The 71,844-nt window shown below is 40.5% G+C and overlaps 3 protein-coding genes across 9 annotated transcripts in view; all 3 read left to right on the forward strand.

Moving 5' to 3' along the window:
- Positions 1-593: 593 nt before the first annotated feature.
- On the forward strand, positions 594-1,410 carry LOC146380490 (B-type lectin plumieribetin-like). The gene is made up of 3 exons (XM_084940376.1): positions 594-677; positions 780-873; positions 972-1,410. Exons 2-3 carry the CDS (start codon positions 784-786, stop codon positions 1,230-1,232), a joined length of 351 nt encoding a protein of 116 aa, XP_084796502.1. The 5' UTR covers positions 594-677; positions 780-783; the 3' UTR covers positions 1,233-1,410.
- A 14,997-nt stretch (positions 1,411-16,407) lies between these two features.
- nrbp2b (nuclear receptor binding protein 2b) lies at positions 16,408-59,686 on the forward strand. Its single transcript, XM_084939602.1, has 18 exons — positions 16,408-17,123; positions 51,417-51,539; positions 52,119-52,220; positions 52,309-52,398; positions 52,773-52,813; positions 52,900-52,994; positions 53,677-53,700; positions 53,798-53,884; positions 54,465-54,520; positions 54,604-54,699; positions 54,950-55,082; positions 55,167-55,269; positions 55,368-55,418; positions 55,494-55,629; positions 56,434-56,487; positions 56,658-56,721; positions 57,209-57,264; positions 57,423-59,686. Exons 1-18 carry the CDS (start codon positions 17,004-17,006, stop codon positions 57,507-57,509), a joined length of 1,518 nt encoding a protein of 505 aa, XP_084795728.1. The 5' UTR covers positions 16,408-17,003; the 3' UTR covers positions 57,510-59,686.
- Positions 59,687-63,468: 3,782 nt separating this feature from the next.
- LOC146380492 (poly(U)-binding-splicing factor PUF60-like) overlaps positions 63,469-71,844 on the forward strand; it is a 10,387-nt gene continuing 2,011 nt past the window's right edge. Inside the window, exons 1-10 of one of the 7 annotated variants that reach the window (XM_084939625.1) lie at positions 63,470-63,558; positions 64,106-64,202; positions 64,411-64,506; positions 66,818-66,907; positions 67,447-67,497; positions 68,663-68,824; positions 68,912-69,004; positions 70,466-70,679; positions 70,765-70,997; positions 71,479-71,593. In XM_084939625.1, coding sequence (XP_084795751.1) covers positions 64,429-64,506; positions 66,818-66,907; positions 67,447-67,497; positions 68,663-68,824; positions 68,912-69,004; positions 70,466-70,679; positions 70,765-70,997; positions 71,479-71,593 — 1,036 coding nt within the window. In that variant the 5' untranslated portion in view covers positions 63,470-63,558; positions 64,106-64,202; positions 64,411-64,428. Of the gene's footprint in view, positions 63,618-64,105; positions 64,203-64,410; positions 64,507-66,817; positions 66,908-67,446; positions 67,498-68,662; positions 68,825-68,911; positions 69,005-70,465; positions 70,680-70,764; positions 70,998-71,478; positions 71,594-71,844 lie in introns of all 7 variants that reach the window. The other 6 variants (XM_084939624.1, XM_084939620.1, XM_084939621.1 and 3 more) reach the window with 6 other exon arrangements.

Consider the following 71,844-nt stretch of genomic DNA (forward strand, 5'->3'; position numbering starts at 1 on the left):
GAGAGCCTACATGACTGCGGGGCAGACAGTCAGCAGAGTCTCTCTGGGCCTAGCATGGCTCTCAGTTAAATACCTCCAGGAACAAAAGGCAGTACACAGCTGTTTCACACCTTAAGGTTCACACTCCCTTGCTACCTACCAGAGTCCTCGAAGAGACAAAAGACTCTTCCTGTGGAGTTCCTGCTTCCCCCAACTTCCTTACTACACCCCCACCATTTGTCTTACTGTATGAGTGTCAGACATGTTAAAATCCAGTGGCACCAAGGTATCATACAATAAAATAATGTGATTAATACACAAGTAAAAGAAATTCCTATACACACCCAATATGAGTTCTGTGGGTTGAAAAAAGAGACACTCCAACAACACATAAAATAACCCCCTGATCCCCTCTCCCTCACCCCAACCAAAGGACAGCTGGAGAACACAGCAGCAAGCTCCCCTGTACAACACGTCAGCAATTGCGATTGCTCCACTCCATTACATTGCTGCTCCACTAATCCCCCCCTCCTCACACACACACACTTCTTAGGAAATGCAATCCCTTTACTGTAAAGGGCAGTAAGTGTGACTCCACCCCCGGTCAAAATGATATAAAGATGAAGTGATGTGCTTTCAATTTTAACACTTCCCTTCTCTTCTGCTTGCAGACCGGCTGGTGTGAAATATTAAAAACTGTAAGTATTCTACGCATCTCTACTGACTGATAGATTCACACATTCCTGATACTTTTAAATGCATATTGTGGATACAAGCTCATCTATATTCTCTCCTTTTAGGATCATGAGCAGAAACTTCTTGTCCAAAAATGATGAGCTCCGCAGGGGAGACTACCTGGTGTCCAACAACAAGCAGTTCAAAGCTATATTTCAGGTGACTAATTTAAATGTTCTCAGTTCAGAAGCTCATAAAAGCCTTGTTTCCCAGTCATGCGTGTTGACAGTTATCTAACATATAATTTATGGCTACAGGATGATGGTAACTTTGTCATCTATGGCTGGAAGCCTTTGTGGGCTTCGGACACCTATGGATCAGACACCGTCCGTCTGTGCATGCAGGCTGACTGCAACCTGGTCATGTACAACAAGTGTGACACGCCTAGGTGGCACACAAACTCTTCCAGACCTGACTGCAACATGTGCCGTCTTCAACTGACTGATGACGGCAAACTGGTGGTGAACAGAGAGTGCGAAGAAATATGGTGCTCTGAAAAGTCCAAAGGCATGAAGTGATGCTTGTGTGTGATCATCCTTTGGCATAAACCTTCAGCGATGCTATTAAAGCAACATATACCAGCGCATAAACAAGCTTTTCCTTTTTCTTTCTGGCTAGCTTTGATCAGACTCTGAATTTCAACCTGAATTGTAAACAAATGGCAAAAAATAAATAAAATGACAGGTATTTGACCAACCTCTTGTTCTGCGTGTTTATATTTTGGCCATTAAACAGATTTTCTTAAGAATTAATATTGTTGCAAAGGTGTAGGAAGCAGTCTTAAAACTTTGAGGAGTGTTGCTGATATAAAACTAACCCAGATTTTGTAAATTCCTCCACTGACCATTAGACACGTTTTCATTTTTATTTTTTCTTCCCTGAAAGTATCTTCATGTGGTCTAGACCTATTAGCAACTGATATTTTTCCTTGAGCCAGTTCGGGGTTTTTTCAGTTTAGGTTCTCTTTTGGCTTAGTTTTTTATAAAAGAGCATCTCAATTCATTATTGTGTAGATGACAATTATTTGTCCAGTTTTTACTCAGGTTTTCTAATTTTATGTTTCCTTTCTTAAACTATGTAATTTCATCCTGTGTTGGCTGTTATTTAATTATTTTAGATGTGCAGCATATTGGTCAACAGCTGTACTTCAAATGTGCTAGAGAAACAAACTTGACTCACTTTATGAGTGTGTCTGCGTCTTTGTGTGTCTGCATGTGTTGGACGTCACAGCTTTGCATGGAAACCGTCAGGTATGGTGATAAAAACCTTGGTGAGAGTGTCTGCTTCTTTGCATGGAAACTGATGTGGTGATAAAACACTTTGTGTGTCTCCATGTGTTGGACGTCACAGCTTTGCATGGAAACCGTCAGGTATGGTGATAAAAACCTTGGTGAGAGTGTCTGCTTCTTTGCATGGAAACTGATGTGGTGATAAAACACTTTGTGTGTCTGCCTCTTTGCATGTGTTGGATGTTGCATTGAACGGTGACTCTAGAGACACCTACTGACCTACAGTAGCAATAACAACCAAAAATGTGATTCTGAGAGCGTTTTTGTCTCCAGATTTTACAGGTTTAAAGTCTCATCATTAATATATCTGTTGAATACATTTGACATTAGCCCAGCACATGCTGTGCCCTGACACATATTTTTATTTTTCACAGTTTTCTCGTCTCAAGTAGTCCCACACAATTCAGAAACACTGTGGAAACACCATTCAAACGTTAACTGCAGGTAAGTCACTGCACTGATGGTCTCATTGTCTTTTGCTTCCTGCTCTTTTATGCTTCGTCCTCATTGGTTTCCCCCCCATGTTTGATTTCTTCCACCTGCATTTTGTTCCTCAGTTATGTTTGTATGTGGAGTTTATGGCTCATATCAAACTGTGTATAGACCATGTAAACAGACCAGTCTAACCCCGCTGTGGTTTTTAAGTATCAAGTAAAAATTACTTATCCTTTTCAAGGTCACAGAAGGCGCTAGAGCCTATCCCAGCTAGTTTATTAACATGTATTTTGTAATTGCCAGAGTGCATCAGAGGGACAGCTCAGGATGAGCGATTTGTAGAGAAAGTTTGAGAGCCAAGACTGAGATGGTTTGAACATGTGGAGAGGAGGGATAGGGGATATACAGGACAAAAGGTCATGCAGAGGGTTGGTGTGACAGAGGAGGATGGCATTCACATGGTGATGCAGAGGCAGATGATTTCCTGTGGTGAGTGAGCAGCTGAAAAAAGAGGAACAATAAAAGAAGAAAAACAGGGACAGGTTTCCCAATGTTTTGCATCATCCCTCTCTTTAACAAGACTTTTTTAACCCTGTAAAGCCAAGTGCATCATATTTGATACATGAGTTTTTGAGACTTCTACATCATCAGTGATTTTTTTTTTCTCGTAAAACAAAACATAGAAATTGTACAACACATTTTTAAGCAACTGAAAAAATGCCACATGTAGCAAAATATGATACACATGAAATTCAAAAAGCTGGGAGAAGAGAAAAAATGTCATTTTGGTGGGCTCCACATGGTCCAGAGGCACAAAGTGATGCTTCTGAAGTCATATATGAAACCATCTTTGCATGTAAACCGTCATGTATGGTGATAAAATGTGTGTTTTTATTAAATATGTTCCATCTCTTCGGGGTGTTAAAGAGAACAAGTCCAGATTTAATTATGAGAAAATAAACACAGAGTCAAAACGTTTCAAACAACTGTGTCTTTCCCTCAGTGGAGCAGACTGCTTCTTTCCTGTGTTGAAGTGTTGTCTGTTGTTTCTTTGTCACACTAAAAACTAGCACACATGAGGTGTCTGACAAGCATCTGCACTGACAGTTCATGAATCCACTAGGACGTCACTCGTGGTCAGAGTCCAAGAGTCTGAGTGTTTATGGTGCAGAGGAAGAATATGATTCAAATCAAAGGATTATTATTTGCAGCTGCGAAGAGAGACCACAAGGTGTCGTTCTAATGCTTCTGTAGTTTATGTTCATGTGAAAATTTTCACATAAAAAACATTTGAAAATCTCCTTTTTTTTTTCCTAATCACTTATCCAATCCAGAGTTGTGGTGAGACTGGAGCCTATGCAGGTGCCAGGAGGTGAACGGTAAGGTGCAGACTGGACAGGTTAGCAGTCTATCGCAGGAGTAACACAGAGACACACAATCATTCATGCATGTGTTTGGACTGTGAGACGAGCCTAGAGTACCTAAAGAGAACCCACGCAGGTACAGGGAGAAAAGACCAACTCCACACAGAAAGGCTCCAACCAGCTGGCAGATTCAAACCCAGGACCTTCTTTCTGTGAGTTGACAGTGATAAACGCTGCACCGCCATGTTTCAAAACACATTCATACTGTTTTATAACCTGCAATTTCTAAACGGTAACAACAGTATTATAATTTTCTACAACACACAGAAACACACAAACTCAGCTGCACTAAGAAATAAACATCATGTGATCCTGAGCTGCGTTCATAGGCAGGATATTTAAGGACATTATGGATATATTGCGACTTCTCATGGGAAGCGTTTCAAAACTGAAGAGATCCATTCTTGATTATTATTCAGCTTTGACAGTTTGGGGCGTGTTGTTTCATATTTTTGCATTTCAAAATTTATTATTTATATAAAATATATCTGTAAGGCATCTGATAAATTAAAATTTGTATTATTTGCAGACGACACAAATATGTTTTGTTCTGGGGGGAATCTAAAGGAGCTGCTGGATACAATTAAATCGGAAATGTGCAAAATTTCAAAAAATGGTAGTAAAAAGTAAAACTAAAATAGTCTTATTTGGGAATTCCCTGAGAAACGCACAAGTGCATATTCATATAGATGGTCTGGAAATTGAAAGAGTTGTTGAACACAAGTTTCTTGGTGTGATAAGAGATGATAAATCAAGCTGGAAGACGCATATAAATCATATACATAACAAAATTTCAAGAAGTATTTCAATTTTGAGTAAAGTAAAACACATTCTGGACCACAGATCATCCCACAATCTCTACTGTTTACCGATTTCACCATATTTGCATTACTGTGCAGAGGTTTGGGGCAATAATAAATGTTTGCTATCATCAATATTTATATTACAAAAAAGGGCCATAAGGATAATCCAAAAACTGGTTACAGAGATCATACAAATCCACTATTCTTAAAATCAAAAATCCTAAAATTCACAGATCTGTTTTTTTTCTTACAGCACAAATTATGTATAAAGCAATAAACATCCTGCTTCCTGACAATATTCTAAATTTGTTTTCTAAAAGGGAACAGGGATACAATTTGAGGGGGGAATTACATTTAAAACAGCCCTTTATCCGTACAACACTAAAAAGTTTTTGCATCTCTGTAAGTGGAGTGAAGCTGTGGAACAGACTAAGTAAAGAAATGAAGCAATGTCCAAGCATGAGTCAGTTTAAAAAGCGATTCAAGGGTATGACTGTTGCAGGGCACAGGGAGGCGGTAGAGCTTTGGTACGGTGTTCTCGTCCAGTATTTTCATAATGCCGATGTGTGTGCATGTGTGCAGGGATAAACTGAAAAGCAGCTTTATTAACTTAAACTGAGAACAAATTAATCCAGATTTTCAAAAGAAACAGCCAAACAAAGAATCCAACATCTACGAATCTTCAAACAAAACATCCTGCGAGGACGGACAAGACAACAAGCAGACAGCAACTGAGGAATTAAATACACACAAGGCAATTAGGGAGAGAGGAAACAGCTGGGGAAAAGACAGGTGAACAGAATACAACAAGACAAGAGGACACAAAACTAAACAAACACTAAACAAACAGGACTAATATGTGAACTTGACAGAACTAAACAAGACATGACTGAGGAAACAGAAAGGGAGGCAGGAACAACCAGGGTTTCATAAACCAGACTGAAACAAAGATATGCTGCTATCAGAAAGTATAAAAAACCAGAGCACAAAAGAAGACCTAAGTCAAAGACTCGTAGGACTTTAAATGCTCCATCTGCATTAATCACAGATGGCATCGTTCAAACTGCACTTTGAAATTTTGAGGACCAGCAGGTTTGTTACCAGACTGTGACTTGCCAGAGCACGTCAGTACACGTTAAAGAGGTTTTATTCTTTATATTACAAGATTGAATTTGCATTTGTGGATGCAGTGATGAGCTGTGGAGTCTTAAGATGATTTAGACTCACTGCTTTGATGCACTGCTGCCTGAGGGCCTGGAGATCAAAGCCATTCAGTAGTGATTTAGGAAATCTTTATTATGAATGTTTTATTTATTTATTTAAATCTGGATCCCCATTAACATCAGGCTGAGTTTTCTTCCTGCAGTCCTCACACATTCAATCCAGCAACTGCAACACATGAACATCAAACCAGCAGATTGTTCTCACACAGAAAGCTCAGAGTTTCACAGAGAAAGAAACATGAAGAATCTGTATTACATCACGCAACAATCATTCTAACAAACATTACTCTCCAGGTTACTACACATTACTGCACGTCCCATCTTCATGCTGTCACGATCTCCTGGTCGATGCACCCGTTTCTTTCCATCTCTCTCTGTATGTCTGTGCGTGTCCTTGTATCTTTCAGGGGTGGAGATCACCTGGCTTCCCGCTCCTTTTGTGTCACACCTGTGAGTCACTGTTGATTACGCACTTGGTTCCAGTCGGCTTATTACGAGTGATCGATTCAAGACACCAGGTCGTTGCACCACATGTGACACCCACTGATGTGAAGGAAGGCACCTGTGCACGGCAGAGAGGTCAGATAAAGGTGTCTGGGAGCAAAGTTAGGGGGGAAAAAGAGTTTTAGTAGCCATCTGGACATCACTTTACCCCCCTTGTCACTCCACCCTTCAGAGCGTTCCTGGGTTGCTTTAGCAATAAACATCCTAAACTTTTATTCCTTTGCACCCAGGTTTTCACCAATGCACAACGCATAAACCCACCAGCTTTATTATTCGAACAGTTTTAATTTCAGCCTTTTCTGGTTGAAATAATACTGTTTTATAAATAGTTAAACTATTCAGCTGTGTAAATCACCATTTTCTGAATATTACTTGTTTTAACCTTTGGCACTGTAAATCTTTCTGTTACAGATCATGTTTGATAAGTAGTATGTTGAGTAAAAGGCAATATAATACATTTGGTCACAGCTCTGATTAAAATTTACAGAGCATAGGATGATCTCCTAACAGTTAGCCAGCCCACATGCATTTAATTAAATTAGTTCTGTAAGAGCATCGCAAAGCAGGTTTATTTTGAGCTACTTGTAACATTTTTAATTTCTTCCTGTCACGGTCCTGGGTCGATGACCCAGTGTTTTATGTTCTGTGTTATTATTAATGTTTGATTTAATCATGGTTTATCATTACTAGTCTTTTGGTTTATAGTTCTGTATTTCTAGCTCTAGTTCTTCTTTGTTTTGTGATTTCTAGTTCTTGGGTTTTGTTCCTGTGCCCCTCATGTTTAGTGTAGGTTTAGTTCTGTCTTCATGTTTATTTATATGGTCCCCTGAAATGGTTTTCACTTCTCAGGTGAGCCTTGTCAGGGTTCATTTGTAGAATTTCTTCCCTTCTTAATGGGGTTGGGACCATCAGTTGTGTTGTGCAGAAGTCAGGTTGGTGCACAGCTTACAGCCCATATTATGGCAAGAACCAATCAGCGAAGTAAAGAGAAATGAACTGAAGGTCAGCCAGTCTGGAAAATTGCTGAAACTTTGAGTTTATCCCAAGTGCAGTCGTAAAAACCATCAAGCATTACGACAAAACCAGCTTACATGAGGACCGCCCAGGAAAGGATGACCAAGAGTCACCTCTGCTGCTGAGGGTAAATTCACTCGAGTCACCAGCCTCAGAAATCGCAGGTTAACAGCACCTCAGGTTAGAGCCCAGATAAATGCCACACAGAGTTCCAGTAGCAGACACATCTCTACATGAACTGTTCAGAGGAGACTGTGTGAATCCGGCCTTTATGGTCAAATAGCTGCTAAGAAACCACAACTAAGGAAAAGCAACAAGCAGAAGAGATTTGTCTGATGAGTCCAAATTTGAGATCTGTGGCTTCACCTGCTGTGTCTTTGTGTGATGCAGAAAAGGTGGATGGATGCTCTCTACATGCATGGTTCCCACTGTGAAGCATGGAGGAGGAGGTGTGATGATGGTGACACTGTTGGGGATTTATTCAAAACTGAAGGCACATTGAACCAGCATCATGTCGCGACTTGCCATCTCTTCCGGTTTGCATTCAGTTGGGCCATCATTTATGTTTTCAACAGGACAATGACCCCAAACACACCTCCAGGCTAAGGACTATTTGACCAAGATGGAGGATTGATGGAGTGCTGCGCCAGATGGACTAGCCTCCACCGTCACCTGATGTAAACCCAGTCGAGATGGTTTGGGATGAGATGGACCGCAGAGTGAACGCAAAAGGGCCAACAAGTGTTCAGCATCTCTGGGAGCTCCTGTTGAAAAACCATTTCAGGTGACGACCTCATAAGGCTCATCAAAAGAATAGCAAGTGTGCAAAGCAGTAATCAAAGCAAAGTGTGCTGGAAAAATCAAAAATCTAAAACATGTTTGAGTTATGTCACACTTTTATGTTTTCTACATAATTCCATGTGCGTTCATTCATAGTTTTAATGCCTTCAGTGAGAATTTACAATGTAAATAGTGATGAAAATGAAGAAAAAACATTAAATGAGAAGGTGTGTCCAAACTTTTGACTGGTAGTGTGTTTCAAATGCATTCCTCATGAATGATATCAAGTCATCTTAAGCCACAAACAACATTCCTGTCACAAAGTAGTTTTTCTCAAAGTGATTTTCATGTATCCTTTATTTAAATAGTTAGAAAGCGTCACTGACATTAAAAATGTCTACTTTCAAAGGGATCTGGCCAATATCGAATATGGAAATTGCAGCAAATATAACAATAATTAGATATTTTAAATGGCCACAAAAGTCTGAATCGGTTGTGAAGAAGGTACAAAAACAAAGAGTCATGAAGATACTGGCAGAAATTTAATTTTTTTATTTTATAAATGACCCTTTGATAAATCCTGTTGACTACAGTCTATTTACCAATACAAGCAAAGACATTACACATAAAAAACACCCATATAGAAACATCAGAACTCACCGGTCTCTGAGCCTGGCTCTGTTGGGAGTTTTTCCTTCCCTGGTTTCTGGTTGTGGTAGCGTTCTCTGGGCTAGTCTGTGTGTCTAAGAAAGGCTACACTTTATCTGAAAGATTATCTTCTCTAATAAACACCAACGCGGCAGGACAGTGTGCACTCAACTTTCAACTACATTGTTGACTCTGCAACGCAAATCCCACAGATATAAATAAAAGTAAATAGAATTGAACTGAATAATCAAGCTGTGGTAGAAAACCTGTTACATTTAAACCTCTTTTCACCACTGACAGACCTCCACCCATTCACCTGCAATTTTAATCAAGCTGTTTAGACCGTTTTAATTTGCAAGCCACAATTTTACCAGATAGTTTTGTCTCTTGCACCTCTTCTGAAGTCTTCAACTCCTCATTAACTCGTTTAACTTATCAATTGCACACCACAAGTCCAGAAATACAAAGTCCATAACTGCAAGGACTCCAGTAACAATCTTAAACAACCAGGAAACACACAAGTGTATGTTTACAGACACTGAGACAAAGAGTGAGGGGAAGATCGAATTATTTATACAGTACTCACACAGATACTAAGGAGAAGTGGACAAAGACAATGACACAGGAAAAGATACAAAACACAGAAGACAAATGACTACCAAAATAAAACAGGAAGTGAGGAGCAATAACTAAACAGGGACATGCAGACACAGGACTAAACTAAACACAGAGGAACTGATGCAAGAGGATAAGACAAGAATCGCCAAGACAACCAGACTAAATTATAACAAAAACTAAAGGCTACAAAAACACTTAAGAAAACATGAAGTTAAATAAACAAGTCTATGGGCGCCAAACAAAGAACCTCAAATCTCAGAAAGCCACAGTCACACCCCGATTATGACAATGAATTTCCTCATAAATTTTATTTTGAGAAACAGAAACATTCTTTTTAAATTGCTGAACTCTTTGCCCGCACAGTCTTTCACAGAGCGATGTACCCCTCCCTGCCCTGAAAGGCTCTGCCTTTCTGTGATGCTCTTTTTATTCCCCAGTTACTACTAACTGAGATCTTCCATTGTTTTGTTAGCATTACATTCTGTTGGCCCCAAGCTTTTAGCAATGTGTTGCAAGCATCAAATTCATAACAAGCAAAATTATTTATCAGTTTTGACCCAAGCCTGAACCTGAAATAACTGGCAGAAAACTGAGCAACTTTTTTGTGCAATTTATTGCTCACACTAGCACTGCATGTGTCTTATTTTATACATCAAGTTTTCCCATGAATAAAAATCACACTGACGATGCAGAGGTCTCAAAAACTCATACATTAAATATCAAACATATACTTGGTGTTACAGGGTTAGGTAGTTTCTGCGAATAATGACATTTTTTCTTTCATTTTTAATTATTGTTTAACATTTTTTTGTTACTTTTGAATTTCAGATATGCACAAAAGAAAGAAGGGTAACTAACCAAACCAACAATAATTACATCAGCCTCGAATAGTCTGGATTGCTTTGTCTTTACAGTTTGTTTCGGTGACATCAGTATTTCTGTCCTCACTCTGTCACTGATACATAAACACAGTCCCATTCTTCCATTTTTCTTCTCATGAAAGTCTTTTCTCATGAGTCAGTTGCGCCATAACAGAAATTACATTCACTGTTTTCAGTCATTCGTCTTGCGTTGGTGGGTAAGGTGTCACCCTATTTTTATTTGTTAGCTCTGTGGTAATCGGTCTCAGGGCAATCACATAGAGACAAGCAAGCGTTCATGGTCACATTCACACCAACAGGCAATTTAGAATAACCAGTTAACCTAACCCCACGCTTGTCTCTGTACTGAAAGCCCATGCAGATGTTAAGAGAACATGCAAAATCCACATAAAAAGGACCTTATTGCTGTCAGGTGATAGCACTAACTCCTGCACCACCATGCTGCCCTCATTATATTTTATTTTCATCAAAATGCAAACCTTGTAGCTTTTTATGGGTAACTTTCCCTGATGATGCATTAAACAGTAATTACTTTCTCATAACTATAATAAAAAGCCTTTCCAGACTTTAGAAAAGTGCAGAACCAGTCAAAAAGTAGGCCTCAAGTTGTAGGACAGGGGGACAAGGAATAAATTCACTTTAGTCCTGAATATACAGGGGAACAGAGACGACGAAAAAACAAAGCCTGCACATGAAGGCCCTTTGCAGCGAGGATATATTTAGAACAGATTTTCACACTTGGTAAACAAGGCGAGCCGTTTAAATATTGCCGCATTCATGCTGGCACTGCTCCTGCCCTGGTTGCTGCTGCCATTTATGAAAGACCATTTTGTGTCCTAGATGTGGTTGGTCTAGACATCTCCATTGTCTGCTCTACGCTGCTCCATGTGCCAAGAGTAAATCTCATTAAGAGTGAGAGGGACTGGCGGAACGGGGGCTCGCTCACAGGCTCGGCAGCTAAAAATAGAGAAAGAGGGTGATTATACTCCACAAATCTGTGATTACACATGAACTGGTAAGTGGTGATGCAAATCTACAGGACTAATCCCGTCCAAAAACTTGAGTATGCAGGCAATGAAGCAAACATTTGATATTTATTTTCCTTATTAAATGCAAACACTAAGAAGTGATGCAGACTTAACTGTGAAAATTTTAACTCCTGCACAGACAGTGTCTCTGTGATTCAAATCAGGACCACTAGATGGCAAACTAGGTTTATACTAAAAAATGTTCCCATGAGGTAATAAGCAGCTCAGCTCCATACATAGAAACACAGACTGAGTACCGTATTCTTTCTGGATTTGGCTCAAAGGACGAAAAACTGCACAGCAGCACTGTTACAGGTTTAGTTTTGAGGGATGTGGTGATTTTAATTTGAAAGAGGAGTGCTGTCAGCTTCAATTCGTCCTGCTGTGTGTTTGGCATTTCCTATTGTGTGAGTTTTCATACTGTCAATGGTGTTAAAAGGACATGGATGTCATTTAAAATTAATGAATTCATAGCTTAAAAGAACTAGCGTTGCATACAACTGTAGAAATGCAGCCCTAATTGCAAAAAAGTTTGGATGCTGCGTAATAAAAACAGAATACAATGATTTGCAAATGTCATAAACCTGCATTTACAATAGAATATACAAAACATATCAAATGTCTAAACTGAGACATTTTATTGTTTCATCAGAAAAAAAAATGATTTTGAATTTGATGACAGCAAAACATTTCAAAATTTGAAACAGGGGCAATGAAAAGCTAGAAAAATAGACGCTGTTAATTGGAAACAGATTAGTAACATGATGGTTTAAAAGGGGCATCATAGAGAGGCAAAGATTCATTAATCTGAAAACAATACATCTTTATAAATAGCAGAACAATTTCAGAAATATGTTCCTCAGCATAAGATTGTGAAACCTTTAAAGATCTCATCATCTACAGTGTATATTATCAAAAGATCCTGAGAATCTGGAGAAATCTGTGTGCAAAGGCACGAGATGAAAAATCAGTAATGCATGCCTGAGATCTTCAGGCCCTCGAGTGGCAAAACATTAAAAACAAGCATGAATCTGTCATGGAAATCAATGCATGGGCTCAGGAACACTTAAAGAAATCACTGTTTGAGAATCCAGTTCAATGTAAGTTAAAGCTCTTTCATATAAAGTAGAAACTACGTGTGAACATGCTCCAGAAATACAGTGTTTGAAAAACATGTCGTGAAGAGGAAGACCCAAACTCAGAATATCAGGAGGGTGAGCAGTTTATTTAGGCTGAAGAGTAAAATCCAAACGGGAAGTGAAAATCTTTGATTAACAGAAACCTACACTACGAAACAGGAATACTGAAGATGTCTGACGTTCTAACAATGAACAAGGGGAGACGCTGACAATAAGACAATAAGAAGGTGATCAGGAGAAGTGGAGACACGCAGGAGAACTGAATCTAACTAATGAGGCAAGATACACAAACAGAACATAATGCATGAGGCGAGAGACCATCAAAGTAAAACAGGAAGCATAAACACAGTCGGACACTAAGACTCATGAACTTGACACAGACAAAAGCTAAACAAACACTGGGCCATGACAGACAACAACAGGGGACGCTAGGAAGGACCCACACAGACACTGGACTAAAATGAACAGGACACAAGAGGGAACTAATTAAGTCAAGAGATTAAGAACTAGAATCATGAATAACTAAACTAGGAAACGCTGGAAAAAAGCAATGAGATAAAAGAACTTAAACAAAAACGATTCAAGACCACAGAAGCTGGGACTACTGGGAAAAACCTAGAAAGCATGACACTGCCGTCTTCTCTGGGCCAAAGTTAGTTTATGATGGATTCAGAGAACGTGTAAAAGAGTTCGGTACCGAACTCTTTTACACGTTCTCTGACTATAGTCAGTGAACGATCTGACTATAGTCAGATCGTTCACTTTTCCGGACTGGAGAGGAAACGGGCCATCTGACTCAGTTTATATATAGTTCATATGCTTCCATCCAGACAGCGTCTTTAACAGGGAAAGCCATGATATTGTTATGGTTTAGCCCCTGCAGGTGGGGATTGGTTGATCAATGGGCTAAATATGTTTTAAGGATCAATAAAGAAAGAATGTTTTATTAGATCTTTTAATGTTGACCTTTATCCACTTGTGTAGGATGCGATGCATAAACTTTGTGTTGGCTTTTGAAGTGGGACATGCCAGAGTTCAGAGGTTTATGCCGACAGTGCAGAAAAAAACTACCCATAAATTCAAAATCTCCTACTTTTCCTTTTCTTTCTGTTCTTTGATCCTAAAAAAACCCAAGGTGGAAATAATCAAATAACCATCGTCTCCTACAGTTTCTATGCGTGCACGTTAATATGATGCAATTTCATTTAACAAATCTTTCTCTGAGTGTGAGCCGTTTGTGCAGAGAGTAAACAAAAGAACAATCAGCTCTTGAGACGGCTTTGACCCTCTATAGCTGGAACAAGCCTCCTCACTAGATATGCATGACCAAGGATTACCCAGGAATCAGAATGTTATGGGGGCCCTATAGGGGTTAAAGCTGTGATGCACTGCTAAGGATTTTGATCATCTTGAGCAGGATCTTGAGCACTTGTGTTTATTTTAAAAAAAAATCATCCCATTGCTGTAAATAATGATTTTCTTCTCCAGTTTCCTGTAATTTTCCTCAGATGCATTGTTCACATATTTCTCTTCTATGGGAAAGTCTTATATTTATTATCATTGTTTCGAAATAGTCTTGCATGCATCATCCTGCTGGTTCTGTCCCTCTGTGGTCTCTGCTGTACTGCACCGTCCTTCCTGTGGGAGGGTTTAATTGTAGCTTAGCCAAGAGCACCTTCTGCTTTCTAATTTCTGCCACATAAAACTACAGTCCACTCCCAACATTCAGGCCTTGCTTGATTACAAATAAGAAGAAAACAGCACCTCAGGCTGTAATTTAATAGAGAAATGTTCAAAGCCTGTAACTTTGCCGATTCTTTAAACAGAAACTTTCCTTCTTATAGATCAAAAGCTTCATTCTCTTTTTTTAAAATTAGGAAATAAAAGCACAACAAGCTGCAGGAGCTGCTGTGGTTTCTGGTTTTGTTTCATTTGTCTGGGGCTGAGTCCAAATTTAGTTTTGGTTGCTGGTTTAGGTTTAAGCTGTTAAAAAAACAAAAACAAAACCTGCATGAAGAAGATATATAAATTCAAACCGCAATGGGACTTGGCAAAACAAAGCAACATATCACACAAACAACATGTTTGTTGAATTGAACTGAAGCCACAGGATAAAAACTATTTATAAAAATATTTCCACAGTGAGTCTCGCTGACCCTGCTGGGCTTTCGACCAATCAGAAGGAAGCTGCGTGGATGGGTCATGGGACAGACCCACTGAGCAGAACATCTGTTGCTTGGAAAACAACTACAAAAATGTGGGGTGACAACAAAAGTGAAGCAAAACAATCACCAGCAGACAAAATCTTTTCTTTCTGTCTCTCTGAGATCATTTTGGGGGAGCGCTTGCGTGTCACTGCCATCGATAATTTCAGCATATAAATGTTAACAAAGAATTTGATAATGTTGATTGAAATGCACTGGCATTTAATTTTTCAGACTTAATTATGCATGTTTGATTGTGAACAACAGATTCTCCTGCTATAAAATACAGCTGGGGGTCGATTTAATGATGTTTCAATCATTTCAAATTAAGCACTTATAAATGTAAGACTGGCCCCAATCACAGCAAAGCTACAAAACAACATTGTGAATGTGTTGCATTAAGTTATAAAAACATTACATGATGTAGAATAATAACTCTGCCCTGACTTACATTAGTCAAATACTTTGTACTTAGATCTTTCTGAGAAATTATTGTGGTTGCGTTGTTGCCATAGTTTCATGTCTGTGGGGTTTTTGGGATATTTGGGGGATTTTCCAGTTTCATTGCCTTTCTGGAAGTTTGAGTTCTGTTTAAGGATTATAATTATCAGTTTACTAGCTTTAGAGTTGATTGATTTTTAATTTTTTGTATTTTATTTTGTGTGTGCGTGTGTGTTTTATTTGATTGCAGCCCTCCTTGTGTATCTCTAAATTGAGTATTAACGTCTTGTCTCAGTCAGTTACTTCCTGTTTTAATGTTCGTTCTCTCTTGAGATCTTGGTCAGACTGCGTGTTTGTCTTATTTTTTATTCTGTTCTCTTTTGTTTTTTCGACTCTTGGATTTTTTTGGGGGGGGGATTTTTAATGAAAGGTTTGTCTTTTGGTTCCTTTTACCTGTGAATCTCACATTTCAGTTTTGTTTTTTTGTTTTTGCCAGCCCTGGACACATTCAGTGTTGGGCAATCAGCAGTATTCTCACAGTGTCTGAAGCTACTGTTGCTTCCATCCAATAATTTTGTTAACTGTTTCTCCAGCCCCAGCTGTCAAAGGCTGTCGCCAGTTTGAACCTATGATCCTCTTTCTTGTACCCAACGGTGCTAGCCACTGCTCCACTGTGCCACCTTAATGACATGTTTCAAACATGGCAAATTATGACCTAATGCAACATTACCATTAAGTGATGCTGAAAGGGGCCGCTCCCGCTTTACTCTATTTATATCCTGTACAAAAAGCTACCATGTTGGAAGCTCATTTTAAATCTTGCAGAAGTTTAAAATAATGAAGGCAGCGTATGTACCAAAGCTCTGTGCTAAAAGCTTAGGCTTGATACTGCTCTAAACCCTCAGTTTCTGATCGTTTTTTCTGCTCTTGTGTCTGTTTGATGTCATAGTGAGCTCAGGCACACAACCCCGCCCACCTGCTGTTTAAGCCTCCTTTGTCAGGGGAAACCCATTAAAAGAAAGAGTCCAGGGTAAAATATGGAGCTGAAACGCGATAATAGCCCACCTTCTGTCACATGCACCTCACTCGGGCCTCTCAGTGCAACAGTCTTCAAACTGGCTGAAATATCATAGACTCGAGTAACTTCCGTGCATATCGATTCTAGAAGTTTGCTTTCCACCCGGCTACCGGTTTCCATGCATACATGAATATATAGTGCGCGCATAGCGGCCACTTTACGGTATTTTGCTCCATCCCTCTGCGCGCCGTGCCTGGCAGGAGCCCACAGCTTCAGATCCTGCAACGCCGACAATGACGCGTGTGGGAGATGGTCGACAAAACTGAGTCTCCTCCATAAAGCAGACGACGTCTGCGGTGGGAAATGAGTGCACTGGACTCAGAGAGAATTCTTTGGCTTCGCCGATCGAGCTTCGCTTGATTGTAAATGGACAGATTGGCAGGAGAGCATTTCGCAACCTCTTTTACATGCAGCCTATAGGGCGCATGAAGTCTGGGGATATATTTTCCACCCCGTTTAGTCCGGCCAGACGCTCATTGCATGCACTTGTGTTTTTTATCTAAGGAGGATGTTGGATTCCTTTTAACTGTCTGAGGATTGCCGGGTTTTTCCTTTAAGACACACCGGTTTGTTTCTGCAAGATGTTTTGAGCGCCAAGAGGGTTGAGAGAGAGAGAGAGAGAGACGTTGGCTGGCTGTTGGAGGGGGTTCTTACTGCGCACACAAGCGGCTCGCCTCCTCTACCCCACAACAACAACAAAAACACACAGAGGCGATAGTGAAGGAGCGAGGGAACGCGGAGAAGTGTTGGTGTTGAAGTCTGGAAATATACGGCGCTAAAATGACGATGTCCGTCCCGGAGAGGAAGTCAGGATCGGAGGGAAAGGAGGAGGAGAGCGAGGATGAGAGCGAGATCCTGGAGGAGAGCCCCTGCGGCCGCTGGCAGAAACGGAAAGAGCAGGTTGGTCGGTGTGCATGAAGGATACGTGTGAGTGAGCACGTTTGTGCGCACAGCAAAGGATCTGCTCCCCGATCGGGCGGTAAATCAATTGAGCTGATCTCTCTGGCCATGCTGGACCCACCGTGTTATGCAATGTTTGAGCCCGGCCGAGGTAGTATTGCCCAATGCTGTTTGGCACCATCCCAGCAGCATAAATCTCACACAGTGACATATTTGTTGATCAGATTATAGTCCACAGAGTCCATTTGAGCCGGTCTGGGTGGCAGGAGGAGTTTCACAGAAAAACTGTAGCCAGATTTCTGCCCCTGTGCAGGATCTGCACAAACATTCAAATCCACATCTGGTTTTATTATTGCACACTTAAAAATATCGTTGACATCCGTGTATTTGCAGATGTTTCACGAAGAGGACAAACTGGAATTGCTTGTTCAATTAGACCCATTGATTAGTCAGCCCAAAGAGAATTACTGGACAAATTAGTTGCATGCTTAAATGTCAATAATTTTCTGGCCTCTTGTTTGTGAGAATGTGTTGCTTTTCTTTTAAATTGAATGTATTTGTGTTTTTGAGCTCTGAGCTATAGTCATCTCTAAATATTACGACTAAGGAAAAATTCTTACAAAGTTTATAAAGAATTCAATGGGCAGTTGTAGCCTCCAAAATCTTTTTTTAATACTTAGTATTATTTTCTGGTATTTGTTCTGTGATATGTCCAAAAGTATCTGCAACAGTGTCCACATAATTGGTGAGACTGGTCCTTTAATTCAGGCTCTGTTTCTGTGCAGTGGTGTGAGAGCTGAATTAAAGGAGCAATCTGACAGATTTGAGTATGCAGACTTTTTTCCTGCCCTTTTTGGCCCCTTGCCTGTAAAATGCTGATTTAGTTTATTCCAAAACAAAATGCTGCAACTAAGAGAGTTGTGTGCCAAAAACACGAATGGATTAAAAAAGTGGCTGCAGAGTAATTTTCAGTCAGTTAACCAATCTATGAATTATTACATTTTTAATATAAATTTAACAGTGGTGTCAAATTTAGCGCCTGGGGGTTGGAAATAGCCCGGCAAAGAGTCCAGTCGGAAAATGTGAGAATTGCAAAGGAGGGCAAAAATTCAGGCTTTTAACTGCATTTTCAGACGCGTGGCCTGCAGTACCACACTAAAGTTTACTAAGTAATATATAAACCATTAAATGACAGAAACTTTTATGGTTAGTATGTCATTAGATAAAAGGAAGGTTCCTGTTTTGACAGTTGATGGCACATTTTCTGTGCTTTCACAGTAAATGTCTTTTAATTGCAGGAAAAACTCTGGATAATAAGCTGCCTGTGTGATTTTTATAATTATGCATTCATTTCTTAAAGTGTAATCCCAAAGAGGCGTGTTGACGGGTGTTTTACATTTACTACAACAACTCAGAGGCGTTGTTGAAAGTGCACTTCCTTTTCTTAAAATATCTCGGGGTGCTCGTCATTACCTACACATTTTATAACTAGAAACCGCCCGGGTGGGTCAAACGTGTATTTTCCTGATTGCTGGAGGTTGCTGCTGGGTTGCAAACACAGAGTCCTGGACTGAAAACGTACTTGCAGTTGCTTTGGTTGCTAGCAGAAGTAAAAGTTGCACCTTTCGAAGCATTTTTGTCACTGTGGTAAAAGCCCAACTTTTACTTTAACTGTGACCAGTGTAAATTTCCACTTTGCAGCACTTTTCTTGCAGGTTCATTACTGCTTAAGTAAGTAGTTGGCAAGTGTTTGCAGACGAGTCTGAGCGACCAAAGCAATCACAAGGAGGTTTTTGGTGCTGCAACCTTTGCAACTGATCAGACTGGTCGACCAGCCTTGAGGCCTGTATGAGTGACTCCTCTAAGTGTTCTTTAATGAATGACATTAGTGTCATCATGTGTTCACTATATAACTGCTTTTGTTTAAAAATGTGACATGGGTGAAGGCGGGAGGTGCATAATTGTAACAGCATCGAGAGCAGATTCACAAATCCACGAGTCGTTCTTTAGCAGGAAAACTTTAGCTTAATTTACAGCAAGTTGGACAAGTTGAAGCTTATAGCAAATAGTGCAACTTTGAACATTGTGAATTTTCATTCATTTGATCAAACAGGTGCTGATTCTCAGTGTTAAACATGCAGATTTCTTAAATTTATGTTTCTGTGTTTGCTGTTTGAGGCTTCGTGCTGAAAAAATACCAATAAACCCAAAACCATTTAACCCATTTCTCCCAAGATGGCTTAAAAGATGATGACAGCTCTTAGCTGCAGTGTTCTTGTCCTTGTGAGCATCAGCACTTCAGCTTCATTAGCAAAAGTAAATAAACCGTTGGCCTCACTCGAAGCGCCCTCTCCCTCATGTGGCCTCCATGTTTGTTCCAGTATGTGTGACATTCCCAGCTCTCCGCATCGGAAACGTGTCCGCATGCACGCTGTGTAAGCCAAACAACCGCCAAGATGCTCAGTCATTATCAGAGAGAAGAAACAGTTCAGCATCGTGAATCTGCGGGTGTCGCCTTTGCTAACGGCTCCAGATAAGACTCAGAATTTAAGTTGAAGGTTATCTCTGGTTCGCACACAGGGTCCTCGGCATGCACAAACCACCTGACCTCGCTGCATTCTCACTACCATCAAGTGTTTTTCATGCTAGAACACACACACACGTACATAAACCCTACCCCACCCTAGTGATTTTCCACCCATTGATTACCCATCTGTGTGTTTTTCTGAGCCACCTCCACTGTCACTTTTTCATTTGCCCCACACTGAGAGCATCAGTCTCTCATGGCTGGTAGTAGATGAGAATACTTTTCTTATGTAGCTATGCATGCTAATAATGTAATGTATTATATCTTATCAATTGATTTGTTTTAATTGTAGATTACACTATCAATTTCTATTTATTTATTTCTGTTTTATCTCAGAAAAGTGGAAAAATACCAGACTGCATAAAACTCACAGTCTCCACCCACACTCCAGCCTTTGTTTAGTTTCTTTGTGCTATTCTGAACAGAAGAAAATTGGATCAACCCCAGATGTCTTTAAGTCTGGGACAGGATCTGCTGGTTGCTAGAGCACTAGCTCTGCTGCTGAGTTACACCTGAATCACCCAGTAAACACTTGAACTCCCTGGTGTCCGCGCATCTTCTGGTTCAGACAAATTAACACTTGTTGCTGCGGGAAAAAAAGAGATGTCGTCACATCCAGTGATGCTATTTGCTCTGCTCCCTGTCACTTCTCTGCTGCTGAGCTCTTTGCTTTCCTCCCCTTCTCTCTATCACACACACACACACACACACACACACACACACACACACACACACACACACACACACACACACACAAAGTAACAGCAGAGAGAAACTATAAGCCATGCACCTACTGGCTGCTTTATTAGTTACATTTTGCTAGTACCTGGTTGCACTTCCCTTTTCTTTTGTATTCTGCTGTAATTTCTGCTGTAATTCTCCATAGCACAGATTCAATATGAATTCAGAGACTTTGGTTCATGTTGGCATGACAGCATCACACAGTTGCTGTAGATTTGTTGGCGGCACATCCGTGACACGAGTCTCCAGTTGCACCACGTCTATTAAATTGAGACTGGTGGCTGTTGAGGCTGTTTGAATGCAGTAAACGAACTGTGATGTGGAGCTTTGTGAAACAGCGTGTTATCCTCCTGGTCATAAAGAGATGGACATGGTCAGAAACAACGCACAGGTAGGCTGTTTTGTTTACCAAGGCAGGATGGTATGATGCTTTAGTGATGCTTACAGCAGATTCTGACTCTATCATCTGAATGAGAAATCGAGACTCATCAGACCAGGCAACAGTTATTTAAATTCTCAACTTCTGTAGTTTTCTGCTCTCCTGTTTTGGTGAGCCTGTGTGAATTGTAGCCTCAGTTTCGTGCTCTTAGCTGACAGGAGTGGCACCAAGCACGGTTTCCTCTTGCTGTAAGGTTTTACATCTTGTCATTCATAGATGTTCTGGCCATTCCCCTCTGACCTCTGACATCAATGGGGCTATTTCACAAAGAGAACTGCCACTTCCTGGATATTTTCTCTCTTTCAGATCATTCTCTGTAAACCCTAGAGATGGTTGTGTGGGGGAAAATCCCAGCAAATCAGCAGCTTCTGAAAACCCAGACCAGCCCACCTGGCACTGACAATCATGCCACGCTCAGAGTCACTAAAATGACCTTTCTTCCTCATCCTGATGCTCAGTTTGAACTTCAGCAGGTTGTTTTGACCATGTCTACATACCTAAATGAACTATTTATCGCTGTGTGATTAGCTGATTGGATATTTGTATTGACATTCAGTTGAATAGATGTCCCTAATAAAGTGGCCTGTGAGAGTATATATGTTTGCATAATGCAGTGGAGACTCACACTGCACTGAAAGGAAACAAAGGCAGTTAAATTAGGTAAACGCTGTAAATAAAGCCCAGGGTCTTTTGCTTATTTTTCCACTTTTGTATGCAAATTAATTTTTCATCTGTGTGAAAATCAGCACTAATGCTTCTGATATGCTTTTATTTGAAGTCGGTAAGCCAGGGCTTAATCTAGGAATTTTTATTTTTTATTAATTAATCTTTTTTTGCGTGTGTAGTTCACTCTTATAGCGTTATCTCAAAAGGGACGCTTGAGCAACAAGCAGTTGCTTAAAGTCAGTTTGTCCTTCTTGACCCAACACAGAGTTGTGATATTCCTCTCGGACTCATCGCTGCTGTTGTGTTTGGAAAGCACAAAGTTGTGCGAGCAGAATCAAAACAGCCGTGATGTTTTCGAATGTGGTTCGTTGCTGAAAGTGTTCGTGTGAAAGGAAACCAGAATTGTTCCTTGAAGCAGCGCCACAATATGACACGAGAAATCAATCAAACTGAAGCCGGTGGCCTTGCTTATTATTGTCTTTGCAGGAACAGTTGAATTAAAATGGGTGGATAATTGTTGCAAAGTAGTGCTGAGCTGCGATCCCGCCGCTCTTTATTAACACGCTTATAAAATCTGCACATCAGCAGCAAAATTATTTACGAGCTCGTGATTTACATTTCTGGCTGCTGCCACGTATCGTCTGATTGAGCCATCTCGAGATTCCCTGAATGGGAACCTTCGAGCTCACGCAGCACATTTAATTCCAGTTTATCTCAGATTTGTCACACGTTTGTTTTACGGATCTTTTTGTGAGGAAACGTGTTGCGTAAAATTTTGGCAATTGCACGCCGATTGCTCTAAAGCAGTGTGTTTTATCAATGAGGTGAACTTGTCTTAAGCTGATCCAGTGACAGCTGTATGAACATTAATGGGTTCATTTAACATAGTTTTAATGGTCCCAGGTGCAAAATTTAATCTAATATAAAACTAAGTTGTGATATCTGTACAGTAGGAGGCTCATCCACCCCATCACACTGGTTTATCACGGCTCTCCTGTGATCTCTGTTTGATAATGGAGCAGGCCGGTGCCTCATACCCTCTCCACCTCTCCTCCATAGTGCACCCGGCAGACTCGGTGCTCATTCCAGTAATTGCTCCATCTTCTATTTCCAGGATCTGCCTCCATCTGCAGACTGGTGTTAATTCATGTATGTTGTTGTTTGCTGATGCTGCTTTTTGTGTTCCCCCTGTTTGAAACTCACATGCATGTGTCAGGTTTGAGGAGCTAGAGGCCTGGGCATATATGTGGAGCTATGGGTGAGCCAGAGGCAGTTGTTGGATAGAGCACAGCAATGGTTTTTATTGCGCCTTTACTTTTTCTACAGTGAAAAGTCAAAGATGTCCGGTGTGAGACACCTGATTATTACATCTGTGGCGTAATTATGTGACGATATTTAGGGTTTTCCCAGAGAAATGTTAAGCAACTTGACACCTCACCCAGATCTTGTCTTGGCTATCGGTTGTTTTTACTTGGTTAGTAAACGATTGCTTAAATGAGAGTCACAGTTTTACATCGTGTCAGTTTTGTGATCCACTTCCCTGAAGGTAAGTATACCTGAACATTAGTTAGCCCGTGTTTGCTGTACAGTATGTTCATCATAAATCGTGAAATGTACACAAATGATTGAGAAAAAGACATTTCAGATGTTTGTTCAGGATAGTCAGGTTTCAACACTGAGGGGGATTTAATAACACACCCAGAAAACTAGTTATACTAGTTGTAGGGTTACCAACCTGTGGGATTTGGGCAGACTTATCTGATTATTGTGAGTTGTCCAGTGTCTCAAATCACAGTTTTGGGGAAGAAGTGACGATGCCTTCATCCAACTAATCCCAAATGACCGCTCTTCTGTCAGACACATCTGTAAGAATACCACGACAGGGGCAACCTGGACGAGATCCATCAGAAGGCTGCGATCGAAGCCATCATCAGTGCAGATAGCGTTCACACTAATTATTAATTTTATGGGGTTTTTTTGTCACTGATTAGATTTGGGTCAGGGGTGTCAAACATATGGCTCGGTGGCCAGAATCGGCCTGGCAGAGATTCTAATCCGGTCCACTGGGTGGCTTTGGAAAATGTGAAGAAGGTCATCGATTTTGGACTTTTAACTGTACATTCAGTATTTAAATCTTTTCCTGCAGGTAAACCCGAGACCAAAATGACAATAAAGTTCCTGATTTTTTCAGTCTGGGCACTTTTTCTACCTTTTCTGTTATATTACACATTTATTACTTACAAATTAATCCCCCGAAAGCTGCACTGATAGAGTTGAACATGTAGAAAAATTGAGACATGCTGTTGAATCTGCACTTAATAACTGAAGGGTTTAATGTGTGGTTAAACGTACTTAGGCTTATGTGGCCCACGATGTAAAATGAGTTTAAAAGCCTCCAGCATATTCATAAAAAGGTTATGAGAAGCAAAATATGAGCGTCATTCCCACACAACACAAATTACAGTGAATTTACACATTAATGTAGCTTGTAGCTAAGAAGGTGGATATCAAGCTAATGTAATTATTAGTGGATAATAAGAGAAACTTGAGTTATTACTTGAAAGACGTGAGATACGTTAAAAAAGGAAGGAATCTCTGTAAATGTAAGCTCGTATCGTAACCGCGTATCTGAAGTTGTGAAGCCCAAGTGCCTGTGTCGCCTTTGCTTTTCTCATCAAGTCCTCTTCACGCTTTGAGGGAGTGTTGCTAGAGATCCAAAGAAAGTGAGTGTGAAGTCATTAGCAGGAGCATATCCTCATGTTTTGGTTGAAAGTAGTTAAATTTTCATGACAGCATATCATTTGTCAAAAGGGATTGTCATTTAAAACATTTACCACAGTTATAGATGGAGCCGTTTCAGGACTGCTAAAGAAGAGACTTTTGGAAACACTCACCAAACCTTCAGTTGGATAACTCCGGGGTTATCATGTGCAGCACAGTGGTTTATACTAGTACATCACACATTGCTTGGGTTCAAATCCACCATCTGGCTGTGGTCTTTCTGTGTGGCGTTTGCATTTTTCCCCAGTGTCTGTGTGGTTTCTCCAGGTACCCCGACTTCCTACCACAGCCCAAAAACAGTTGGCGGGCTTATTTTAAGGTTAGTTAGTGATTCTCAATTGCCCGTAGGTGTAAATGCGAGTGCGAATGGTTGTTTGTCTCTGTCTCCGTGTTAGCCCTGTGACAAAATGGTGATGTGTCCAGGATATTGGATGAATTGGAAAAGCAGGAGAGGATGGATGAATGGATGGACAGAAAATAAACTTCAATCCACAACATCAAATAATCCTTCCCTGATGTCATGTCTTCCTCTGGTGATGGACGCCACCTAGATTCAGCGCTGTATTCGCTTTTTTGGTTACTTCAGGTGTATCTTTTCTCCCACCATCACTGCCTTGGACAGACATTAACGGGTTTTGCCTCACTGTCACCCAAGCAAAGAAGAATTTGTTTTCACTTTTCTGCCCTCGTACTATTTAAGCCTCTGTTTCCCAAAACATGCGTGCCATAGTGGTCATGTGATGTTGGTATATACAGAGATTATTTCTGGGAGCTAACTGTGAACTTGTGTAAAAACACACATTTTCAGCAAAAGCACATTATGTGAATAGCCTCAGGTTCGCTTTGGGCAGGATGCAGACACAACAGGTCGGTTTTGAACAGCTCTGTTTTGACCAACTTAGAAGATTAACCTTTAGCACAGATCACTTCCCCTTCTAAGTCCACGTCAAGCTGTGGATTGCTGCCCGTCCTCGGGGGTCCTCCTATTAACTGACACCTTTAATCAGACATGCAGGCTGGTTTGACAGCTGTCCTCTGAGGAATGACTTCAGCTCGGGTTTCCTCTCACTGGAAATGGAGAGCAGGGGTAGCCGGCTTTTATAAACCTGTTAATAGCGGTACTCTCCTGCTGCCGCTAAAGGCTCAAAGCTTTGCTGTGAAAAGCCATTTACACCCGTCAATTCTTAGAAAAGAAAACTAATGATTGGTTCACATGAGCCCATCAGTTGTTGACTGTTTCATTCATTCTAGGAGAATGGCCTTAAAGAGTGCAGTGCAGGTGTGCATGCCAGTTGGTCTGTTCACCACTTTGAGTCTGACCTAACCTAAATATCTCAGCATATAGGACAGCAACCACCTTGCAACCATGAACAAAATGTGGTTTCCTGCTGATTTAACTGAATTTTCCTGAATTTGGTGACCAAATAATTGCAAGTAGTAGTGACAAATAACCGCTCACCTTGAGGCTGAGTCCTCCAGGTGATATTTGGGGTGGGAACCATCGAAGTATTACTCATTTAATGTGTTTAAATGCATTAAAAGACCTACAAAACAGGTAACACTTTGTGTTTCACACTTATTACATGTTAAACTAATATATTGTTGTCACATTAATACAGACCATAAGTGGACCAACTGTAGTGTCATCACACAAAGTAAAGCTGCACTGCTGCTGATCAACAGCTGTTCCAGTCTATCTCGCCTCCTTGTGTGGGAATAGAAAGAACCTGCAGCTCTGCCTTCTCTGAACACACGGGCTGATTTATGAATGACTCACTGACGCGCTGTAAATTACCTTTTTATGCGTGATGACATTTGTGTTTTACAGCTGTCTTTGACCCAGTATCCGAGATTGCGGCGGAGACGTGTGCTATTTTTATCTCTGCACTTTGTAGCCGCAAACCTTTACTGCACGTTTCTCAATCGGCGGGGGGTGTTTAAAATCAAATCGCGACTCGATGTTTACCCGCAGCGTGAGGTTCATTGGAGCCAGTTGTTTTTGTTTCAGTGGTGCCTGTGAATGGCGGAGGCCTGTTCGCACAAAATGTAGCACCTGCACGATGGATTACTCACCGGTCAGCATGTGGATGAGGAAGCTGGTGCTAATTCGTCCACCCTCTCATATGCACAGACAGTCATCATCATCATGTCCGTTGAGTGCAGTCTAGCAGTTAATTAGAGAGTAAGTGTTGTGGCTGTCACTAACTTTGTGACAAGTGGGCAGAGGAGGGTTTAGTTTTATGTCTGTTTTTAAAGATGTCCATCTTCACTGCAGGCAGGCACAGTAACACAGTCTTTGAGGCCGGTCAGCAACCTCTGGCAAGCACAGATAGCTTGTACATGTGTTCCCCAGCTGGTTGGCGAGTGGTTGCTCGCCGTTGCAAAGAGGTTACGCTGCTGCAGCGAAAAACCTCCTTGTGATTGCTGCGGTCACCTGTAGTTTGCACAAATACTGATCAAAGGGTATTAAAACAGTGAAAAGTATGATGCAAAGCAGAAACAGTGAAAGTAAAATTTGCCTCTTTTGAAATGTGACGATCGCAGCGGTAAGCCCCATCTTTCACTTTGAACTTTGTGCATTTCTGGTTTGCGTTGCACTTTTTTGAGAAGAGTTGGGGAGTGTTTGCAGACAAGTTGGCGTGTTCCAAGCAAACTATGGGCGATCAAAACAATCCCAGGGAAATTTCTTCGTTTTTGTTTGGGGAATACACGTTTTTCTGTACTAACTCCAGTCTGGGTCTGTGTTACTGTTGCCTTGTTTAGTTATTTATATTTTAAGTCTAAAAGGGAGAGAACATGATTTTAATTACATGATCAGCAGGACATAATCAAATGTTTAAAATCAGCAGGTTAAATTGGATCAAAATTGCTTAGATTTTTTTTTAAGTTTACTATATTTGTCCCAAAACAAGTTTAAAAAAAACCCAAAACTTTTTTCTGGGCAATATTCATTTTTAAGTAAATAGTATTTTATTTTGCGTACATTCATTTTATGTTGCAGTGCAGTAAAAATCAGATAAGGGAAACATGACAGATGTTTACTTTGATTACATAAACATTATGTAGGAGTAGGTAATGGATAACGAGTATTAATTTCCATGAACGCATAAATAACTTGAGCTTATTGTATAATATTATACTGCACTATATTTCCCCATAGGCAGCTTGCTCTATTTCGCTCTTTTTTTAAAGATATAACGCATTTTGAGTTCAACTTGGAAAAAAAGGCAGATGTGAAATTCAAAAGTGGGGTCAGAGGTCAAATGTGACGTGATATTTATAATTCCCAAATATCTATATTCTCAATATAAATAATAGGAGTAAGAAACAGATTTAAATACCCCTATATAGTGTGTAATTTTGACTTTCAGATCAATCTGTTGACCTTGAGGTCAGAGGTCAAATGTGACAGGATGTGACATGTTAAATCTTTATCCGGTATGTCGACGATATACAGCACACTGTTTCTCGTTTCTAAGGCTTTTTCCGAATTTTTGACCAATGACTCATTAAGGTGACCTCGAAGACTTTGGTGGATGTGAGCCAAATTTGAACTGTTAACCCCACTCTGCATGCACACCCCTACAAAGTTTTATCAGAATTCGTTCGTAATTTGTTGAGTTGTTGTGTTTACAGACAGAATGATGACACAAGCGCAAACACGTCCAAAAACATGACCTCCTTGGCGGAGGTAACGACACGCTGATTCATGTGATGGATACAGAATGGAAAAAACAAAAAGGAAAAATTTGAAAACAAGAGTAAGCCAAGAAACATATTAAGTCCACTTACTGATAACTTTACTACTATAACAAGTCTTTCAGCTGCACTGTACAGACATTAGTAGATCAGGGGTCCCTTCAGATTAAAATGTCCTTAAAATACTTTCCCTCATTTCCTCACACCGCTTCCAGGTACTTTGCACAAATAACCAAATAGAAAAAAGCTTTTATGTTTACATTTACATCAAACTCTCATTTTGTCCGTGAGCTTCACTACTAACACTAAAGATACCTGTAGTTTACACTGTGATTTGTCCTCTTAAAAAGACTTTACTACTCTGTAACACTACAGAGCACTATTTTATGATGGGGTCTTGAGATGATTACACTACTCCAGTGATGGAAAGTTACTTGCAGTAACAAAGCCAAGGAAGCACGCAAAGCAGCATTTGAAAGATTTCTGTGCAAGTGTTTTTACAGGGAGGAGGAAAATGTTACGAGCCTGCTTCAAAAATGTGCACATTTACACTTCCTGTGAGAAACACTGAATACAGCCCGGATGTAACGACACCATGTGGATTTTAAACCTTTAGAGAATGATTTATTGCAACCTTTATCCCTTGACCTTCACTCAATTTATTACAGCCACAGTCAGATCAGGCGAGTCGCCTGGCTTTCTTCTCATGGTTGGCATTTGTGCTTAAAGAGGCTCCTGCTTTTAGGGTCTCAGACATTAAAACTTGACTTTCTGCTGTTTTGAATCGTGTTGATGTAGAAAAATGCTGTGTAGCTGTGCTGAAAATGTCATATCTGGACAGTTATGAATTAAAAACACACAACAAAACTACAAATTAGTTCCAGAGAAGTTTTAAATGAGGCATTTTTGTGCTCATTTCCAGCTTTGCTAGAGTAGCTTTGCATGATTTTTCTTATGCTGGGCCTCAGTGCGTGCACTGTTCTCATTTTCAGTTTACTTCCTTTTGGCTGCCCCTCGCAAAGGCAAGGTTTGGACATCAGCTTGAGTACTTCTACGTAGCCTGACCTCATTTTGTGAAACTCTAACCATAAGTAAGCACGTTTTTAAATCACTGCAGTCAGAACCACTGGAAACCTAAGAGAGGGTGCACTACATAATCGGGAATGTCAGATCTCTGCCGCTGGTTTTGTGAGAAGTGTCCCAGAAGACCAGAAACACTGTTTTCCTAAAACATTTTCAGGTTACAGTTTGCGAATCATGGGGTCATGTGATCCCGGGGATTCCTGTGACCTGGCTTTTGAAACACGAGCCAGCGAGGCCTCTCGGGGTCACCGGGTCTCCGGGGATAGGCGGAGAGGTCGTTGTCAGCGTTTTCCACTTCAGCTGTGTGAAACGGAGCTGCTCGGATGGGGAAAGCTGGCATGAAAAGGACTCTTCGAGGAATACCCGTCATGTCCCCTGGCTTCCACTGAGCTGTCAAAGCAGTTCAGCGTCACATGACATCCATACCTCTGAGGAGCGCTTTCTACCTCCTCGAGCACGCTCTGTACACAGTCGGCGAGATCTTTGAAACATGAGTGTAAAAGTCAAACAGACTTTCTTGCATTGATGGATTCAAAAGAGGAGAGCTTTTTGGCGTTTATCACTCAGAAACAGAAAGTCTCAACAGTTAGTTCCATTTGGATTTGCATAATTCGTACGGCAGCACGGTGGCACGGTGGTTAGCACTGTTGCCGCACAGCAAGAAGGTCCTGAGTTCAATTCCACCATCAGGCCGGGGTCTTTCTGTGTGGAGTTTGCATGTTCTCCCCATGTTTGCGTGGGTTCCCTCCGGGTACTCCGGTTTCCTCCCACCGTCCAAAGACGGGGATAGGTTAATTGGATAATCCAAATTGCCACTAGGTGTGAATGTGCGAATGGTTGTCTGTCCCTGTGTGTTAGCCCTGCGACAGACTGGCGACCTGTCCAGGGTGCACCCTGCCTCTCGCCCTATGACAGCTGGGATAGGCTCCAGCGCCCCCCGTGACCCTAAAAATGGATAAGCGGAAGCGAATGGATGGATGGATAATTCGTACTGCATAATGCCGTCATTATTCAGCTCTCTTTTTTTCCCTTTTTTTATAAGAGATCATAAGAGATCAAGTCAGCTTTTCCGTCTTTTCCTCCTTTCGCAGGCTGGAGGACAAATCTCCATAAAGCCTGAGCTTTCTTTGTCTAAATCTTTTCATAGTGCTCGGTAAATTGGCCAAATGGAGGCACTCTGACTTCACAAAGACATGAGTAAAGCATTTAACTAAATTTACTTGTTCTGGGTTTCAATCCTTCAGTCTTGCAGAGCATTTCTCCACACCGACCATTGCACAGAAAGAAAAGCTTGCAGCGAAGTGCCATCTTTTAAAGTTGCAGCTTATGTTCTCAAACACAGCCAAGAAATCTGCTTTCTCCATCTGAAATCTGCCTGCGCTTAGCCAGCTTTCTATAATCCCTCCACCCAGTTTAAGATAATAGGTTTCAGCAGTCCGACAGTGACTGGGATTTGACTTGTCAAGATCAGTTTACTGGTCACACACAGTATATAGTGTCCTCTGTAGCTGTAAAGAATGAGGAAATACCTCATTGCGGTGTTGGGATTATCTCATCTTATCTTAAAGTTTGCAAAGTCATTACACAAAGTCTGCATCACAATCAGGGGCATAAACGTGATAGTGTGTTCACGCGTGTATGTGTGTAACCTTTTCTTTTGAAAATGCGCCTCTTGTGAGTCTTAAATTGAGTGGAACATTACATTGCTCGAGGACTCTGTTAGCGCACGGAGTAATGCAGAGGTATCCACCCCTCAGATGACTTCCACACCGCTTCTTTTTGCTGTCCTTTTTTTTTAAACTAAGGCTTTCACTTAGAGCCATTTTCCACTGTTTACTTTAATAACACTTAATGTCAGCTTGAATAAATGTCATTCGAATAAATAAACGTAATCCACATCTACTTAGAACAAATGTGTATTGAGACCAAATAGTTGTTTTTTGCAAAGTATGAAAAGTCCCACAAAGTCATGACGAATTTATCCTTTTCTCGAGATTGCATCACTCCTCCTGGTGTGTAGATGATGACACAGACATGGAAAATTAAAAGTCCTATTTGCTGTTCAGTTAGTGCACTACAGGTGAAGGTTGTGTGCCCCCCAAGGATCTACAGTACAAATGAGAGTTTGACTAAATGTAGAGTGACCCCACGGTTGCTATGAAGGGGAAATTGGCCATAGAGACAAAAACAATGTTGCTGCTGAGATCGGGCGTATTAGCACCGGAGTCTGTTGGGATTTGAGAAACTTGAGTTTTTCAACTACAGATTTCAATGTTGGGAGGTTGTTAGCTCACTTGTTAGCGCAATCGGCTAAAAAGCTGATGAACACGCACCATGTCACAGTGTCCGTCAGCTTCTCGGTCTGCAACACTGGCTGCTCCTCTGAAAGTGTTTGCGAAATGATCACCGAACGAGTCATCACCAAAATTACGCTCAAGGTCAAGGTCTAGTTGGTTGTTTAGGGGCTGTAACCTGTGACGAACTGCGATGAATCATGAGCGGATGAGCTGCTATGTCACTGACATTCTGTTTTTTTTTCTAAAGAAATTTCAGACTGTTAATCATCTGTTTTGTAAATGGATGATTCAGGAAGTGTGAACATTCTCTGAAGGTGATTTTTCACACTAAGTATGAAGGGGAACATTCGGAAGCATTTTCTTTATGTTATTATGTCATAGTTTTCCTGTTCCACAACGGTGGAGATAACACGGGGCTGTTTGTTGAGCTGAACAGCAGTGCAGTAACTTTGTTGTGATTCAGTTGAAAAAGAAGCTGCCTAGTTATGTTTACTGTAGTGTGTCCACCCTTGCTGCTGTGTAATTAGCAGCTTGCAGAAGTAGCCTTTGCTTCATTTAAACAGTTTAAAAGCCAAGCAGCCCTCATGGCTAAATGCACGTGGGCATGCTGCTGCAGCAAGTCCTAAAGCAAAGCTCAGACGTTTCTTTTCTTGTATGTTTTTGTTCTTCTCAACACAAAGGCTGTGTCTTTGTGCACAGCTTAAATAATTTTATAGAGCTTTCATATCACCTAAATGTCTGTGCAAAAGTGGCCGTTCATAATGCACATAAAACACAATACATGGTGGAATTTTAATCTACACTTTGAGAGCTTTCTAAGTATAGCCTTATGGTTTTATAATACACTCACATACAGTGTTATAATAACAGCGTAAGAGTTTATTTCCTGCTATGTCCTGTAATGTGAATCCTTTAATAGATGTTTAGTCTTCCTGCTGCTTGCAGTCTGATTGCCATAATGGATCCTTTAGTACAAAGCAAAGAGCCTGTAAAGACATTAAAGTCTCCTGCAGCCTGGTTGAAATTGCTTGTTTTTTTCACCCTCCCTTTGCTCTAAGGCAAAGGCCAAGCTTCTCACCTCCTCGCAGCTGGCCCAGTGCTGTATGTGGCTTTGATCAGTGAACATGCGCATGTGCATAAACCCTCCTGATGCTCCGAGGTTACCGAAATCCTCTATGAACAGGGTTTAAATCGACAGTAAAGCACAAAAGGTTTCATATGCATTTGCTTTTACGACTTTAAATGACGCTCTCTTCACCGTGTTGACCAGCTAGTATGAAAACTCTGTTTACTCAGGTTTCATTCCTCCTGCATTTCAAAGCTAAAAGCTCATATCATGACCTTTGGAATCAAATATGCATATCCTTTTATGTGTGCCAAATGTGCACAGAATAAAGGACATGCACCGAGGCTTGTGCAGAAACACAAAATCTGCAAGATTTTCATGATGAAATGTGAAGGATGATTTCAGAAATCTCACAGCCTGGAGAAAGAAACGGCTTTGAAGTTTGGAGCGGCAGTGACTACTCCTGGGTGAACAGGCTGTAGCTGAACTGGGTTAATGTGGAGAACAGTATTAGCGAGTGGTTGCTAATTAATTTATGTGACATAAAGGTGAAGCTGTGCATTTAAATCCAATATGATGGCTTTTTGGACACAGTAGATGCGATGAGAGGGTTCAAAAGCTGCACCTCGAGATCATCTTCTCATTCGTCTCCATGGTTCTTGTTCAGCTGCTGTCTCCTGAGAAATCTCATGGTAGTGTCGTATAACTCTTTCACCTTTTACTCATGACTTTGCAATGGATTCTGGATCTCAAAACCGGGATCTTTTAACTCGATTTTCATTGTTAGGCAGTGGATGAAGTTGCAGGGAGCCAAATTTTACAGCTAGCCAAGGTGTTGAAGGAAGATTATGTTGGTGTGTCCGAACAGCATCTGTCGAAAACACAAACCTTGCTCTGTTTTCGAGGGAGTGATCTAAAAATAGCTGTCTGAGCATAACAACAAGGCTGCTTTTCAACAGGAAGTTGTCCATATTTCGACTCGGATATTATTTTTTTGTGTTTATGGACCAGTTCCTGGAATATTTTTTATTGATGGCGCCTCGCATATGGTGTGATGTTTTCCAGCTGCCGTGTCTTTTCTAAATGGCAAAATTTAGCAGTGATTTTATTTTTCAGCACAAATAATTGACTTGTCGATCGCCCGTGTATTTATTTCTGTCTTCATTTGTTACTCCTGTTGTGATCACTTCATTTAATCAGTAACAGGGTTTCTGCAGAAAAACTGGAATCATTTTTATGGTTGCTTACACTCTCAGCCCTGATAATAACCCATCAATCAGTGCAAGCCAATTTAGTCATCTTGATGCCCTTCATTTAAATTAAATGAAAAGAAAAGCAAACAAAATCTGGCTAATACACAAGTTCGGTCCAGAGATATTGATTGGGATCTCCTCTTCTTCAGCTAAAATAACAGCTTCCTCAAGGTTGTGGAAAATCAGGTTACCACAACCTCAGCTGCTGTTTGTCCCTGTTTGGCAGACCAAAGCTAATTTGCATGCATAATTTGTGTGTGTGTGTGTTCTGTTGTTTATGCAGCGCTCAGAGGGGGTGAAAGTAAAGCAGGTCAGTGTGAGGCAAGAGCTGTAGTTGGATTAAAAAAGCATCCCAGCGACTGTCAATCAGGGAGACACCTGATAAATTAAATATGGAGGCAGTAAATGAGTAACTGAGGACACACAAGTTTACTGTAGGAGCGAAGGAATCTTTTGACACGGCGTTTATGATAGCTGTTCTCTGTTTGGGCCAGGGGTTATTTTAGGAGCGAGCGGAAGTTCATGTCTCATTTATTTTAGGAGCGAGGGAAGTTCGTGTCCCATTGATATAACTTTTAGTCAGCAGAAAAGCAGCGCGTGCAGTGGGTAGGAGGAAGTAATCCACCCTGGGTAGATCAAAGAAATGTATACATTTTTGAAGTTATTTAAAACAGCCCTCCTGTTACTGCTTTTGGTGTTTCGGTTTCCGGTTAAGGCTCGGATTAAGATAGTTTGCTGGCCTATACAGAGGGATATTTTATTTGATTGTTTTTTATTTAATGAGTTGCATTTAAATGTACATTTTAAATTAAATATTTATACTTCCACCTTCAGATTCACTAAATTCTATTTTTAGAGATAAGCTTTTTATTCATAGGAAACTTTAGAGCACCCAGTTACTGTGCATTCAATGCAGAAGGATATGTCAAAAAAAATGAAAATCAGTGCCCACAGAGAAAAGTTAAATCTAGCTTTGCATCATGAATTTCCCTTTTGCTTTGTTTGTGTGTTTTTTGTTTTGTTTTTTTTAACTTTATTATAAGGAATAAAGAAACTGGCTGAAAAAGGGTATTATAATTTTGATGGCCCCATACTGGGTCACTTTTATAGTTCACTTACTGGACAGATTTAACCTTGAATATTTGCACTGGCACACTGTGAGTCTGGCTCCTTCACTTCCTCCTCAGGTCCATCCTGTTTAGGGCGAATCTGAGGTGTGCAGTGACATTTTGGCCAAATGACCACTTACCAGCTGAAAATGCCAAAAGTAGCCTAGATTATGTGCGAATGAGTCTGCTTTCTGGAAAAACAATGGCTAATTGTTTTGATGCCTGATAAAACCTCAGTTTCTTACCAGTTTGGGTAAGGAAGTCGTGCACCACTGCAGAAGCAGCTCGTGCGTGGCTGTTCTCAGTGTGAACAGCTTACTACTGCTTGTCCTATAGCCCTATAGTGATGACAGCGCACATTGCAATTGTTGATGCCTTGTGCAGGAACTGCGGACGGGTAGGTGAGGGCTAGATAAACATGCGCTAACCCTCACCCAGTGGTGCTTTCACAGACACTGCTATTGAGCTGTGCAATGTTTTGTAACAGGCCATGCATGTGTGCCAACAAGCTTTTGTTTGAACACGTGCTGAAAAGCCAGCTCAGGTTGACTCTCACTGTCTCAGTTTAATCCCCCTGGATGATAGAAGCCACATGATAAACACAACTCTCTCTCTACTCTCTCTGGTAGATTCAAGTCTACCTCGCCTTAGCCTTGCTCGTTTTCTCCACATGGGGCTTTCTTAACAAGCTCAACATCACCCACTTGACTAATTGAGACCCGTAAACTCAACGGTAGCTGCGAGACAGAAACTTTTGCTTAAGTGAAATCCTTGCATTCCTCTTAAGTGGTTTCTTCTGCCTGACGGTGTTGGGTGTGTTACGAGCTAACGTCTAAACCAACATGCGTGAGCACGCCGCTGCTGTGCTCAATCCATGCTTGTAACTGTTGCTGGTTGGCTACTCTGGCAAGTACTCAGTAAGCCTTTGCGCTGCTTGCCAGTGCTTTTCGGCATTTAGCTTGAGTCACCCCTTTGGCCTGCTGGAAAGCCACACTGCAGTAACCCCTGCTGGAGATGTAGAGGAAGGGGGGTGTGAGGTAGCGGTCGGTGAAGCTCACTTTACATGTTGCTGTTCCGCTGGTAGAAGTGTGCACGGATTTACGAGCATGAGTTGTGTAATCCAGTGGGCAGAAATTAGCCTGCTTTATGGAGAACTTTAGTACTAGGGCAGACTCAGCCAGACCCTGTTAAGCTTCTCCAGAGTCAACTGCAGATGGTTTTAAAGAAACAGGAAAGGAGCCAGTTTCAAGCTGCTGCGAAGACCCCACAGACCCATGCACAAACACACACACACACACAAATACTCTTTAGCAACAGAGTTAGGAAAAAGGAGCAACTGCAAAACAATCAGTCCTTGTTTTGTAAAGCTTCTTCTGTCGTTATCAGTCTTTCTTAGGTGCCAAAACAATCTGGATGTGTGAGCAAGCGAGGTTGTGTTTGAAACAAGGTGCCTGTATTGTCAATGCGGCCTTTTCTGGAAGCCCAAGAGTCCGCTGTAGTCCAAAACTTGCAAACCTCCATCGACGTCGATTTGTATTTCTGTGCAGCTGCAGCTCAATTTAAACGTGCACTTCCAAAGCACAGATTTCCTCACCTCCTAAATGTAATTGAAACTGATTAAAATGCATCGACATACCCGTGAACTAACTTAGTTTTTTTTTTTTAAACATCACATGGCTTTGAATCCTCGGCATTTCCCTCATGCAAAGTCAGCTGCAGCACAAACACTGCTGGAAAATGTCCTCAGGCCATTTATTTAAAGAGAAGCAGAATGAAGGCATGCAGAAGCATATTCCACGAAAGTTTGAGTCTGTCGTAGTTTCTTCAGTAGTCTTGCAGTTAGCAGCTAAAGAGCAGCTATGTTGTGAGCTGGAGGAGACCAAAACAGAGCTTAAAGAGGAATTTGAATGTTAGCCTCTAAATGGTTGTTATCATTCCCATAGGAGTCAGTATAGGGCCACCCCGACCTCCTCCCACCTACCCCCACCTAAGTAGGCTTACTAGGCCTAATAATGCTGCTCTATGTCTTCTTTTGGTACTTTGATTAATTGATTTTTTAAACTCTATTAATGTTAAATTCTAAGTGCCGAAAAATGATATTTAAATGTGTCTGAAATGTAGTAGCCTAAAAAGTGTCACAACATGGAAACTTTACTCAAGTACACGAGCAGTATTTAAGTAAATGCAGTTAGATATCACCAGAGATTGCAGACTTATGGAAAGTATTCAGACACTCCTCTGCCTGCAAGAGCGGCCTTAATAGTTTGCCATTTTCACCATGGGAAAACCAGGAGTTTGTTTTTGTTTGCGAGGCCGCACACTGTGGTCAGGCCAAGAGTGTAAAGAGCCTCTTCCTGCTCAGAACGGACACTGGAAAAGCGACTTTATTCAGAGGTTTATGTTTATGGATAAAAAAAGCAATTCTAGCTGATGGAAGAGTTGGAAGATGTATTGACATGAAAAGCGAGCGTGCCAAGCAGTTGTAACAGCCATCAATCAGCCCCTGGGAGAAAACGGAGAACAGAGGAGCGGCTGATGATTCGCACAGATTCACACAATTATGACTCAGCATGAGTGTGTACCTCTGCAGGCGCCGTGAAATTAGAGAATGAGGCTTTTACTGATAGTTTATGCAAAGATGTTGGTCTGCAGGAATTTTCCTGCCTCTGCGAAACCGCTTGTTGTTGCTGCTACAGCACTGATAACAACAACTTATTTGAGTGAATACAGTAATTTAAAGAAACCAGAAGAATGCTTCAGGATCTGTACTAATCTATAAGATTCATCTACAGCTCTTATTCAGCGAACAAATAAACTTTCTTGAGCACCCACAGAGCTGGTTTGTCTCCCGGATTTCAAGACGTAATTTTTTAAACAGTACAGTTTAAAAAACTGAACAAGTATGGCTTGTTTGGAAGGGCTTTGTCTTTTCTAAAAAGAACTGCTTAGGTTTGCAAAGTTTTATCTGAACAAACCACAAGACTTCTGCAACAATGTCCTTTGGACACATGAGACCAGAGTGGAGATGTTTCACCATAATCCACAGCACCATGTTTTGAGAACAACCAAACACATCAGCACAAATATCTCATACCAGCTGTCAGGAACAGTGGTGGTGGGGTGATGGTTTGACCTTCTTTTGTAGCCACAGGACCTGGGGACCTTGCAGTCACAGAGTCAACCATGAGCTCCTCTGTATATTCTATAGTCAAATGTGAGCACATTTGACTCACAAATCCAAAACAGAACAGCTGAAAAAGAAAAGAATCAAGGTGTTGCAATGACCCAGTCAAAGTCCTGGCATCCTGTGGTGGGAATGTGCATAAACAAATGTCCACAAACCTCAGTGCACTGAAGCAACATTGTAATGATGAGTGGGCAAAAGTCCCTCCACAATGATATGAGCAACTGATCAGTCAATTACTTCAAGTTATTGCTGTTAAAGGTGGTTCAGCGAGTTTCTGAATCATGGGGTGCACATGTGTATTCACAGAACTCTGTGGTTTTGTTTGCATGTTTAAAAAAGTGCAGCAATTGGTTTTAGACCCAGATAGGCTATACTAGTGGGTTTTAATCTTACATGTGGCTTTTTGTCTTTTTCACTGTAAAGTCATTTGAGAGCTCCTTCCATCCATCCTTTTTAAAAAAGGGTTTAAGAGTTTATCAGAACGACTGTGCACCCAAATATCCTGTTATAAAGTCTCCTAATCACAATACATAATAAAAAGCAGAAAAAGTCTGATGGTGTGGCTGTGTTCCCCTCTTTCTCACCTGTTTCCTCTAAAGTCTAAAATCATAACTCCTTAAAACCACAAGTCAAAAGGCCGAGGAGCTTAGACGACGTGTTCCACTGCTGCAAAATCTGTGACGGAGATTTATCTTGCTACGTTACGCAGGCTTAATCTTTCACTTGAGGCAAGAGGCAAACAGAGACCCACGTGGTTACTGGAGGTGTGATAAGGCGGGGTGTTATTTGTCCCACGTAGGCCTGTCCTCTTCTCTCCCAGCCCATAATAGTTGAGCCAAGATGCTGGCTCACATGCTTATCAGATTGCGCCTGCTACTCATATTCTTCATGCTAGATAAAGAGATAGAGAGGTGAATGCAGCATACAAACAAGATATACTTGTCATCACTTATTATATTACTGTTTTGTTTTGTCTGAATACTAATGGGTTTTCTTAGCTGCATTTCACCTAATTACTGTTATAAATGTCAGTCAAGGCTTTTATCTTCTGCATCTTAAAAGGATTAGCAGGAAACTGAGTAAACACACACTTGCAGGTTTGCCAATAAATTGTTCCCTGAGGGCTCCGACCTTGTAGGTTTTTCTCTTTCCATTTCAACACAGGAACATGTGATTGGTTGAAATAAATGGGTGTGTGTTTGGAGGTGAGTAAGGCCTTTCAGGAAAGTTCATGAAACATGACGTGAACGAAGTTTTGTTCAGAGCTCTCAGCAGACTGATTGGAGTGCACAGAGTCATCTGCCGCTCTACATGAAGGAGAGTTAAACTGTAATCAGCGCTGACGCTGGCTGATTAATTGAAATTTTTGATTTTTGTCGTCTAGTCAGACAATGTTATTAGAGGGCGTTTGTTTAGGCACGTTTCTCTGTTGGCTCACACTTTACAGATCTGCTCTTTAATCTGTTAAATGGCTACGATTTAGATGACAATTAAGACCAAGAGATAAACAAAAATAACACGGTTGTACAGGATACATTCTCACAGTTATTGCTAAAACTGAAAAAAACATTACTGTCATTACTGAACTTTTGACCGAGTATTTCCCCTCACTGATGCTTTTTTTTAAACATTTTTAAATCTGATGTGAGATCTTTCATACTCTAAAATTGTGGTAGTCTAACTTTATCCTTAATCAGATTTACAGATTTTAACTCTGGCGCTTTATGGGTCATGATTATAGGCTATGAGTTGCCTAGTTGCAGCTGGGTGGATACTTGTCTTCTCCTATCACTGGTACAAGTTCAACTTGATTTTATCGGTCCAGAGACTTTTTGTGTGCGGGCTATTTTAGATGTTATCAAGTCTAATCTGGTCTTCCTGTCCTGAGTGTAACCAGTGGTTTGCACTTTGCTGTAAAACCTCTGTTTACATTCATGAAGGCGTCTCTTGATTGCTCAACACCAGTGTTTATAGAGACAAAAGTACTAAAAATGTGGATTGTCTAAATCGGCTTTAGAAAAGTCTGCCTTTTTTGCCCCATAAGTCTAAAAATTAACAAACCTTGTTGTGTGCAGGAACTGTTTTTACTTTAATTTAAGCAAAAAGAACAATTTTCTTTCTACTGTCTCCACCAATCGTAGAAACTCACAGCTCTCTTTGTTCTGTCTTCTTCCCCTCACCCCCAACTGGTCGAGCCAGATGCCTACGCCTGGTCTGCCCGAGGTTTCTTCCTGTTAAAAGGGAGTTTTTCCTTCCCACTGTCACCAAAGCTCTTGCTCATAGAGGATAAACTGATTCTTGGGATTTTCCCTGTTTTCTTTGTATTATTGTAGGTTCTCTACCTTACATTATAAAGCACATTGGGGATAGTGTTGTTGTGATTTGCCACTTTCTAAATAAAAGTGAATTTAATTGAACTGAATTGAGGCCATAAACACTGCGATCTGAGGTGAGAGTGATGTCATTCCCGAGTGGACTCTGTTCTACTAGTAGTAATAGTTGGAAAAACAACGCAGTCCTTACATTTTATGCATTTTATGCTTAAAAGCATGTTCATAATTAGAACTCAAAGTGAGTCACAAATACTCATAGTGCAGACTACAAGTCCTACAGTTTTACTCCTGCTTACGCTCCCTGCTACCATCTTGGATCGTGAAGTCAAGGTTGGCGCAACTTCCCCGAGTTTCTGAGTCAAAAGTCCAACCAGAGAGGGGGTTCCATGGAAAAAATCCGACTGAGACCCCGGGATTTCCCACTTCCCGTTCCAAATGGAATCCAGCGTGATGTTTGCATCCCGCTGTGCTGTCATGATCACAAGCCTCTAGTCACAGGTAGATGTGCGCTTCCTTCTGCAAAGACTTTAAATAGTATTCTCCCCTGTTTTTAAGTATGTGAGTTTTAGCCCTGAAATAGTAACATCTTTACTGAGTCATCATCCAGCACTCCCTGGGATACAAGAGGAAAACTGTCATTAATTAAAGCAGCCAAGCAAAGTTTTTGTCTGTATATTAGTGCCAACATTAGGAGCTGCTGGATCCATGGGGGGAATTATCAATTCTGAGTTTTAGTTGTTGCTTAAAATAGTTGGAAGATAAATTGGTAACACATTCATACATACTTAAACCCGACCTTGGAGCCTGCCGTTGCTAAGTAACTAGCACATGCAGACACATATGTTCAGCAGTCACAAAACCAAACCACGTTTCCCTGCTCCTGTCAAGTAAAACCTTATTTTTCAGGAATGACAGTCAAAATGTTAACGTGTTATGTAATAAAACACTTCAGCGCTTCCCATGCTTATCATGTCCCAGTGAGAGCAGCTTCTTACTTCCTGAAATACAGCTGTGGTCTGCCATCTCTCCCCCACGCCGGCCCTATAAATGTGTGCTTTGTCACAGTGACAATGGGAGCGAGCACAGTGTGGATAGTGTAATCTCGAATTCCTGGTACAGACCGAAACACGCCACAGACGATTACCTCTGCAAAACACATCTGCAGAAATCAGACATTTTCTAATCTTTTATTTTTTCAAAACTTCCAGTTTAGACCTCTGTGAAGGCTGTCTGCCTTTATTGGGGCTTTATTTGGTTTTTATCCAGACCTTTTAAAGAAAATAGGTCCTGTTTTGAAGCACAGTAGTGCATTCATTTTTTCTTTTCTATTTTTCTGTCCTTACAAACGAGGCTGATGAACATTTCCGTCTGTGTCCTGTTGCAGTTTGTTTCAAGCAGCTCTCCCCACTGTGTTCATCTGCTCGGTTAACCCGCCTTGATCCTCTGCATTCCTCTTCGTGGGGAAGCTTCAGCTGCTTTTATGAGAAAATGAATAAGTGAGACGCGATGAGGGATGATTTGCCTAATATCTCTTTGTGAGCCAGTGTGACCTTGTGCGTATTTTGAAAAGAGGTCAAACCTTTTAGGCTCTGAAAATCCAAGATCACAGCTGCAGTTTAATTTAAATAATGTGGAGTATGACGGACGGTAATTTGAGCTTGCTCCAGATAAGTTAATGTGAATTTGCCTGATAGTTAAAAATGCCTCACATGTGCATAATCTGCCATCTAAATGGGAATCGAACCTGCTTGACCTGTAACTACTGGTGCCATCATGTTGCGCTTCACGCTGAGCAGACACACATGCTGTGTGCGACGATGACCTGATTGTGTGCTGCACATCTGACATCCGGATGCAAGGGAGAGCGATCTGGTGAGACAGCCTGCACGGCGGGGCGGGTAGAGGTCAGCAGACGGTCGTGGCTTAAAGACCTGACAGGAGGCAGGTGGAAAGCACAAGATCGCTTATGGAGCAGTCGGAGGGCTTGATGGCGGTAGTAGTGTTGAAGTTTCTGGGTTTTTTGGCAGATGTTAAGGGAAAAGAAATATTTGTTACTACAGAAACAAACAGGTTCAGTGTTGAAAAAGGATTTTTTTACAAGCTGGATAAAGAGCTGTATAATATCTCCTGTTCCTTTCCAGTCTGGTTTGTTTGACTTAAGCAAACTTGCAAAATCATTATGAAACCATTAGTAAAGTATGCCAGTCTCTCAACTATGACGTCTCTTAAAACACAGCAGTCAAAACAAACACTAAACCTATTTTGCACACAGCTGGACAGAACCTATTCAAATATGGATAAGATGTAACCAGGCCCAAAAGCCAAATTTAAGTAGCATACAATATAGACAAGTACCTATTTCCAGCAAAGGCAGGAGTGCTTGGTGGCAACTCATCATAAGTCAAAGTGTTGCTTTCATCTGGGTGCACAGTTATGGCTAATACTCCAAATGTGACAGCACTCAGAAGTTTAGGCGATAAAATGTCTGTGAGAACATTCGTAAGAGACACATGTGCAAATTTCTTTGGCATCATGGTGGACCACAACCATGATTCTAATCACAAGTTGGGGAATGATGGTCGGATGAGGCCAACACGGGAAGAATTTCAGGAATTTTCAGGAAGATGAAGCTCCTCAACGCGGTGGTCTTATGTTTATAAAAAGACTTCCAGTCCTATAGATGTCTACGGGAAAACCGTTCAAGCTCTATAAGCACTTTCCTACTGCGCGTATAGGCTCAATCACTCGTGTTGTGTCATATAAACAAAAAGAAATAACCCTGTTTTGCAAATCTTGGTGATCCATTGTGTTAAAATAGGCGATTATCTGTGATACGAAACCACACATTCATAAGTCGTTAGCCAATGAGCATGCAGTTTGACAATCTGACCCGCCCCTCCTCCTTTTGCAACCAAGGTAGTCTCTGCAGAAGTGCTCCTCTCGAACAAAGACTGTAGAAAACTACAGTCATTGTTCTCAAAGCTTAAGAATGGGAGAAACTAGAGGAGGGCCAACACAGAGTCCACCCCAAGTGGCCACTAGGAGAACTGCAGTTTTTGGAAGCTTTTGGCTTCATTTACACCTTCAGATGGTGCTGGTTGGTTCAAATGGTTTGGGGTTTTTTTTTGGCTTTGTTATTTGAACTTTATGCAACTTTTGACTTGTCTAGGACCAGGTCAGAGCGGGCAAAGATGTATGTGTGGGATAATTGTTAAATATAGAACATTTTTAATGTTGATCTCAGAAAACTTTGACGTTGGTTGCTGTCTCATCTAAAGTTACTTAAGCCTGTAAAAGTGTGTCTGTAAATAGGTGATAAATACAAATATCTGTAATCAGATAATATAAGTTTAAGCTGGTAATGTTAAATGTCAGTGTGCTTAAAATTAAGAAGGTGTGTCTGTTCAGTTTTCTCACATTCATATTTCAGATTTTTCTCTACCTCTTCTTGCATTTCCTGCAACATTTCAGTCCACCTCCTTGATGTTGCTCCTCTTTGATGCCTCAGAGGGAGAGAGCACAAAGCGACAAAGAAAGATGCCTGAGCTCATTTACATACACCGGCACCGCAAGTATCTAGCATAGCTTGATTTCTTGGGTGTGTTGCCTTCGCTGTTCTAGATGTGGTTATTAAATATTAATGCGGTGCGGCGTAGCAGCTCATCGTTGAGGTATGAGGTGTGGGAAAACGCAAGATACCGAGGTGGTGGAGACAAAGCCCTTTGTAAGGCTTGGTCCCACACAGTGTCACACAAAGACCCCCTTTCACTGAAGAACCCTCTGCTGAAAGGGTTCTGCCATACAGTAGCTTAGCCCTCTCGTCGCCTGTTCGTCTGCCGATGCTTCCTCAGTCCATTTTCCCTCCAGCTGACTCATCAGGCACCTCATTCCCATTTTTTTGGATAATTCACTGGCCTCGAGCCAAAAAAAAAAGAAAAAAAAAAGCTCAAACTGTCACTACAGATGCTCCAGCCGGCATTTGTAATCATGCTGTAGAGGAAAACACTTGCAGCTTTGATTTCAGCTGTACACAGAAAGCCGGGTTTGTCTTTCACCAGGATACTTATGAATTATACTGTGAACCGCTCTCTCTGTACAGTTTATAGACATCCTGCAGCACTCACTCAATGACTGTACAGCTGAATCATCTGCTTTTCTCTAACAGTTTTAACAAAAACTGACAAACATTATAACCTTGAAGGTTTGAATTATTGTCTGTGTTAGACTGTCTCAGTTTTTCACACTCTGAGCTTATGATGTAGAATCTGAAAAAGGTCTATAAACCCAAATCTGTCAGAGTGCTCTTTTAAGTAACTCTTTAGTTTCTTTTTTGGGACATATAAGAAGCTGTTCCATCAAACTATAAGAGAATGGTGACCAAATGTGTCTTGGTTAAGACACATTTGTACTTACACCCATAATAAATCAGCTGTTCTAATTAATACACATCTGATCAGATCCAGCAGGCAAAGAAGCCATCAGCGTGTTCTCCGTAAGAGCACAACATGTCATTATCAGAAAGCAGTCGGGTGCACAATATGCGTCAGAGTAGTTTTAGGTGGCTTATAAAGTTATTGTGGTTTAGATTTGATGCCGTTCGCTGAAAAGCTCTGTTGTTGTTGTTGTTGTTGTTTTTACTCAGAACTTCATGAAATGTTAGTGTTAGTTGATTCTGCTGGTAGTCCATCCCACCACACCCAGGATTTTAGCCTATTTTCAGTTTTTTTTCTATCAGCAGTGAATTACTCTCAGCTCTCTTGTGGGCAGGACCTAAATACGCTCAGTCTCCATGAGATTTACTTTCGTGGAAATATGATGTGGGTTTGTTTGGTTTATTTAGCATATTAAAAACTGACAGTTGATAAAGTTGTATTTTTCTCTTTAAAGAATGAACAAAGGTGTTCGAATCAAGGAAGAGAATATCTGAAAACGTTACCATGTGTAAGTGAGATGTTTACACGTTGGCTAAAGTAATAAGAGGTTTGTGTTACAGTCCTCCAGATCCAGTTTTAACCGGCTCACATGTAGGTTTAACAAACATCAGAATAGAAGCTGTTTTGACATGAACAGACGATCCTTAAATCCTTTTCCACACCCTATACCCACCTCCCTTACGCCAGCCAATCAGAGCCCAGCATGTAGGGTACTGTTTATGAGCCTCACACTACCACGACCGAGCTGCATACCCCGCTTAAACCCCTGGGGCGTCGAAGCTGGGACAAGTGACGGAGTGTTTCACAACCATCAGAGAAAATTAACAACAGCTAAACATTGATGGCAGAAGGGAAGGAATTCCCCCTGCTGTCTGCAGGTCAGAGTACTGCGCTCAAGTAATCAGATTATCATCTCTCACGGAGTAGTGAGATTATATGTTATGTCTCCTCCACTGCCCAACTCGCGTATAAAGAGAAGCTTTAAGAGAGCTCTACAGTTGCACTGCGTTTGAGGAGTAAACAAGCCACAGTGAGGCTCGCTCGTGTCGTGAAGATATTTGTGGAGTCTGAAATGTCAAAATGTGAAATCTTCATATTTATAGCATTGCTTCTCGTCTTCTGCCCGTGTGGTTCAGTTAACACACGTCCTCCTGTTAGACGCGGATACAGAAAGCTGTTTTGACTCCATTCACCGCGGAGTCAAAGACGATGAAGCACGGCACAAGCGGCGCTCTGTCGAATACATCAATGGTTAGCATTTAACAGTAATAAGCAGTAATTAAGGTGGAGAGACGGGCCTAAATAATAGTAGTTTAGTTGCTACCCTGTCATCTAGCTTTGTGTTGGTTCTCAGCTGTTCTCCAAAGACACCCAGATGAGATTTTAAGATGATGGTGCTGACAGGGAGGTATCAGGTTAGCTGATCCCAGCTGTTAGATAAGAGATGAGAAGAAGCAACATTAGATTAGGGGTGATTAAATTTGATTGAGTTTGATGGCAGGAAATTGTCCATCCATCCATCTTTGCACTGATCCAGGGGAACACAGAGGAGTTTCCAGGCCAGTCAGGGGATATATATATACTGGTTGTGTTTACTGACCTCGAAACCATTTTATGTGGTACACAGCGCTCGAAAATCTGTCAAATGTTTTAGTACTACTTTGCTAAGCTACGAACCTGGACTGCTTGATGGATTGTCAGAGCATTACGGCTATCGTAGGCAGGAGCTTCGCGGAGTGATACGTACTGTGCTTCAACATAGTATTACGGTATTGTGTGTGTATAACCTCTTTAAGTTTTGTGGATATTATATATGGTTATGCTGAGGATATGTCGGCCAATTTCCACTGGAAATGCCTTTTGGTTAAACTGTCAGCGAGGAATTTGCATTTACACTGTTAAATTTGTATATAACTTAACTTTAAGTGAAAATACATTGATGTTTGTTTTTCTTTTGCACTAATAAAGTTGTGGAGTTGTAAAGTATTTTGTCTAGTGTCAATTATATCGTCAGTTATATCGTTATCGCAAATTTTCAAATGTATATCGTAACAAATATTTTTGGTCATATCGCCCTGCTCTACCTCCCAAATGACTGAACTCCGCACCCTATAGCTAAAGGAGAGGTCAGCCACCCTTTGGAGAAAGCTCATTTCTGCCGCTCAGCACTTGAGGACAACTTCATAGTAAAGAGGTTGAAGCCCCCAAATCTGTTCAGAATTCATCCTGCCGTCATGTAAAAGACCCCAAACATTCAGCCAGAGTCGTGTATTCAGCAGTAATAAGAAACAGGAGTCCTCGTAGGCCAGTACGGCTGTAATGATATCTCGAGGGCAGCAATAGGAATTCACTACCACATGCGGTCTGGTTGATTCAATCCATATGCTCATTAATTATGATTTGAGTCCAGAGTTCTCTCTGTTTGAACAGATCTCAGCAACACTGTGAAGACTGTTTAAGCCCTTCACTTTTCTTTTTATTTACTGTGGAACCGTTAAATCAAAGTAAAGAGAAACAGACCGTCAGCTAAATTGGTAAACTGTAAAAGAGCTGAAATCTCTGGCTCGTCTTGAGTCCACATTCCAGTTTTATGCAGTTTTTTCTTGACTTTATGTAATTGTGAGAGCCAACGGCCAATCAAATTGTCACTGTGATGACATAATAAAATCTATAATTGTGCAGTTTTAGCACATTTAACCAAATAAGTGTCATCACATCAACAAGAGCGTACACATGGTTCTGTTTGGGCTGTTGAGGAACCACAGCAGTGGAAACAGACTGAATCAGGAGATGTGCAATTCCGGGAAGGACAGGGCACAAAAGAGTATAAGTAGCAAATAAAATCTAAAAACTAAAAAAAAAACAAAAAACCCTTTGGCAAGAATTTTATGAATAGACCTCTCAGCCGAAGGCCTCAAGTAGATGCTGAGTATATTGCAGTTTGCTGACAGTACTGATTTACTGATAACTGTGTAATGAAAAACTCAGTGCTTGGACTGTGTTGCTGAAGTTCAAGGTACAATATAATAGGCTAAATTATAAATATAGACTATAGAGAACTAAAAACCTACTAATATAGTTTATTGATCATCATGAGGAAATCTGAAAGAGCCGGTGTAACGGAGCCTGAAGCTATGCTAACAACTTTGTAAGGAAATGCTAATACCAACATGCTAACCGATGCTAATTAGCCTTTGTTACCTTATAACTGACTTGCTTTTGTGGGTTTGTGTGATAAATGACCATCGAGCATCTGGGCTACAATCATAGCCTAAATCACAGGCTATTGTTGTAGCCTATTGCCTAAATCTTAAATATAGACCATAGAGAACAAACAACCTACTAATATAGTTTATTGATCCTCATGAGGAAATCTGAAAGAGGTCAGAGGTGTTTGGAGCTATTGTAAAGGAGCCTGAAGCTATGCTAACAACTTTGTAAGGCTATAAATCTTTTTCGTAATACAGCTGTGGCACTTGAAATGCTAATACCAACATGCTAACCTATGCCAATTAGCCTATGTTACCTTAAAACCGTCTTATTTTTGTGAGTTTGTGTGATAAATGACCATCTGGGCTACAACTATCCCAGACAGAGGCAGGATTTGATGCAGAGCAAATTTAGGTATTTTAATTTGTCATGAACTTAAATTACAGATTCGACCACTAACTGAGCTGACACAGTGGGCCTTTCTCAATATGCGTACTTGTGCGTACTTGCGTTCTCATGTACTCGTGATACGTCATCAGTCGGAGACCAAGTACTGTTCCAATTCGAAGTACGCATCAAGCCGAGAACGCGAAAAAGTCCCGGATGTGTTCTCACTCCGCCCGTTTTATCGAGCATGCATCGGTGGTGACTTGTGTGGACTTGGTAGGATTATTAGAGCCGGCGAGAACAGCGGACTCCCGGCACATCGTTTTCAACCCCCGCCCCCCGCGGTCTTTTCGCTATTCAGGTTAAACAAACCCCAAACCCCAGCAGCTGTCTATTGTATTGGGTGTCCACTAAAATAAAAATAAAAGCGTTCTAACATCTCACCTGCTTGTTTTTATTAAGGTATGTACACATATGTACATGTACACTATTTTTATTAATAGAGATTTCACTACTGAGGTTAAACATGATATATAAGTCACTTAGATCACTTCTAAATGTTAATGTTTGGTTTATTTCAGTGTTTTATTTGTTCCTGAGTAAACCGGTTTGGCTGTGATTAAAGTTAAGCTTCATAACATATTACTCACAGTTAAATTAAGAGGGGATGGCAGTAAAAACTCCGGACCTGTGGCTGGTGTTCCAATTGTACAAATCGCGAGTCTGTACTCGCGTTCTCGGTGAGTCCGTACTCCCGTGCGTTCTCGGCGAGTACGTACTCGCCCAGAACGCGAGTACGTACTCGCGTACTTGAGACTTGAGAAAGGGCCAGTGTTTTATACCCTGCTGCTGATGAGCCACACCTTGCTAATAACGTGCCAGGGGTGTATTCTGTATTTCCCAACATGCAATTTAGCCAAGTAACATTTTTCCATATTGGAAACTATTATACTATATGCTATATATACTATTATAAAAACCTTTACCAACACCACATATAAATGTTGCATTACTATTAAAACAACATAACCCTGAAATCCTTATTAAAAACCCCCCCAAAACCCCCCAGAAGCAATTCACCTTACCCAGTTCATCCCTGTTTTCTTCTGGAACCTCTAACCCTCATTCAAACCCCCCGGGGACACATTTTCCCAAACACCCTAGAGAGGACAAAGTAGAAAACAAGTTAGTGCTTCACCACAAATCCACAAAAAACCACACAAACACCTTTTCTAATCAGTTATATTTGTGGCTAATATTGTCTCTTTAGCTTACAGCCACCATGTCCACCGCACACAGAGTAGCTGCTCAAGTGCCTGCCAGACAGAATCACACCAATCAATAAAAAAGCATGAAATATTTATTGTTATTTATATAGTGCTTTTCTACTCTAAGCACTGGCCAGACGCGGGATTAGCAGGAACTGTGGATCCTGCATCGTGCTTGTTGCACTGGACTTTGAACCCAGTGCAGCCTTTCCACTCCCTGCACCAGCGCCGCTGCTGCATTAAAAACATAGCAGGAGGTTAAATCAGGTCTTCCCAGCCGAGGCAGCAATATCCTGTGATGAACCCTTTGCCTCCGTTGCCACCTCATGCAGTGACAGAGCTGCAGGCTGTCTGCTTCTGCCAGTCTCTGCCTCCTCTTTCCATTCCACTCCCCTTCATTTTTTCCTCCCTGTGTATTTCTTGGAGCTTTGATGCCACCTCCTCCATCTTGTGGCATGCGTCTCATCTCTGTAAATCCCTCGTGCACAATTCCTTCACTTCTTTCCGTCTGTCTACCTTTAATCCATCTCTTCTCTTTTCGCACAAGCTGCTCCGCATCCTCTCGGATGTCTATACCGTTCATCACGTTATAGCCGGCCTGTCTGCATTTATCTTGGCCTCAGTAGAGTGAATTAACTCCCATCTGTCCTGACTGATGGATGCATTAATGGAATGAAAACTGAATTTGCTTAGTACTGCACTCTCTTTAACCCAGACACCCCGATTCGCCATTTTATCAATGGAGCTGTCAGTGACATAATTCTGCGACTGTGTTATGGGGCTTTTAGTAGATATTATAGACTCAGCAGGGGGTGAAGTCTAATCATTTCAGCCCTGCTTTTCTGTAGCTGAGTGTTTTAGGGAGGGCTTGATAACGCTCTGCTCCTTTGTTTTTTTTTATATACTACAGAGAATAATAAGCTGTGCATCGCTCAGGGACACCAGCATGATCTCATGCTCGTCTAACATTGTTTTTTTTTTTGTGTATTGGATTTCTTAACAGCACAGAATGTGAATTCCCACCTGGCAGCTATAGCGATTGTCTGTTTTAACAATGGCTACAAATCTGTAAAAGAGTATTTTTATTCTTATTATTGATAGCTTTTATTGCCAAATTTTAACAAAAACTTTTTTTCATGGTATTTGTTCAGCAAACAATAGCAGAGAGAAAAAGTTAAGCTCAGTTAAACACACTGGAGTTGGTAGAGACCAAAAGCGGAGAAAAAAATTCATTCTTGATTTAAATATAATATTTTTAATTAGCTTACATTTTGTTCTTACAGTATGACAAAGATTTACCAAATAGACCTAAAATAAATGAAAAACCCTTGCAGGAGAGTGTTTACAGAGGTCAGGAGAGAAAGCCAGTGTTCCTTTAGATGTCTACTGAACTGGAAGTCTTTTTTCCACAACTATCGCCACCTAGAGGTCATCGGATAGATTTAAGAGACTTGGCTTCATTGTTCCAACCTTCAAGCTACATCCTTGTTTCATGCAGTCTGTGGTTTCGGTGATGTTTTCTTGGATGTCTTCCTGTTGTGTAAACAGGCAGCTGTTTGTTATCTATTCACTTTCCATAATAACTTTATAGTTTGACAGTATATTCATGTTGTGTTAACAGCTTTTTCTTCTGTTCCAAGTGTCAAAAAAACGTAATTATTGTCGTGGTAAATTGTGTCGAACGATAAATTAATATTAGCTGTTGCGTTAACTTTACATTGAGTCCCGTATGTGTTTCTGTTTGCCCCCTGCAGGTCAGTCAAGGTAATGTTCCAGGTGTGGAAAGTGCCTCTTTGGCCATGGACACGGAGGAAGGAGTGGAGGTGGTGTGGAATGAAGTACTCTTCTTAGACAAGAAAGTCTTTAAAGCACAAGAGGTACCCAAACTCATATAAACCTTTAACTACGAGATCTGAAAATTAAATTCTGGTTCTATTTATTGATTTGTTAACTAAAAAGCCTGGATGAAGCTGGAAGAAAAATATTCTGTGTTTATTGTTATATATAGACACCGGTCATATATCTTTAAGCTCTTACCTTCCTTTTATCACTGCTTGCGGGGTTTTTTTCCTCATGTTGATGTTGCAAGACTGACGTTGAACTCATGGCAGTGGACCTTTTGGCTTTTTTTCCACTGTTTTTTGCTGTTTCTTAGGGGGTCAACACTTAAACAGCTGGACTGGCGCTGACAAAGCTGTGTAGGCCTTTTTTTTCATTCAGAAAACTGATCAAGGGAATTGATAAAGTCATATTTATCCTCACAAGAGGCCTATTCCAACAGATAAACACCAGCAAATATAAAAATTCCTGAACTTTAAACCACTCGGGTGATATTCGTTATTACTGCTTACAAACCACTTGAATTATAAATTGTTAAAGTGTCCCTGATTGATTTTCTAATAGTGTGATAGACTAACGTTTTTAGATGTGAACCATCTCTGATGTGTGATGTTTAGGAGAAGATCAAGGAGATGTTTGAGAACTTGATGCAGGTCGAACACCCCAACATTGTCAAGTTCCACAAGTACTGGCTGGACATGAAGGAGAGCCAGGCTCGAGTAAGGTTTTCAACTTGCTTCCTCTTTTTCACGCACACAAACGCTGGTGCATGAACAGGTTTTTCTCTCCTCTGTCTGTGGCACACAGGTTATATTCATCACTGAATACATGTCGTCAGGCAGCCTCAAGCAGTTCCTGAAGAAAACCAAGAAAAACCACAAGACTATGAATGTGAAGGTCAGTGTTTTTACTCTGGTCACATACTGAGTCTCACGGTGGCAGCTCAGGGTACTGCAGTCCCATCGCTATTCAGATCCATTTTTCCAGCAGGATTAGAGATTACGTAACACGACACCGCTCAGTCTGCTCAGACATGCATCTTATCCTAACCTGGTGGATTTCAAATATTCATGAGGTTTATTCACAATATCTTCCTTCTTTAAAATAAATTGTAGATAAAGTTAATGTTATTTAACTTTATTTAGCTTTTGGTATTTTCATGCACATATGAAATTAGTGCATTTTATGACAGTGCATATGTTTCCATATTACTTGCGTCTGTTAGTTTAGAGGTGTAGCTCTTCATCTTTCTCTGTTCCCCTTCGTTTCAGGCCTGGAAGAGATGGTGCACACAGATTCTCTCTGCGCTTAGGTACTGACTTATTTGTTCTGTGTGATATAATCGTGTCTGTTATCTCAGTGTGAGCATTAATAACATGCTGTATTGTTTGGTGGCAGTTATCTGCACTCTTGCGATCCACCGATAATCCATGGAAACCTGACTTGTGACACCATCTTCATCCAGCACAACGGCCTCATCAAGATTGGCTCAGGTCTGCTCCCAGCAGGGACTTTAATGTTACTGCAAGTAGTTGATCAGCTGGTTTTCTTTTTTTGTACAATAACTTTATTATGACTAATGAAGCCTCTAAAGTGAATTTTCCTCCTTAATATTCGTGCTATTTTTTCCAGCTAAACCCTCATAACTTCTAAAGCACAGAAGATATGAACATTTGATTTTTAGGACTGAAAAACACCAAACTTTGAGGTTTAGTGTCATGCAGGGCTGTAACCAGGTCAAATCTTTCCCACATTTTAATACCAGATTCATCTTAACTATAACTTTCTTCTGTGTCAAAACCATTTCCAGCGTAAGTACATTTTAATACTTGCGGTACAGCTCACGGCTTTGAAATCTCCTCGATCTCCACGTGTTCTTTAAGTTAGATTGGTCATACCACAATAATCAAACAACTTTAGGTACAGAAAAAGTTTTTCAAGGTCCTTACAGGGTCTGAATCACCGAGTTTCAGTGGATAATCAGGAGGGCACTGCTCTAAACACAAGTCACAGCAGTTATTCCTGTATTATGTTTTAGCATAGTCAGTCAAAGGGACACATACATCTTATCTTACACTAAATAACAGTACAGTAAGGTACAAAATCAATTAAAATTGTATTTTCATGGCATTAAGCAGAATGAATATCTAAATTGTATTAACTCTCTTCCCACAGTGTGGCATCGGCTATTTGTTAATGGTAAGGGACCTTTTTTGTTTAGTGGTTTAATATCAATTCATTAGTTTTATCTAATATTTAATATCTAATATATTTGTGCTCTGCCTTCTCTTGCCAGTTTTCCCAGATGCAAGTGTTCACAGCAAAGGGAGGCAACATCGCGACGAGCAGAGAAATCTTCATTTCTTTGCTCCAGAATACGGAGGTAAGTGGCATTTCCATCCAGCTTTCTGTGACGTTGCTTTTATTTAATCGGTCTACATTGATTCCTACCTGACTGTTTGACCTGCAGAGTAAAAATTCAGTCTTTATGTTCACAGTTTAATGTAGCTCCAGACCTCAGTTACTACACATGAACATATTTGCACGTTGTATGAAATGGGAACCGCTGAGAAAAAGACTAGTTGTCAGTAATCTGTATGCCAGAAGCGCCAAACGGGGCCTTCTCTCAGATAGCTCTGGGTATTTTGTGACCTGTTGTCTGTAATTATTGTAGATAATGAGGTAAACGTTGGAATTAGTACTGCCAAAGTGAAATGGATGAGACACAAATTACTTCAAGATATTTAGTAGATTGTTTGTACTGATTTTGCAGCTGCCAAAAAGACAAAAGGATAGATTAATCGCTTTGTAATGAGGATAAACTGTTTACCTTCTTCCCCTTTTTAAATTGATTTTTTTTTTTTGATTGCACATTGCTACCTTTTTAATTTGGGGTAAGCTTTTTCGTTAAGTTTTCCTATTTTTACCCTCCTCTCACCCTGCTTCTCTTCAATCATTTCAAGCTGGCGAAGATGGTTACGCCATAGACATTTTCTCCTTTGGAATCTGTGCTCTGGAGGTAAAGGAGAAGTAAATCTGCTGGATTTCAATCTTTCTGTGTGTGTGGCTGTTTTTCTTGACAGATTGTTTGTACCCTTACAGATGGCTGTGCTGGAGATCCAGGCCAATGGAGATAGTGCTGTGTCCAAGGAGGCCATAGTCAATGCGGGTCAATCTCTGGAAGACCCTCTCATGAGAGTAAGTCTCAAAAATACTTTATGCCCTGAAATGCAAGAACAGCTGCAGAAACATGTAGAAAAGACACACTGTCCTGCACTACTCTAGCAACACTTACTCACACTGCCATCCCTCTAGGTTTATTCAGACCGCACAGCAGGGCTCCGTCAGTTAAATATGCCAGAAAGAACACAGTGATGCTCAGGAAACTGGGTCACACTTTACAGTTGCATGGTTATGTGTTGGATTTACTTCCTTATTGCTCCTGCAGGAGTTCACCCAGTCTTGTTTGCATCACGACTCCCAGCTCCGTCCTACAGCTCACGACCTCTTGTTCCACCGAGTCTTGTTCGAGGTCCACTCGCTCAAACTGCTCGCCGCCCATTGTCTCATCAACAACCAGTGTGAGTTTCTCTCTTATGTGCACTGCAGCTACTTGTGTGCATCAGATTTCTTTAGTAACGGCCACACTTGTGTTGCATCTACAGACTTGCTTCCAGAGAACTGTGTGGAGGAGAAAACCAAGTCATTTGACCCCAATGCTGTCATGGCAGAGATTAAACATGAAGACAGACAGGGAGTTCAGCTCAAGTAAAATCTTATACCCACCTCGAATCTTCCGCTGTCTGCCAGAAAGCATGACAAGTCAAGATCATTGCTCTCTGTTCTCTCTTGTGTCCCCTCTGCAGGTATTCCCACGTGTCCCCATTGGAACTTGACAAGTTTCTAGAGGATGTCAAGTAAGTGTTACTGCAGTGCTTTACTTTCTCAGTTTACTTTCTCAAGTTTAACATCTTGGCCTTTTCTCTCTTCAGGAATGGAATCTACCCATTGATGAATTTTGCCTCAACGCGGCCTCATCCCGTCCCCCGAGCGCTCTCCTTGTCTCAGGAGCAAGTTGAAACGGTCAAGACGCCAACTCCTGAACCCCAGGAGACAGAGACAAGGAAGGTCGGCACCTTAGATTGAACAACAGTAGTGTTAAATGCACAGACTTGCTGGCTGCACATCTCTGCTGGCTACATCTCTAGAGAATGACTCTATGTTTACAGTAGACTTTCAGCAGTATGTCTGGGATGTTGCAACACATGAGATATTTACACATGGAAATCTCCTCATATTTGTTGTTGCCCGCATCTGATTTCAGTGAGACCGTCTCCATGCAGTCAGCTTTGAAGGGGAACAAATTTTGGTCTGAGAGGTCTCACTGTGAATCAGAGCTGACTGCTTGCATTTAAATCCAATACTAGGAATGCATCAGGAGCAACTTTTTAAATTAACCAAATTAAGCAACAGGGCAGTGTTAGACATTGCGCTTATGTGAACAGCAGCTCAGACCTGCAAAACACTGTCACATCACGGTGCGACAGTATCACCTTGTGTGTCTTTGATTAAGATTACTTTTGATTATTTCAGAGCACAGCATATGAGCATGAGCCTATCTGAATATCAATGAAAAATGTCTAGTTTAATGTGTTTTAGGTTATTACCTTAGATGGTGTCCCTGCTTAGCATCACGTGTATCAGTGCCAGATATGTTGGGAAAGTGTTAGCAAAAGTTGGATTACAAAAGCTTTCTGCTGCCCTTTAAGTTGTTGTGTGTGTCACTTGTGTAGGATAAGCACATGCACGTGTCTATGCATGTCTCTCTATTATTGTAATAATAACTACTTATTATCACTCCAAACACTTTAAATATTTAATACTTTGCTTTGTCTTCATGTTTCAGTGCTTCTTACTCTGTTATCATTGCAGGTAGTTCAGATGCACTGTAATTTGGAGTCAAATGAAGAAGGGACCAAAACTCATGTGAGTCACATAGTGTTACAGGTACTTTGCCCATTTCAGTGTAAAAACCTGGGCTCCTTAAAGATGAATCCTACTGCAGCATTGCTTTAGCAGCTCTGCATTTCAGTCAGTCAGAATGAATACATATGAATTCAGTTTGACTTTAATTGAGCCTTTTGGTGTCTCCTTAGCTCTCTTTGTTTCTGAAGATGGATGATAAACTTCACAGGCAGCTCAGCTGCGACATCCTTCCAAGTAAGTTGACATTTCTGAAGTATCACAACAGTGTGAGTGTTCCTAGATCATCATCCAGATTGATTCAAGCCCAAACTTCACATCTGGTTGCAGTTTTCATGCAAATTTGTCCATTACTTTCAGAGTGATCCAACTAACAAACATAAACAAATGTAATAGCCAGATCAACTTCATAACTCACTCTAATGAATTTCCATGTGAGGCAGTGAATCAGTTTGACATATTTATTTATGTTTTGGTTTTTTTTGTTTGTTTTAACCCATCAGACATAAATTGCTGATGGGTTATTGCCATGATTTGTGAATACGATAACTTAAGAACAAGGCGACGTGGGACTTTTAAATTGATACTATAAGTCCATTTAAAGCACTTGTTTGTATAGATTGGTCTAGATAACCGTTTTGTCTTTTTATTTGAAAAAAGACACCTGTTGTTTTATTTTTCTTGTATATTTTTCTAACTGAATTATTTTGTATGAAACTTTCAGCTGACACCTCCAAAGACCTCGCCAGTGAACTTGTTCACTACGCCTTCATAAATGAGGTAGACGGAAAAGCTTCTTTGTTTTTACATTTTAATGATCTGGGAACAAGTACAGCAGTAATTTATTCTTTTTTCTTTTCTTTTATCTTTTGTTTTTTGAAGAGTTTTAACACTTTTTTTCCGAAATAAACTTTGACCGCATCTTGGTGGCTTTGTAGGAGGACAGTGAGAAGGTGGCGGGGTTCCTGGAGAATGCCATCAAACAACACCGGGTCCGAGCACTCGCTTCTGGGAGCACGCAGTGAGGAGGGGTCCCGACAGGCTCTGGCCCAGATGGAGGGTCCCGGGGCATTGATCACTCAGATGGAGAGAGAGCAAGAGAGGGCAGCGGGTAGGACGAGACAGCCGTGGACCTGAGGAAGCACAGGGAGCTAACCCAATGGGGAATAAAAAAAGGGACAAACACAGATGGATGCTGCACCTTGACAGACAGTAAATCATCTCAGTGAGAAGGCGCCTCTGGTTGGAGGACCAGAGGAATCACGGCTGCGTCCAGCAACCCCACAGAGCAGAGGAAGATTGACAAACTCCCTGCCTAAAAGGGCTATCATGCCTTAAGATATCTTACAATCTTAGGTTTTCCATAATGCCACTATCCAGAGCAGATATGTTATACTCACAGATGCAGCAACTACATACTACTACATACAAACAGACATTTTGTTCCTCAAAGCCTCATTTGCACACTTTTATTGTTGATTAAACCTCCCTCTCCCTCACAAGCCAGAACCTTCAGTTCACAAGAGTTTTAGGGAATTTAAGATTCCGTCTTATGTGCACTGTTGATACCCATTCAGCTGACTTTTTTTTCTTCTGTTTAACTGTGAACAGGACATGGATTGCACAAATCTTTATTTTTCTTTGTTCTACACCTTCAAAGTGACACACCTCACTGCACTCTCCGACTGAATGCTATCTCCACACAGCTAAACATGCCACGCCTGAATGAGGTGATAAGTAATGAGATGATGCCTCTCTGTTTTAGCCTGTAGTGCTCTTACAGGTTTTCCACCGTGAAAGCCAAAGACTTGCAAAGTGCCTGTTATGGCAGTGAAATGGCATCACCCACAACTTAGCAATTAACACGTTCAGGTTGACTTTAGTCTTAAAACAAGCTCAACTTTGCAATTCTTTATTATTAGTCCACAAATTCAGCCTGTGTGGAAGTGAAGAGGAAGTCGAGGCTGAGTAATGGAAGCTTGATTAAGAGCTGCAGCCTTTTTTATTGGACTTATGGATAAGATGCTTATGGTCTCTGCTGCCGTCAATATTAGTAGCCTGTGTACAAAAATTGGAATAAATCAACGTGTGATTTGAAAACGTAGTCTTACTTAAACAGGAGCAAAGCTGTGACTATCTGATGTTAAAATTAATTATTAAAAAAATTGCCATTTTGTTTATTAATATTCCTGCTATAGTTACTATTATTGTATTTCCCAAACCATTTGAAAATATTAGCACATGAATTTTGTTTTGTAAATATTTCCGTAGATCTTTCAAAGGTGAAATCCACCCAAATCATTAGAATTTGTTTTTCCTGTGAGGTTTTCATGGACTCCAGATGCTACAGCAGGTGATGAGAAACTGAATTATTTTCCTTTGCATGTTTTTATTTCCCAGAACCCCATCTACTCTAGTTTTATTTCACACAGTTCTGGTGTGAAATGTGAAAACGATGGCACTGCAACCCACGCAAAGACAAAAATAGAGCTGGCTGTGCATCAGTGCCTGATTTTTTTTTTTTTTTTTTTTATCAAGAACCTGGTCTCTGAAACATAAAAAGCTGCCATTTGGGTGGATTACTCCTTAATAAAACTGTAGTAAAAAACAGTAGTGATCATCAGCAAAATACTGTTGTCACGTTTTACATAGCTCTGCGTCATTTGTTTTATGGGTTTGTGAGGTTGCAGTTTCATAACAGTTACATTGCTGTACAGTCATTGCCTACAATACTTACTATACTCTGTGTCGGGCCTACTTATCAGTATGTCTCTGAAGACAGGAGCCCTGAAGCCTCCCAGACAGTCACCTGCTACAGGCTGTGGTGTACATATTTGTTTGTGGCTATCAAAAGAGGCGTATGTTGGACAACACAAAGCAGTGCCACTATTGCTCTTGTTTGATCCTAGTAAGCTGCATGTCTTAAAAGCCTGCAACCGTCCAGAACTGCATTTTGCCTTTGTCAGTCAGTTCAGTTCCAGAGAGGACCTGACCATGAAAATGAATGTTTAGACTGTGCAAACATGGAAAAAAAAACAAACCCTTCCATATCAGTCTTATTTTACGTCAAATGACTTCTTCTTTTTTTATTTCTGTGACTCTGTTGAATAAAACTTGCCTTCGGATGTGTTCTACTTAAACCTTTGGTAAATATTGTAGCTACTGCAATTAAATACATGACAATAAACAAGATGTAATATTCTGCGTGTGTTTTGATGTTTCCATGCATGCATTACCAAAGAATTATTTAAATAAGGAACGAGGAATGGTGAATTTAATTTAGTATTTATGTAGTGTCTTGGGTTGACATGACACATTAAGACAGAGTACAAAACATTTTATATGCATAATATCAGGATGCAATATGATTTATTAAGAATAACAGATTTGTGGTAGTGACGTTTTTAACATTATTGCTAAATTCAATCATGTTACTCTAATTTTAACTCATTCAGTGTATAATTTTTGACTAAAGTAATTACAAATGTTTTTAGCTGTTAGGTTGCAAGGGTTTTTATCTGTTGTCTGTTTAATAGTTAAAGTTTTTATATGAATAGTGAGCAAAGATTAGAAAATAAATGCTGAAATTCAGTGACTCAAATGACTCAAAAACCCGATTCACTTTGGTGAGTGACTCATTAAAACTCGATTCAGTAAAAAGAATCTAATTTACCATCACTAAGCTACACTGATCTACGGATATATCCCTAGTGAAACCTAAAGGCAGGGCGATTTTAGCAAAATCAAAGCACCCCCAAAGATTTCTTACTTTTTTTTGACAATATTTGCTGTTTGTGAGACACACTACTAAAAATATAAAAATTGTTATTGGTGACTTATTTATGACGACTTTTTGACGTGAAAACGCCTATTGCTCTTACTCTTAACAAGCAGCGGCACCTCACCCGTGCCAAAGTGCTCACGGGCGGAGGATAGTCCTCCCCCAGCTGCTATCAGGGCAGGAGACGTTCACACCTATGCGTCCAAACGGCAAATGACTCGCGCATGAGCGCAGCCGCTGCTCCCGCACTGTCTGTAACCAGTCAGTTCTTCTTTTACTGTTATGCTGTTTTGTGGATCACAAGGTTTAAAACTACTTATAAACACACACACACACACACACACACACACACACAAAGTAACTACACCAGAGTGCCAATTTCGGGTCACTTATGCCGGTCCAAGCCCGGATAAAGGAGCAGGGTTGGAATTGTGACATTAAAAAAACAATAATTGCTAAAACAAATTTAATTTGTAGTTCTAAATAAATTCTAAATGCATTTAGGACATTTTTTACTCACTTTATGTCTCTTCCACGCTGTTATTTCTCTCTCCAACAACGTAGGTTACAATTACATTTGCATGACCAATTATGCAAATTAGGCGATGACGTAATTTATCGACTTTTAGTACAACCAATGGCGATTTTCCTTACTGAGGAGTTGGCAACACTGCTTTAGCGCCCTTTCTGACATGGTGGCTGAGACCAGTGTTGCCAACTTAGCGACTTTGTCGCTATATTTAGCAAGTTTTCAGACCCCTTAGCGACTTTTTTTCTGAAAAAAGTCGTGAAAGCGCATATCGCTTTTACTCTCAACAAGCAGCGGGTGCTGTAACGCAGTCAGTTCTTCTTTTACTCTTTTACTCTTATGCTGTTTTGTGGATCACAAGGTTTAAAACTACTTATAAACACACACACAAAGTAACTCCACCAGAGTGCCTATTTCGGGTCACTTTTGCCGGTCCAAGCCCGGGTAAAGGAGCAGGGTTGGAATTGTGACATTAAAAAAAACAATAATTGCTAAAACAAATTTAATTTGTAGTTCTAAATAAACTCTAAATGCATTTAGGACGTTTTTTACTCACTTTATGTCTCTTCCATGATGTTATTTCTCTCTCCAACAACATAGGTTACAATTAGATTAGCATGACCAATTATGCAAATTAGGCGATGACGTCATTTAGCGAATTCTAGCGACTTTTAGGACAACCAATAGCGATTTTCCTTACTGAGGAGTTGGCAACACTGGCTGAGACCATGGCTGAGACGCAGCGGAGCGGAGGTGGAAGTGCCTGGCTTAAAACAGGACATATTAGCTGCATTTAACCTTCAGTTACTCTTTATATAGTTAGGTAGGAGTCAGACCATGTTTCTTTTTAGCTGTAAAACATAACACCCAGGTAACCTGCAGTGTTGAAAACGTGTTCTCCGACGATGTTTGCTACAATACAATTCGTCCTCGTGTAGTAAAATCAGCGACATTTGACCGTCCAGTTGCTCCCATTGAAATTTATATAGCCTATTTAAAATCTAAAACTTAAAATTGTCCGTAGGCTGCTGTTGTTGCCACTGTCCTGTTTGAAATGGAATGAGAGAAGCTGGTTATTTTGTCATATGTGCCGATATTAAACCCCGGAGCAACATTCAGGTAAAAGTGTAAGATCAAATGATCCGTCAATAAAGTATAATGTTGGATCAGTGTTTCAATATTTATATCTTTTATTAGATGTAAATGTGGTTTGGTTATTTGCCTTTTGTTTGAAAGTGCACTGAGAGAGGAGAGTGATCTTAATAGTTTTTTTTTTTCATATCAATGTAATTTTTTCATCCAATTGAATACAATCTATTTGTGTATGATTGTCAGTCCAAAGAGGGAGAGAGGAAAGGGGAACGTGAGGAGAAAGAACAAGGTCAGGAAGAACCAGGTAAGGAAACAGACAGGGAATAGTGACAGGCAAAACAGAAACTGTAAACTGCTTGAGAGAGTTGACCACCAAAAGTGATTTGCCAATCTCAAGGTGAGGCGACATAGGTTAAAATAAAAGAAAAAAATCTGCAGAGCCATAGTAGTATCTGCAGTAAAGATCTTTTCATACATTGTATACATTGTACCATAGGCAAAGTTGCCTCCATTTTTATAATTATTTTTTATCAACAATTTGTACATTTCAAGGACTCTATTTTTGGAGTGTATTTTTATGTATCTATTGTATTATACATACATATTAAAAGTGAATCTCTGTCCAAAATATGCACTCAGTTTACTTCTTACTCACTATGATCATCATTCATCATTTTCCCCCAGTAATTAAGGTTACGATATGTTTTTTTTTTTTATTCCAATCCATTCTTCTTTTGCAGCATTTAAATAACCTTTATCAGATTTGATGGTTTTGTTACAGACTTTAAAAAAAGTGTTTTGTTTTTCTTTCACAAATGTGGGGATTGTGTTAAAATGTACAAAACAATGATGTCATGTTTTGTGACGAGGACCCAGGCAGAGAGAGACTTGATGAATTTAAGAATCTTATGATTTAATAAAGAAATCTGCAGACTTGCACAGAGATGGTAAAATGATGATGACTGATAACGGAGATGAAGACAACAGATGACGAGGACAGGGAGGAACAGGGGTTTAAATGCACCAAGGAGACAGTCAGAGAGAACTCAGGACAACTGGAGACATTTAAGGATGCAGGGACTCACAGAGACAGGGAAGAAGTCTCGCTGTGACGAGTAAAGTTTATCTTGCCTGGCTGGGCAGCTCTCTGGGTGCTCCTGCCTAAAGGTTTACCGGATAGATCATCGGACAGAGAAGCAACTGATGTAACAGTTAGTGTAATATAAATGCAGGAGTGTATAAGAATATTTAAAAAAAATAAATTTAAAAAAATTACAAATTATGTTTATTGTGTTTAATTTAAGGAGATAGTGATTTGACCCTTACACATTGAATGTCAGTCCTCTAACCTGGATATACAGGACTGGCAAAATAGTGTTTATTCTCTAGGTTTTCTGGGATCTGGTCATTCTAGTGCTATCTAGCTAGAGTAATTGATTAAAAACAACACAATTGGAATGATATGATACATGAAATTATGAATAATGTCACAGAATAATAAATATAGCCTGAAGGTTGCATGGATAAAAATGCGCATTAACTCCCGCCCCCCAACATCGCGAGAAATAGAGTTCTCGCGATATCTTTCATTGAAAACATGCAATTCTCGCGAGCGTTGACGTGTGCGGGCCTCTCCGAGAAGGTGTGCTTCATGGCAGTTACGGACACTGCGGTAAATAATTTCCTTGATAAAGAGGCACATTAACAGATTTCAGCTGTAGCGGTCGCTACGTAAGTAAAATGCGATGTATCTTAGTATTTAGGTGCACCGTGTGTTCTTTAAATTTGACGGCGTATCCTTGTGGAGAACGTGCAGATTAATTCACGCGCCATAGCAATGAATGCCTAGCATTAGCTAATATCAGCTAGCAGCAAAGATAACGCTATCTGAATAGAGACCAGGCCTTGCTAATCAATGCGGAGCTTCTTGTACTGATTGTGCCGTTGTAAGGTCATCCAAGTGCAACAAAGAGGTTGCAGTTAAGATTTATATATTCCTCAGTTAAAAAGTTCTTAGGGAAAGGTTGAACTTTAGCCCACTTACTACTAATTCACTAAGCTAACGTATACACAACGCGAGGCTAGCGTTCATGCGCATTACCCTGGCTCACTAAAGATCTGATCAAAGACGGCTGCTTATAGATGGAGTTCATTGTAAAATGATGCTAGCGCCCTGCTTTTGTTATTGTTAGTCTGAAGACGTTTTTTATTTCCCCTAGAAATTGTTGACTTGTTAAAGCTTCCCCATCAGTGCTCATCCCCTTGGGGGCTTTTCCGCCTCAGTCTGGTGGACCCAGCGATTAGCGGGTTGCGTAGGTAAGGAGCCCATCCAGTCCCGCCTGCTTTAAAAAAAAATCCGGGTGTATGTCCTTTAAATGTTGACCTATTTAGCGATATCCTGTTCATTTTGAGATGATGTAATTTCTCATTGAAATTAAGTGCGAATGAACAGTGTGCACGTGCAGGGGTTTATGCTCTTGTTTCTCAGTGTTTTGTTTAAAGTGCTCTGTTCTCTCGACTGCAGGGTGGTGAAGCTCTGACGATGGAGAATGGACAGGGCACGGGCTCCAAGCTTGGCCTGCCGCCTCTCACCCCAGAGCAGCAGGAGGCACTTCAGAGGGTAAGACGTTAAACTATCTGCTAGTGATCATGTTATAAACAAATGTCCGATGTAGGGGTGGGCGCTAGAGCCTCAAAATTAAATCACAATTTTTGCAGTACTGGTTCTTATGATGAAAGAAACAAAAGCTGTGTATTTTTCATTCTTCTTTTCCAATGAAGCTGCAGTCACTGATGACACACTTCCTCATTTGAAGCGTGAATCTATTGAAACAAGGTGCCAGTGGCAGCATTATAGTGCAACAGTAATGACACAGCATAAGTCAAATGTAAGCACAAAAGTAGAAAATAAAATAACTGCTGAACTCCATATTTTAACAATAACTAAAGGAACTTAATCTTGTAACTCATCAGGAGCTGCACAATATTGGCGCATAATAAAAGTGAAAAATATTTTCTGTCTGGGGTGTATCTTTGGTCGAGCTTTTTAACCAGCTGTTTAAAGCTATCCTTTTCCGCAATGGAACTGCATCGGTAATTTCCATTTTTCAATTTCCATATTCACAAGGGGTCAAACAGCAGATAGTGCTGCATGTTTGATTTGTCAGATTGTTACATTGCGAGGCGCATAAATGAATGACATTTGTACAGCAATCATATTGCGATATGACACTTTTTTTTTTTTTTAAATATTGTGGGAAATTTTTAACCCGTGTTATCCCAGATCATATACTATGGAAAAGGCCTAGTCCAATGTTGTTTTTCCTTTTCCACTACTCGCCCCCTGAACTAGATTTACTGGCCCTTTAAATATATTTTTACAGGCACAAAAAGAAACAAAACCTCATCTGCAAAGTAATCAATCACTTCAGCTTTTAATTAGTTCATTGCACCCCCTAGACTCATCGCTGCATGGTGCCGTCGCTGCGACATAGAGATGAGGTCGCTGCTGTCAGCTTGCATCAGAGTTTTATTTTCATCTTGTTCTTAATTCACCGCCTTTATCACTTTGTCAAATAAAAGTTAGTGGACGGGAGCAGCAGAAATACTATAATTAATTTTTAACTTAATTCTTTACTGCTGTTGTGTTATCATTTTTATTGAGGAAGAACACGTCATTCTTGGCCTTAATCTTCTAATGTTTAACAGCCTCTTTACTTCTGTAACGTTTCTTTTCATGTGAAACTTGCCATAAACCAGTTATTAAACCAAACCAGTAACTTGCAGTTAGCAACAGGTAATGTGCTATTAATTTTAAATTTATTAACACTGGTTATGAAAATTTTAGATTTTTGTTTTTAAAATTACCTCAAATATACCACATTGAGCACAGGGATATGTCTACTTGCAATACTTTTATTTCTTTTATGTCACATATATATAAAACCCTCCTTTCATAACTTTTAGTAGGGGATTAGAAGCCCCTTTCACATGTTGAATGTGTTACCATGTGGGCTTCATCTGTCTGTTAACATGACTGAATTCAGACAGTGCTACAAACTTTATGGGACAAACCACAATACACCAAAAGACCTGTAATGAATTAGGTTTTAGTTAAATGACTCAAGTCAGATCCTGTTGGTTCTTAAAGCAATGTCAGTCTTCTTCTTTTGGCTAATTTTAAATAAGATATTAGTGAAGTTACAGCTGTTGTTCTTCATGGTTAAACATGTGCCAATCTACCTGAAATCTTAAGGCACATCAGATAGGAGCCATTGATTTTGCTGCAGTTTCAAGATCAAGCAGTATGCAGTCAGACTTTAAGTGATACACCTGTTATTGGCTCTCTTTTACTAAGGGTTCCTGTAGTTACTTATAGGAAATAGTGGCTGTAATGTAAAGGTGTGTCTGAAAGAGCTACAGATGGCCGATACCAAAGTGTTTAATGTGCTTTTTAACTGTATGCATATTAATATCCAAGACTGAAAGTAGAAAAAGTAGCTTTTATGTGGGTGGATGAAACTATTACATCCCCGTATTTAAAATGATTTATCCCCAAATCTGACTAAAATTTGCAAAAAGAAGTTTCTAGAAGTCAAATATGCCAATGAACAATGAAACATCAAGAACAACCAGACTTTCCAGCATTTCAAGTATTTATCTTAACTGCACCATCTGCAAATATCTCCCAAAACCTGCAGTTATTCAACTGTTTCTAATGCATAAACTGCAAATAATTAGTTTATTATTATATGGGAAATCCTGTTTTGTTTTGGGGTTTTTTGTTTTTTCCTCTTATTATACTTTTTAAAAATGTAGGATTAAATGAAAGTTTGGATTTTAGCCTAGTTTTTGCATGCCGTGTCACATAGATGAACTGATCTTTTATTCATCTGTGGAATTTACATGTAATTTCGCTTCTCCTCTCCCAGGCTAAGAAGTATGCCATGGAGCAAAGTATTAAGAGTGTGTTGGTGAAGCAGACCATCGCCCATCAGCAGCAACAGCTCACCAACCTCCAGGTGAGATGTGTGAAACTATCTGGTAATGTGCCAAACAAAATCTTTGTTGTGCATGTGTCACCTGTGAGTCTTGACTGTAGACAGAATATCATAGTCTTTTCTCGCACTGGTAATTCAGCCATCTCTACTGTCACAAGTCGGTTTGGGCTTAGCTCTTTGGGAAGTCTTGCCTTTCTTCTACCACGTGCTGTGAAAAAGAACGCATGTGTAGACCTTTTGCCCTTTGCTTTTGCCTTTTGTTCTCTTTCAGATGGAGACGATCATCATGAAGGCTTTGGTTATCATGTTAAATGCTTTGCACTTTTAAAGGGAACTTGCTTGTATTTGTTTATTGCTGTGTGGTGAGCTATAATTTAGCTAAAGGAGGTAAATCCTCTCTGTATATTGTTTAGAGGGAGGGTCTGATTATAGTGTAAGCCTTACTGCTTTTGTCTATTTAGCAAAGCAATGACCTTTTAAAAAAAAAAAAGAAAGAAAAGCAAAGCTAAGGGATATCTAACCTACTTTTCAGCACTTTTTTCATCTTTACTGTCTTTCAGATGGCAGCAGTGACAATGGGCTTTGGAGATCCTCTCTCACCTTTACAATCGGTCAATAGATTATTAAATTTTTTTTTTTCTGTGCGCATTCCCAATGGAAAGGACTGTTACCCTTCTTTTACTGTTGCAATAGCAACAGTCCCTGCCTTTTTTTCCTAACCAAAGAATGCATATTTTATAAGAAAACTTGGCTTTCTACACCTAACGTACCTGCGACTTTACTGCAATCTCTTCTGAGATGACTGGCTGTTGTTAATTGTCGAAGCGCTTCCTTTGCTTTCTTGCGTTGCAGTGGGATATTTTGTTTGTGTATTTTTTATTATTTTTTTAAAGAAGAAGATAGAAAAAAGGCTGTTTAAAACACTTTAAATGGCTTTTATAGGACTTTATTGGAGGTTTGTAAATGTGAGAAAAGTCACGTCTTTTTGAAAAATATGCATTTGCTTATTTCACAAAACAAAAAAAAGCAAAGCTCTTGGCATGGGACAAAAGAGGGATAGCAATCCCTTTAATGGACCAAAATGAGAGAAATTGTGGGACAGGGCTATTTTTTGGCCATCTCAAAGTCAAGCTCTTTTTTTTTTTTCTGTTAAATGAACAAGTCATCTTCCCTCGATGTTATACTTTACGAACTTATTTTTGTTGGTGACACAGTGAAAGTTAAGAGAAGCAGTAAAGGCGTCAGTAAAACAGAGCAGCTTTCGGGGATTAAAGCGCCCCTCACCTTAGACTTGAGAAGAAAGTTTCAAATGCTTTCATCAAGACTTTGTATGGATTTCGTTTGAACTCCACGATTACTTTTGTTACCTTACTTGCATCCCCGGACTACAGGTCAGTTACTGAAGCCAAAATTTTTGTGAGGGCTGTGCATGTCAATCACATCAATGTGTTTTCCTCCATATGTCTGTTCAGTAGTAACAGAATAGAGGACATACTGTAATCGCCTCTGATGACATCAGTGTTTTTTGTTTTTGTTTTCTTTTTATAAATGTTAATATTTTTCCCACAAAGTTCTGTCCATTGCAGTATCCCATTATTACCCTATTTACCTGTCCAGACCCCCCTTTACTTGGAATTGGCCTCTAACAATTTTGGGGAAAGCAAGCACAGTAGAAAATACACATATATTCTTTCTGTGTGTGTGTATGTGTGTTTGTTTCTCCTCCTTTCTTTTACTCTCTAATGCTTATTATGTCTTGTTTCCCTTGGTTGGTAGGTGGCAGCTCAGAGGCAGCGCGCTCTAGCGATCATGTGTCGGGTGTATGTGGGCTCCATATACTATGAGCTTGGTGAGGACACCATCAGACAGGCTTTTGCCCCGTTTGGTCCAATCAAGAGCATTGACATGTCTTGGGATTCGGTTACAATGAAACACAAGGTCAGTGTTGAACTTTGACTTGAGACGTGGCGTAGATTGCAAAGAAAGTGTGTGCAGGTTATTCTTGACCTTTGTCTGACAATGCAGGGATTTGCCTTTGTGGAGTATGATGTGCCAGAGGCTGCTCAGCTGGCCCTGGAGCAGATGAACTCAGTCATGCTGGGAGGACGAAACATTAAGGTATGTTGGTGTGGAGAAAAACATCTTTTAAGTGCTTAAGATCATGTGGACAGAGTTTGAATAGTTGGATACACCTGGGCAGGATTTCTGTCATAAAAGCTGTTAAGATCCAGTAGCTATACAGCAGTGTCTTTATGAATATTTTAAAACATTCAGAAAGCAAGACAAGAAATACTGCTCCTCTTATCGATACACATGGTTATCCATATCCAGACATTTTTTTTATTTTAATGCATATATATGTTGCAGTTAAGCAAAAAAACTTGCAGGGAAAGAAGGGTGTTTGGCTTTACTGTTAGCTTCCTTCATGAAGAACAGGTCTGGAACGGACCAATGTCTGATTGTATTGTTGCAACCCTAGTTATAAGTGAACAGGTAAAAGTGTATCGAGACTCAACATTTCCATGTGTTTATTTTATTTTTTTATTCTTTCATAACTTCATAGTTTTTTCCCAAGCTGTTTTTAGGACTGATGGCCCGCCGGTCGGGTAATACACTGGTGGGAACCCTACTGGTATTTAGATTACTTCCTGCCATTAGGAATATGAAGTCCTGATATGCAAAATTGCTTAAATGTATAATCTCAGTCACTTTATTTAAGTGAAAACACTAATTTGTGATTGTGCTTGTGTTTTTGTTAATTTTCAGGTGCGTGTTGTATGAATGAAGATGCGTGTGTAGTTTTTTTGTTTGTTTGTTTTTTGTGTGTGTCAGTGCGCAAGTGTGTGTTGGCCTTCCATGATGCCATCAAGGCTTGTGTTAGTGACCAAGTGACCAGTGGGATGCCTAGCAGCAAATAACATCGCTCTGTGCCCATGGACTGCTGATGATGGGTTGCGTCTGGTTGGTGTTACTTGGCCGCCCCATCTGTAGTACAGATCCTAGTCTCCCTCAGACGCTCGTCTTACTCGGGGAGCTCAGTTCTTTTGCAAAGGAGAGTCTGTGCAGCGCTAGCACCAAATATTCAATGCGTTCCTTTAGCCACTAGCTCAGACTGCAGAAATGTTGTGTTTTTAATACCAAGTGTAGTTTCTCTATAATAGTATTACAGCTATTTACAGGACCGGTTTTGCATTTGCATTGTAAATGAGTTGATATTTGACACCCTTATAGTCAGGTTCTTTTTAATTATTGATCCTCAGCTAGTAGATGTCTTTTTGTAATATCTGGCTTTTAAAGAAAGAAAGAGAGAGAGAGAGAGTTAAGTTTTATTTGGTTATTCTTTTGTCTAATGATTAATGTAATCAGTATTTTATCCTTGAAATTTTCTCCTGTTGGGAAAATGCTATAGTGTTTTGTAATTTAAAAAACACTTATTAGAGGAGACGAGTGGCTTTGACTGAGCTTGGTGGCTGGTGAAAGTAAGCCTTGCAGGGACATAGAGCTTTGTGGTAGGTGCGTTCTCAGGTAATGCAGTAAAGGCTTTACTCAGTAGCCCTGGTGGTTTGATCTGTGCTATAGGTTGGGCGGCCAAGTAACATCGGTCAGGCGCAACCCATCATCGACCAGCTGGCAGAAGAGGCGCGTGCTTATAACAGGATCTACGTGGCGTCCGTCCACCCTGATCTGTCAGATGACGACATCAAGAGTGTGTTTGAGGCCTTTGGAAGGATCAAGTCATGCACGTTAGCCAGAGACCCCACCACAGGGCGACACAGAGGCTTTGGCTTCATTGGTGAGCTTGGGGGGGTGTCGCATTCTCTCGTACCTTCGTGTTGCTATAAATCTGCTACTAACTGCGGTTTTTATTTCCTTTACAGAGTATGAAAAGCCTCAGTCAGCCCTGGACGCCGTGTCTTCTATGAACCTGTTTGACCTGGGTGGTCAGTACCTGCGGGTGGGCAAAGCAGTAACGCCTCCCATGCCCTTACTGACCCCCACGACCCCAGGTGGTTTGCCACCTGCTGCAGCTGTGGCTGCAGCGGCAGCCACTGCTAAAATAACAGCCCAGGCAAGTATGAATCCCTTCCAAAGGGATTTAATGGCCTTCCAGGTAAATATGACACAGAACTAGCTAGCTATGACACCAGTACAGATAACATTAGCATTTATACTTAGAGAAGGCCACTTTGTTGTCAGTTTATTATTGGTATTATTAAAAATTAAAAATGTAACCTTATTTTAATGCAGTTTGACGTCTTCAAAACTCAAACAGAACCTATAAACACGGTGAAAGACTCATTTGTTTTTATATGCTGTATATATGTTAACCTGAGTGGTGAAAGTTCCTCACCTTTACTGATTAGCAAAGCTCTTCCTTGTATAAATTGTCATAATTTTAAAAGTTTAGCATCACTGCTTAGATATTTTTGACTTGCTAAGAATACTTAATTACTTTGTAACCTCGATTCTCATTGAAGAGAGGCAATGTTGAGTTGATTGTTTGCCATGTTGTGTGATTGTTGACTGTGCTGCCTTGTGTTGTGTTCTGTGTGTTTCCTTTGCCTAATGTCTTCGGCCCCCCCTCTTTTAAGGAGGCTGTAGCTGGCGCGTCAGTCTTAGGAGCGTTAACTGCACCTCAACTTCTCAGTCAGCAAATGGGAATACCTCAGGCTGTTATGGCTGCCCAGGCACCAGGGGTCATCACAGGTATGCACCAAGACATGAGCAAGTCCTCTTTTTGTGCTAAAGAAATGGTTTTAATTTAACTTAGTTGTGCTGTTAAAAACATACAGCTAGACAGTGAACACACTGTTAGTTTGAACACTTTTAACTGTATGGCATCTGGAAAATGAGAAAATCAGAAGTGAGTGTAAACTTGCTTTCCTGTGTGAGTTATCTTAGTGACTTCATGTCTCACCTACACTTGAACTTCAAGTGATCCAGTGGCATCAGCCTTG

This window comes from Perissodus microlepis, chromosome 9 (genome assembly GCF_051167445.1).
Source record: "Perissodus microlepis isolate ML-2025 ecotype Zambia chromosome 9, ASM5116744v1, whole genome shotgun sequence".
Taxonomy (NCBI): Eukaryota; Metazoa; Chordata; class Actinopteri; order Cichliformes; family Cichlidae; genus Perissodus; species Perissodus microlepis.

What these genes read in the sequence shown, in the direction of transcription:
- LOC146380490 (XM_084940376.1), top strand. Translation starts at nt 784, where the DNA reads ATGAGCAGAAACTTCTTGTCCAAAAATGATGAGCTCCGCAGGGGAGAC. An exon ending in AGTTCAAAGCTATATTTCAG is followed by an intron (nt 874 to 971) that starts GTGACTAATTTA and finishes TTATGGCTACAG; the next exon opens with GATGATGGTAACTTTGTCAT.
- nrbp2b (XM_084939602.1), top strand. Translation starts at nt 17,004, where the DNA reads ATGACGATGTCCGTCCCGGAGAGGAAGTCAGGATCGGAGGGAAAGGAG. An exon ending in TTGTCTCATCAACAACCAGT is followed by an intron (nt 55,083 to 55,166) that starts GTGAGTTTCTCT and finishes TTGCATCTACAG; the next exon opens with ACTTGCTTCCAGAGAACTGT. An exon ending in CAGCTGCGACATCCTTCCAA is followed by an intron (nt 56,722 to 57,208) that starts GTAAGTTGACAT and finishes TGAAACTTTCAG; the next exon opens with CTGACACCTCCAAAGACCTC.